The sequence below is a fragment of the Azolla caroliniana genome, unplaced genomic scaffold (genome assembly GCF_043228905.1).
Source record: "Azolla caroliniana isolate FFs.n. ecotype wild unplaced genomic scaffold, voAzoCaro1.0.p SCAF_3, whole genome shotgun sequence".
NCBI classification, from domain to species: domain Eukaryota; kingdom Viridiplantae; phylum Streptophyta; class Polypodiopsida; order Salviniales; family Salviniaceae; genus Azolla; species Azolla caroliniana.
Window position 1 is genome coordinate 9515974 of NW_028230438.1, and position 72089 is coordinate 9588062.

Genomic DNA, 72089 nt, shown 5'->3' on the forward strand with positions numbered 1-72089 from the left:
GAACTCCGGATCTCTCACTTGAAGAAAGAATCATGCCACTAGACCAAATGCCATTGTGAATATTATAACTATGTTCAAATCCAAACTAGTTGTTCTTTGAAAACTAAAATCAAAGACCTATTGTTATGTTTTTACAACCAAACTCAAACATCTCTCGTCGATATTAGTAAGGTTGAAGCATTTCGAGAATTGAAACCGGGAACTCTCGCACCCAAAGCGAGAATCATGCCACTAGACCAAATGTCGTTGCAAACCTACAACTTTTTTGAGTTTGAACTCAAATGCCTCTCATCGAGGTTACGTGGGGATTTCTGAGAAGTGAACTCGGGACCTCTCGCACCCAAAGCGAGAATCTATACCTCGTACAAGAGTCATTACTTGTCTCCAATTATTAATGGCTACCAATTCACATGCTTGTTTTATTGTATATTCGTAATTCGTATGTATATAAACATGATGTAAAGCTTATGTCTTATGTCATAAAAGGTTTTGGGTCGTTCAAGGTTCATCATCGACGTGTTTGATGTTGTGTGCTCATTATAAAAACAATTCATAATTCTAGTTTGATATCAATGACACATACTAGCAATTTCATCATAAAACTAGCTTCTTTAACAAAATGGATATTTACATCTTGTTTGACACCCCTAGGGTTGAAAATAATAACATTCCCTTCACTGCTTGTAATAATAATAAAGAAGTTCATCACATGCTTGTAGATTTCAACTTCTAAAAGCTTGAAAGGTTCCTGCAAATTTGGGTAGAAGTCTATCCTTCTCCGTATTGTAATTCATGGGACCATTAATAGGTTAGCCTCCTAAGTGTCACTTATTGCCTCGTCACTAATCACGTAATCTAGGGAATTTCCTTAGTTTTATTGTTGGAGGGGCCAAAGACATATGCAGTTGTACCCTCGAATAGGCAACATAACAAAGGAAATAAATAAAATAGTGATACGCAATGTGATATTTTTATTGGTAAATGGTAGAGTTCAAAGTTATGAAACATTAGCCTTTCGTATGCTTTAAGCATATGTTTGATTATCAAACTCATGATGAGAGAAAAAGACTAAGAGAGAAGGACAATAAAGTCCTTAGTTTAAAGCGCGAGAGATCTAAAGCCTTAAGTATTCTAAGTTTGCGTGTTATAGATTTCTAAGCATGAACCTATAATTTACACAACACCCCAACTCCATTTTGTATAACTTTTATATTATTCTTAGACTCCTTCAAATTCAAGAGGTTTTAGGGCTTCAATTTTAATTGCCCATTGATAAAGCTACAACCACTAGAAGAAACACCCATTTTTACATGGTACTTTGAGAAAAAGTATATATTTCACAAATCAAAAGACATTCAAATAAATGTTGGTGATAATATGAGAAAGGGTGTACACCACATGCATTGTAAGTTTTCTAAATAGATTCATGTGATACGACAAGGGAAGGTGTCTGCTTCACAAATCATAGCTTTTCTAAGAAATTGTTGGTGATACTTTCACTTTTCCTAAGATGCCAATCCATTAATTCATCATCATTATTCCACCGCCTAAAAGAATAGATTCCATTTGACTTGTCTCTTCTTATTATGTTGAGCCAAATGGTAGCATGATCACCAGCTCTTTAAAAACAACCATATGTTTCTCTTTATTTCCACAATGCTCTTAGTTTACCCCTAAAAAGAGAAAAAAGGGAACAAATGACCATATAATTGTTATGTAATTGTCATTTCCGGGTTTGACAAGGGGTTTTGATGAAATATTAACAAAAAACTTAATAGGCTTAGGGCCATTTGTGGATACATAGAAGAACACACTCAAAGGAGTTTCTCCGTAGTTGTAGCACTAACAAAGGAAAATTCTACTTATATGAATATATTATATTGGTTTATTTTACAAATACATTGAAATATGGTTGGGTAGAGTTGGGGTTCTAATCTGTTGAGAAACGAACTCAACTTCCCATAGTGAGAGTGTGCACACTAGTCAGTGGACATCGTACTAGGATATTTTTGTAATTAGTAGAAATTTGGGCACTTGCCCTAGATCAGTTGGTATTTAAACCAACCCTTTGTAACTTAGTTACTATTGGATGTAATATACAGTTTCTTGTTTAGAGCTCTCACTCTCTCTCTCTCTTTAATCACACGACCACACGACTGATAACACTTTAATCTCTCATGAGGACCGTAATAAAGTAATACACCAAGAAATATGGCAAATTTATATTCGGTATAAATGGATCACCCCACTAGAGCCACTCCCATCTAAAATGTCGTACTATAAGGAACACTTTATGCACTTCTCTAAGTTAGGTTTTATTACGAGGCCAAGATATCTAGATGTATTCTTACCACATGCACTAAGGGTTGCCATTGGTCAACTTTGAATATCATCTCACCAACTTAAGATTGAGAATGGACATACTAATGGAGTCCCTAGGGAGGAAAGATATGTAGGTTATGCCACATAGAGATAGAGGATGAGTACCATTTTACATGCAAATGCCCCACCTATGTCGAGATAAGGGCAAAATACCAAGACATACTTGGTTCCTCTCCCACCCTCCCTAAACTATTAGATACACTAGATATAAAGAAATTAGGTAGATACATCTTAGAATTGAAACAACACAGAGAGAATAAGTTACAAAACGTTGATAATAATGTTGCTAATGTTTACCAACATGTAACAAATGAAGTTTTTCAGGAACAGGGGGAGACAATGAATGTCGACACACCTGCACCACTCGGGCTTTTCCTTGATGAAGCAGAAAATCAAAGAGGAACCAAACGCGCTTGGATGCCGGGTTTCAAAGCAACTCGACGAGATGTAGAAGCAATAAAGAAAATAAGGGAACGTGAACTACACTGCCTAGAAGTCATGGCTAGGGCACTCTATACACCGGGACCATGGGTCACACCCACACCAAAAACTTTTGACCTCCCACTTCTTTTTTGAGAGACTTGGGTGGAAATGAGATTAGGCTTAGTGCAAAGTTTTGTACACTACTAGAACTCTCTTAGCTTAAGCTATTTTCTTTTATTTTAGTTTTGATGATTGGATGAACACTCATTTTTGTTGTAAACCAATTGTCTCATGTGCCAAATTTGACCTTAGAAGATGTTAATATATCTTTCTTCTTTCTTTCTTTCTCTCTCTCTCATTCTCTCTTGTGCACATACACACACACACACACACCGTCCTTCCGCTACACATAATCACTCTCGATTCTTTACATGGTATCAGAGCGTGTGGTAGCTTAATCCGAGCCCATCGCCTTTACGTGTGTTGTGCTCAAACTCGTAGAGAACCGGTTGATTGCTATAGCAACGATTTCTGCACAGCTCCCATCAAGAGTAGAAGAAGTTCGGCAATGAACACCCAGATGGGAAGCGCTCTTCCCACCAAGAAGCTCAATAGAACAAACTTCGCATCTTGGGAGTACAAGATGCATCAGTACCTCGTCGAATGCGGTTACTGGAGCTACATCAAGGGAGCTCACAAAATGCAACCCAACCTGACACACGATGACTACCTAGCGTGGGAGCATGCCGTGAGCCGTGAGCCGTGAGCCGTGTGTTGTATTGCCTTGCGTCATGCGTCCATGACCACATGCTCAACGATATTCGAGATTCGAAAACACCAAAAGAAGCTTGGGGAAGTCTCAAGAAGATTTTTGCGGCCAATATGGTTGCACGAAACCTCCAACTTCGACAGGACCTAAACAACATGCAACACAGGGACATGTTGATCACTGGGTATACCTTGAATATCAAGGAGCTGCGCGATGCCCTCGGTTCGATTAACGTCATCGTCGACGATGAAGAAATGGTGCAAATATGTCTCGGGGGCTTGGCACCTTGATTCGACACAATCAGATCGGTTATTCTTGTGAGGGAGAACCCTCCCTCCTTTTTCAACCTTCAATCGATTCTGTTGGTCGAAGAAAATCATGTTCGACAAAGGAACAATGCGTCTGATGGTCAGATGCTCTACTCATAATCAGATGATAGAAGAGGATTCGGCCATGGAAATAGAGGTCGGTTCGGACGAGGGCGACACAGTCGGCCGACCCAAGAGCGTAACTCCCACCAATGGCAAGAGGACAAGAACCGTCCTAGAAAGTTTGGTAGAAGGGGGAGCCACCCCACCGGACCAAGCAATCGTAACAACCCGATTGAATGCGGGTATTCTGGAAAACACGACCACTATGAAGAGGAGTGCCGAAAAAATATACAAGACTCGGCTTCGACTAGCCGACAATTCACAAACTACGCTTCGAATTCCGACTACGGCGATCGTGGCGGGATGTTCGTAATGAGGCATGAAGCACATTCGATGTCGGCATAGGACTCAACTAGCACCTCTTCTTCAAATAGCATATGGTTTGTCGACTCGGGAGCATCCAATCATATGACGTCCCATGAAGATTGGTTCCGAGAATTACGAAAGCCCAATCGACTCGGCTATGTCGAAACCGGAGATGATACGACTCACCCAATTCGGCATGTCAGAAATGTTCCATTCGGAAATGATGGCAAACAAACCTACCTCAAGAACAGCTTGCATGTCCCAACCATCACGAAAAACCTGGTCTCGGTCAGCCAGATTGTCGAACAAGGTATGCAAGTATGATTCAATAATGAAGGGTGCTTCATCAAAAAGGACGATCAAATCATAGCGCATGGTTGCCAAGAAGGCCGAATGTTCATCCTTGAATCAGAAGAGGTTAAATCGGTTATGTTCGCGAAAGGCCTCAAAGTTGAAATAGACTTGAAACTGTGGCACAAGAGAATAGGCCACATCAATCTCCAAAAGCTCCAGAACATGCAATTGAAAGGAGTCGAACTCCCGAACTTTACCGAGAAGGAGATTATAGGCGTATGCAGGGCGTGCCAGTTCGGAAAACAACGTCAACATCCATTCTCGAAAGAGAGGAATGTGAGTAAAGGGATCCTGGATGTAGTACATTCCGATGTGTGGGGACCAGCCCAAACCACAACATTCGGAGGTTGCCGCTACTATGTCACGTTCATCGATGACTTCTCTAGGCACACCTGGATCTACCCTATGTGGCAGAAGAGTGAAGTGTTCGGACACTTTCCAAAGTTTAAAAATGAAGTCGAAAAAGCCTCGGGTCAGCACATACGATGCCTTCGATCAGATGGAGGAAAGGAATATTTCTCGAATGAATTTATGGCGTATCTCCAAAAGGACGGAATTTGACGAGAATTCTCGTGTCGACATACACCTCAGCAAAATGGTGTAGCTGAACGGAAGAATCGGCACATAGTAGAGGTTGCATGGGTAATGATGAATGAGAAGAACCTGCGGAAATCGTACTGGGCAGAAGCGACGAACAAGGCAGTATATCTCATGAACAAGTGTACAACCTCTGGGGTACACGATGTAACCCCTCATGAGAGGTTTTTTGGAAAGAAGCCGGATTTATCACATGTCTAGATTTTCGGCTCAATCGCCTACGTGCATATTCCCGACGAGACGCAACAAAAGCTCAACCCGAAGTCGGAGAAATGTATCCTTGTAGGGTACTCGCTCGAACAGAAGGGGTACAAATGCTACAACCCATCTACTTGAAAAGCTCGAGTAAGTCAAGACATCGTTTTCGACGAGTCGGCATCCTAGTACGATCTAGAGACAACTCTGATTCCTACTCCAATCGACCCAGAATCAGCCGAACGAGAGATAGAAGACGAATTTCAACTCGGGCACATGTTTGAATAAAGTCTGATTACGACAAGGCTTAGTGGACCACGGGAGCCCCCAAGTGATCAAAGCACATCTCAGCCGAGTCCGAAACTCGACAAACGGAAGGCCAAGATGTCCAAATACGAAGATCCAATCGACGAGTCAACTCACTCCCTTGATAGTGAGTTCGAAGGCCTGGACATCCCGATCACCCAGACGAATGGAGCGAAGAAAGCACTAGTCTCCGCGAACGAGAAGCTACGTCGGTCCACCCATGAAAAGAACCCCATAAGCTGATTCGGCTACGATGAGTACATGGCGTATCATTACGCCTTTATGATGAAGGTAGCGATTATCCAAGAGCCGGAAACACTTTCCGAAGATGTGAAGGACCCACGATGGATCAACGTGATGAATGAAGAAATGTAGGCCTTGTGCAAAAATAGACGTGGGATCTTGTTCCCCATTCACCTCACAAGAAAGCAATTGGTTGCAAATGGATCTATAAGGTCAAATACAATGTCGATGGCTCCGTAAATCGCTTCAAAGCAAGACTTGTCGCAAAAGGATACGCACAAACGCACAGAGTCGATTACGAGGAGACCTTTGCCCCGGTGGCAAAGATGACAATTGTGCGGACCATAATTGCACTTGCAACTGTGAAAGGGTGGTGGCATCTCCACTAGATAGATGTAAAAAACGCCTTCCTACAAGGCAAAATAGAAGTGGAGGTGTACATGATACAACCACCTAGCTTCAAATCGCGTACTCATCTAAAAGCCGTGTGCCAGCTCAAGAAGTCAATCTACGGCCTCAAGCAAGCACCGCGTGCTTGGCATTTGAAGATCACTCAGTATCTTCACCAAATCGGCTTTCGAATGTCGAAATCGGACAACTCCCTGTACATCCGAAACGAGCCGACAACCTGATTGTCGTTATCCTATACGTGGATGATCTAGTAATCAAAGGAAAGGATCTCGTCAAGATTATTAAGGTCAAATCACTCCTATCTGGCAAATTCGAAATGAAAGACCTGCACGAGCTCCATTACTTCCTTGGCGTCAAAGTAATTCGTTCCCATCACGGATCTAATTCGCCTCTTCTGCGACAACATGAGCAACATCTACCTCTCTTGGAACCCGGTATTTCACGCACGGTCTAAACACATCGAAAGTGCACTACCACTTCATTCGCGAGTGCGTTCAGGCCAACGAAATCAATCTCCAACACATCAGTACAAACCTTCAAATTGCTAACATCTTTACGAAGACCTTAGGAGTCGACAAGCTCGAGCAATTCGCATCGGACCTTGGTCTCACGATCTCTACATTGCCAAGCTTAAGGGGGAGTACAGTAGGTGACATGGACGCAACCGAGAAGCAGAAGTAACCAACCAAAGGAGCCAAAGTACAACGAACAATGAGCATGAAGCTGAAAAGCCAAACAACCAAGTTCGAAGATTTCGAAAGCTAGAAGTCAATTCATCCAAATCGAAGTATTTCGAAGACTGAACCAAAACGACTTTTCAACATACAGAAATTGTGTTTGAAGAGGCGTGTTGAGAATCGAACTCAACTTCCCATAGAGAGAGTGTTCACACTAGTCAATGGACATCGTACTAGGATATTTTTGTAATTAGTAGAAACTTGGGCACTTGCCCTAGATCAATTGGTATTTAAACCAACCCTTTGTAACTTAGTTACTATTGGATGTAATATACAGTTTCTTGTTTAGAGCTCTCTCTCTCTCTCTCTCTCTCTCTCTCTCTCTCTTGTGCGCACACACACACACACACAGTCCTTCCCCTACACAGAATCACTTTCGATTCTTTACATAATCACATAAATATTAAGTATTAGAAACATAATTAAAGGGCATAAGTCATAATTCAAGTATACATTTCCTTAATCCACCTAATAATCATAGATACATAAAAATGAACCGAAGCCATTTTGGTATTCCTTAAATAACGCATACCCGATTTCAAACGAGTTCAAATCTCTCAATTTTGCCAAATGCCCACATTCTAATGGAGGAGCATGATTAGCAGGTCAAGCTATATCGAGATCATGTTGACATGTAGTTCCTAGCGGGGGAAGGAAGTAGCGACATGTGGACATCATTCATTGGGCCAGTAAAAGCCCCATTAATTTCCCGATTATCACAAGAGGTATAAGAGAGAGTATTCATAATGCTAGATTTCTCAGGTGATTCAGGCTCCCATTATGCTTGGAGCCTACGTCCATCCGTTTGTCAGGTGGCTCTAAGTTTTATTAGAACAACACTACTACTTATTACTTACTAGTTACTACTAGGAGTCGGCAACGACTCGGTTCAAGCCTAAACCGAGCTGTTAAATTGTTTTTAAGCGGTTTGGTTTGATTCGGTTCAAGCTTGAGCTTCGGAAACGGGTTTGAGCTTGGACTGGCCCTTAAGGCTCAAGCCGAACCGAACTAGATTAGGCCAAACCGGTTAATGCTAAACGGTTTGTCCAAACCGGCTTGGTTCAAGTTTGAAAACTTCCAAACCGTTTAAGGCTTAACCGAAACCGAACCGTTGCCGTTTCCTTCAAGTTATTACAAGTAAAATATCCATCAAAACTTGGGGAAGTCTAGTCTCTGTTAACCCTAATACTAATACTACTCCTACTTAACTAATCATTTGGGTAGTCTCTGCTAACCCTAATTTTGAAGCAGAAGCAGCAGCAGAAGAAGAAGAAGTAGTAGTAGAAGCAGAAAGACTCAGAGAAAGAAGAAGAAGAAGAAAAAGTAATCTGTAGGAAAATCCAAAATACCAAACAATAGGAAGAAAATAATAAAAGGAAACCAATATCGCTGCCTGTTCGTTTCTTTTGGCTCCCCTGCATCCATGGTATGTAATTCTGTTTTCTTTTTTTTTTTCTTTTTTTGTCCCCTTTGTCTCTATTCTCTTCTGGCAGCGTTGTGTATCTCTTCAAAACCTTTTCGGATTTGTTTTTCTGTACGTGTGATTAATACTTGTATTGAAGCAGATATAACAATTGTTTCTGAAGTTTTATTGCTAGAAGAGTGTAGAAATTCAGATATTTGGTCCATGGCATCTGTGTGTGTAGGTCTTTCGTTATTGATGCAGGCATGATGATTGTTTCCGAAATTTTATTCAAAGAGTGTAAAAATTCAATTGTGGTCCATGGAATTGGCGTGTATTTTGATAGGTCTTTCTGTATACTGGAGCATTTATTCGAAGAGCATATTTTGATAGGTCAAACAAATTTAGAGATTTATATATGGTGCTTGGAATCTATGTGTATGTAGGTCTTTCTGTATCGTATATATTTATGTGGGCATGTATGTAAATACACTCACACACTCTCTCTTATAGACAAATACATATATCAACAGATACTTACAGAAATATATACATACGGATATGAATACAAGTACGTAGACACACATATGTCTATTAATAACCCTAGATTTCGACTGACAGAGAGAGAGAGAGAGAGTCAATGATGAAAGGCTATACATTTGTCGTAGGTTGTGTCAATACTCAAGTATGGAGCATATAAATGTATCCAAGGGATTTGGTGGGTAACTGCATCAAACTTGGAAAACTAGTGATGTTCTATGTGACAGTGGCGAGATTGTGATTGCAGATGCAGAGGAATGTCATTGCCTGTCTCATCATTGTCTCTTTGAATGGCATAGTGAAACTCTGTGATTGGGTACATACTGTCCTTTCCTTGTAGAGGTCCCACATGTTCAGTTAATGTGGTTGGGTTCTTTCTCATTTCATTTGTTGGAGGTGCATATAGAAGGCTGTGATTAGGAATTGACAATGGTTCGGCTTCAGCTTAGCTTAACCAGTTTGGCCATGTCCAATCCAAACTGGTTATGCTTTAATGGGTTTAGGAATTTTCAAACTTGAACCAAACCGAACTGATAGGTTTGGGAAGCTCAAGCCTGAATTGAGCCAAGCCAAATCACCAAACCATTTAAAAATGGTTTGATAGCTAGGTTCCGGCTTGAACCGAGCCGTTGCCGACTCCTAGATGTGATTCAATGACAGGCTGGAGCATGTTCTCTGTGGGTTGCCCGAGTAGTGTGTTCTATGTAATCAGCCTTGTGTTAAATGCATCTGAGATACACTTCAATTGGTGATATTTTGTTAAACCGTGCATGCTGCTTTTCTAGCAAATTAGGTGAGATAAAGCAGCATGTTTTCTAGTAAATTAGGTGAGATTTTTTAATACTGGCTAATAAACATATATGCCTTAGCATTAAGATGTATAAACCAGATTGAGAGAAAAGATCAGATGGCAGTACTTCTGCTGTTAAAGCTCAACTCCTATATTCTGCAATTGCATTTAATAAATAAGTACAATTAGTCAAATTTGAATTTAAAATTTGAAAGAGCAAGAGAGAACACTTAACTCATAATTGTTAGAAATATTGAGAATCAATTGGATACACATATAAGAGTTACAATCACAGAGATGGATATGAAAACAAACTTTCTGTTACTTATGAGAGTAGCTCACAATGGTAATTCACCCATGCACTCACACCTTAGAGCTTAGATGGGATCTGGACCAGCTCACTTCAAAAGTAGTGGGGACTGATAATAATCACAACCACTGTGTAAGAGAGTGGATTATATTCTCTGTTTGGTCTGAGTGTAACATTAAATGTGCAAGTCAGTTGATAGTAGTGGAGATATTCCTTTTCTGTCAACTGACTTGTCATTTAATATGACCCAGCACCCTAGATACAAGCTAGTGCTAACTTATCTTAAAGTCAGTGGCACATACGTCAAGACTAAGTACATCATAGCTTGCCCACAAAATATTCTTCTAGTTGACTTGATTAGCCAATCCTATTAGCCTACTTCGCTCCTTCCTAAGTACATTGTGTCCTACTCTTCTATGGTTTCCTAGATTGACACCTTATCGACCCATATGATCGAGTTGCACAATAGCTACTCCTCATTTGGGGCACTATCACAAAATGTGCACTCTTAAGAGTACATATGGGGATAAATTGACAACTTGGGGTTGATCATTGATTATATCTAACAATAACTTTATGGTGCAGGCAGGCAAAATCATTGCAAACCTAGTGATTTTAGGATCTGGCGTTCTACTAAGAGCTGTTTCACAAGCTTACCGTCAGGCTTTAGTAAGTAAGTGTGAATGATACTGCCTAACATATAATGAATGAATCTAAATTCATTTCAATTTTCTTAAACTGTTCAGCAATGTGGAGACTCCTAGCACTTTTTAGTCATGGAAACATATATGTCCAGTAGCAAAAATCAAATCATATTACAATACTTCATTCTCAATCATGTCTTTATAGAAAACTTCATTCTCAATCCTATATAGTATCTTATTCTCACAGCATGAAAGTCAAAAGAAATTCAAACATAAATAGATTCAAGCATCCAACATTTCGATAGATTCAAAAAGCCTTCTTGCAAAATGTATAATGCATTTCATTAACGAAATGTATTAACTGCTCTTGCTTCAGATGCCTCAAAATCTGGAGGTGCACAAGAGGCTGTACGCAATGTTGTTTCTAGGTCAACTGCAATGACAGAAAATGAAGCAAGGATGGTGTTAGGCATTACGGAGAAGACATCGGTAGAAGAAATGTTAAAGGTTGGGTTCCTAGCTTTCTTTTATCCTTATCTACTTAATATTCTACCTTTCTCAATAACAATTATACAGCAAGTATTTTTCTATGATATAGCACAAACCAAATTCTACAACATTTTATGTCATTAACATTTTCATATGGCATTAGCATTTTTCAGTGAATGATTGTATTGGGAATTCTATGGCATTCACAATTGTGTTCCATAACATTCTAATGTAGTGAGCAAGATATCGTGACATTTTGTCAAACTGTTTCCATGACATCTCATGTAGTTGGCATTTTCATGATATTTTTATTGATAAAAGGAAATTTATGGTTGCTCTTGTGGAACATGTGTTTATCTTCTACAGAAATATGAAAGGCTTTTTGAAAAGAATGCAGAATCAGGCAGTTTTTATTTGCAATCAAAGGTGCAAAGGGCAAAGGAATGTTTGGAATCACAAATGAAATCAGATGGGGCTAATGGTGTTTAAAAGGATTTGAATGTAGCATCATATATTTCCAGCTGAAGAGTGTGGATCATTTTAATGGATCAGTTGTAATTGATTATTGAGCATGTTATATCTCTGGATATATCCGTCCAGCTGCGATACTATTCTTGTTAAAATCATTATCATCATGAGCGAAAGGTTGAGGAACAAAGATTCTGATCCTTTATGTGTCCCAGTTTTGCCAAGGTTTCCATACTGCCCCGTCCTTATGTAGAGACATACATATTCAGTTGGTTTGCATTAAGTTTTTCTGGTGTTACACCAAAGCATAAATTGACAGATATCATAGTTTTTCAGGAGTTACACCAAAGCATAAAAAGATGTCATTGAAGTCACTGAATGATGCCTACTTAAACATTTCAAATTTATTGTCTTGCATCGATGCCATTTGCATCATGTTCTAGTGCTTATTTTCCAAATTAATGAGAAAACACATAAATCATTGAGATTATATATTAACTGCTTGTCAGTCCAACACATTGTAGTAGAATTGTCATCTTCCTATAATGCCCATGGTGCCACGATTTTTCTATTTTTATGTTGAACTGTGAATTGCTTGTGACAAAGTCTTTTGTGAGTTGATTAAACTAATAACAAATCTAAATGTCAAGTGCTTTGTGCACAAATGTAGTGTGATGTTTGTATGTAGAACCACTCAATCCAATTTGTCATTTGTTTAAAGGAATACGTAACTTATGACATCATTACTGTATATATCTCAAATGATTTAGTGAAGTATAAAATTAAAATAGTTTCTTTTTGCTATTTTGCCTAATCATGATTTGCATAATTATTTGATTAGTTATAGTGAATTTTCTTGTGCACTTGAGCACTCCTAAATATACATTAAATCACTCCATTGTGTTGGATGTTTAGTGAAATCACTAAAGATCTATAATCTATTAACATTTGCAATTTCTTATTCAAACTACTTCTTGGCAATGAGATGGAAGCAATACTTTTGTTATTGATTCAATCTAAGAAAATGTACTTGTATGACAATCCTCGTAATCAATATTTGATTTTATCCTCATAAAAGAAGGCAACATTTTGACATATTTGCATTTATAATCAATCTTCCATCAATTTGTGGTTTTGCTTTGGAAAAATATACAATCTTTGTCATATACGCCATCAATTTGAGCACCATTTCTCTACAGAAAAATTTGACTCAAGCTTCAGTTCAAGAACCATTTCACTGACGTATTTTCTTTTTTACAAATACATTGCCGAACTATTGACCTCATTGAGCAGTATTACCTATCCATCTTTGCAACACAGTGCCTCACAAATATATTCAAGCACATTACTTGTTTGCCACTATACACAGATTTTATTATTACAGGAATTTGACTTCTTTATGATGACCATTATCATCGCATTTCGATGTAGTTCCAATCTCTTTGTGAGTATGTATATGATTTTATTGTTAGATGAGAGTTTGGGTTACTTACCAAAGAAATTATATACAACAACCCTTCTTTGTAGTTCCACTCTCTTGGTTGACAGGAACCTTTGTGCCACCTAACAAAGATGTAGAAGTAGTTGTTTCTTGATTTGCTATGAGCGTTTTCATACTCACAATTGCATATATCTCTTCCAAAACTTTTTGAAATGCATTCTCTACATTTGAGGCTTCCAAAGCTGAAGTCTCTAGAAAGAAGAGCCCCTCCTTCTTGGCATACTCTTTCGCATCTTCGGTTTCAACCACTCTCCGGGACTCTAAGTCAGTCTTGTTGCCAATAAGCATAACAATAATGTTGTTGTCAGCATGATTTCGGAGCTCCTCAAGCCATCGAGAAATATGTTCAAATGTTTGTTGTTTTGTGATATCGTAAATTATCATAGCTCCCAATGCTCCTCTATAGTAGGCACTAGTCACGGCTCTATATCTATCACATGAAGAAGTATGCCATCAATATCCTGTACCACAAAACCCTAGAATATTGCTTGAAACCAAGAAGAGTGTATATTGTTAGGATAGATGCATCATATCGTACTAATGTAAACATAATTAGGAACCCCCACCAAACCAAACAACACGGAACTTAAAATGCCAATGGGCTACTAAACTATAGTATGATTGATTTGGTTTTATAAGTCAATTAAGGTATGATTGCGTGTATACTTTGTAACAATATATAGCTGATAAGAACACCTCCCCCAATATAGAATCAAACAATTGGCATTTCAAAAGTCAGAATCTGTGTTCATTTTTATACTTGTGCTTATCTGGAAAATTAAGTTGTGTCGACGGATTTAAGTTATTTCTTAATCAATCAACCCTTCCTCTTTGTAATATTGGAGCCCGATGTCAATACAACTACGGTCTACTTGTTATGCCACTCTAGATTCCTATTCCTCCTTGCATTCACACTATGTCTTAACTGATGTGCCTTTCATACCTAGTCCCCACCCATGGAAATAAGGGCTACTTTTTCATGTTGCTGAAGTTGCCCATAACTCCCATGCATTCACACTATAACCTGAGTCGAAATAAGGAAGAACCAACAACTACTATGCATTCACTCTATAACCTAAGCATTAAACTTAATGTCCATCGAAATAAGGAATAAATCTTTGTGCATAACTCCTATCCATTCACTCTATACCTAAGCCATTAAATCTAATGTCCATCATTATAATAAGGGCCAGTTCTTTATGAGACCAGAGTTGCCCATAACTCATATGCATTCACAATATAGCCCAAGTATTAAACATAACCTCCATTGCAATAAGGAAGACCAGTTTGTTGGGCATTCACACTAAAACCTAATGTCCATCCAACAATTGGCTAACTATGATTGCCTAGAAGGGGGTAAAATCATGTATGTCCCAGCTATACTAACAAAGAACAGATGAAAACGCGTTATGAGCTTTGATGGTTTTCCGATCGACTAGGCAATGAGTATTGTGATTTTCATACATAATGCCCATCAGAATTAGGGCCAATTTTATACCACCATGGATTTCTAATCTAAGTGTGTCCCTTTCTTTGCATTCACACTATATTCACCAAAGTTTTGGGATTTCAGTGTCTAATGCACATGAACATAAGGGCTTGTTTTTCCACAATCATCCATTTCATCTCACACTCATCCTACGATTGGAATTAACACCCATGGAAACAAGGCCATGCTCTTATGCAAAAAAGTGGAAAGGAAAAAGAAATGAAAAATGAATTTTTAAGAATAAAGCTTCTTCCCAAAATGTACTCTTTACCTTTCCTGGCCGGCTGTATCCCATATCTGAGCTTTGATGGTTTTCTTGTCGATGGTGATGGTCCTCGTCTGGAATTCGACGCCGACAGTAGCTTTCGAGTCGAGATTGAATTCATTGCGGGAGAATCGGTTGAGGAGTTGGGATTTGCCGACACCCGAGTCGCCGATGAGGACCACTTTGAACACGTAGTCGATCTTCTGGTTGAAATCGGGGATGCCGCCGCCGCGGTACGAGCCCGCCATATCTACTGATCCGGGGGTTCGCGATCGATGGATGAATGGGTGGGGTGCCAGAAGAAAGATCCTTCTTCTTCTTCTTCTTCTTCTTCTTCTTCTTCTTCTTCTTCAACTTCTTCTTGTATGTGTGTGTGATTGATGCCTATCTTTGTCTGCCTGTCTGCCTGTCTGTCTGTCTGATTGTTTGGGAGGAACCAGTAGAGTGAGGAAATGGTTTGCTTGTTAATTCAGGAATTTGTCTTCTGTCTCCCTGTCTCTCCTGGTCAACTTGTGTGTGTATTCCTTACAAATTTGTGTAGAAATGGAAAATTACAAAAATAGCCCTACAAAATATATGTATTTACATACATACATATATACATGCATACATATACATATATATCTACATATATAAACAAGACAAAGAGGAATTCTACATATTCAAATGTTACAAATAAACAATAGATACGAATACTTCGTTTGATATACATATACTTAATCATCCTGATTATTCTATATTATTATCGATCATGTTCCTTAACAAGCGAAAACGAACATATTAAGCTTCTGATGAATTTGGGCATGCGCACATTATAGTTGGAAACATAACGCATTGTATCAAATTTGAACACAACCAGTAGTTTGTTTGGTCCAGTTTTTAGTTTCTCTTTGTACTCATGATGTTTGTCTGGCAAGCCTTATTGGGAGCATCGAAGCATGAGGGGATATTTTTGAGGCACTTGATCCTTAGTTGGAGGTGGTTCGAGTGTAATTATGCTAATGATATTCAATTGAGACTTTCAAAAATTTCCTCGAAAAGATAGCTAGCTACTTATGGAATATTGACCCCATGGTTGTTGTGTTTATTAAGTTTTTGTTGTTCACATATCACATTCAAAGTGTTTGTTATAAAATACTTATCTAAGATATATCAATATAGTTTAGCTTGGTTTTAAATTTTCCTCTTTCATGACCCTTTGCTGTCATCCGATCATTTTTGCATTATCCCCTCTTTATGCACATGGGTATATCTAAAAGTTCCAAATACAACGCATCCCACTATACATGAATGGGTGTCATATTTATGGAATCGAGGTCAATGAAAATGTTTATAGAGCCTTCTTTTGTTATGTTCCTCTATCAACCACGAAGAATAATATCATCATGTGCTTTTACTTTCCATGTAAGGTAAATGATGATTTTGAAAGTGCGTAATGTGGTAATGAAGGGAAAACATTGTCGAATGGATTTTGATTATCAATACATTAAGATATGAAAGAAATTAGCAATTCTCGTGACATTGGAAGGAAGAATATTGCATGTTTATTGGGGTAAACAAATGTGTGGAACATATTTGGTTTGAATGATGAAAATTATGATCATTTTCCTTGCATGGTGTTTGATGTTAGAAACATTGGGGGTGAAGCATCAAATTGTTTCGAACGAAGATATAATGATTATATTACTTGAATGCGCACCGAGTAAGAACCAAGTACTCGTCCATTGTAGATTTCTTTCTATATGAACTAAAGAGTGTGCACTTGAGTAGCGTAGTTGATTTTTTGTTGCATGGTCAAGCACGGTCTCATACTATCATTGGTTTGAATGATAAAAAAATAATCATTTAAACGATTATCACGTGAATACCTACTTATGGTACATAAACTAAGCGCACATGATATCGAAAAACAAATCGAGAGAAACATCTAACCCGAGGTAGAATTCGTATAATCTTAAGGCCCAGGTGACCAATTACATGGTGGGGCAAGGGTCCTTGTACTAGTGGGCGAGTCACAAAGTGATATGCAACCTCCATTGTAAACTATTTGAACAAGCAACCCTAAGGTTGCAAAACATAAAACATTAGCTCTCCATCAAGATTTTTAGTAATGTGAGGTCGCGAACCTATGAGCAATAGTTTGCTAGAATAAATTAGAGGCCTTTAAAGTCTCTTATATTATGTGTAAAGGAGATACTCATACATTGTGCTTTAGCAGTTATTAGTTGGTTTATATCAATTTCAAAATGTGAAGTAGGGCCCTGAACGAATTCAACCATATGATGGAGGTCTCATATACCCTTTATGTGTTGAGCATGCCTACATAAAATATTGAGGAATTCTTCTTCTTTCTTCTTTTTTATTCATTCTAATACAGGGGTATCCATATGGCATGGATAATTGGTTTTGTCCTCCTTATTTGCACAACCTAAGCCACACAAGGACGTTCTTGGTTAAATGACATTCATGTCTTCGAGTTATCAATTGATTCTAGTGGGTGTTTAGACCACAACAAGGTTGACATCGTTGATAATTGGGTATCAAGCATCAATATCATAATCAGTTATGAGCATATCACATGAACCCCTCTTGTATTTTACATGGTTATTCCATGAGAATGTCATATAATAAAGTTTTTTCATGCGAAATATTCAAGGGGTTCTAAATTGTTCTCATTTTACAAATGCTCAAAGAGATTGTGATGCAAGAAGGCTCATCTTGTTTGATATATTTGTGGTGTTCACGAAGTATCTCATTGAGATCAGTTGTTGCATCACAGAAGTTTGAAGCTTTTATGGAGCTCTTTGGGTAGGAAACTATTTCTACAATGCTAATAGACAATGCCACACAATCAAGATCTTGTTGCTAATATAGATATTGACCGTTCTTGAGTTGCAACTATTCCCAGGAGAATATGATGTTCGGGGGTTCAGGCTGTTCTCAGGTTAGCAATCTAATAAGCCAGGGTGTTTGTTAAGGAGCCGAAGTCTCCGCTACATTTGTTGGGCGTGCTAGAGTACTAAACCGTGAGCAATGCAAGCATTACAAAAAGGACTTTTAAGGCGCGGAGCTGGCACCAGACTTGAGGAGTCTATACATGTACATATACATGTACATACATCAACAACAATGACGACAGGGATGTGGGTTTTGGTGTTTTTGGAGGTTATAACCACCCGCGACGGAGACCGTCTGGTGGTGACATTTCAATTGTGTGATGAGAAAGAGCTCTCTTCTTCTTCTTCTTCTTCTTCTATATTACATATATATATCTCTATCACTTAATGAATGAAAAGCATGTTTTGTTTTGTTAATCATCTATCTATTTCTACACACACACACACACACACAAACTAAACCAAAAGCAGAACACAATTAAAAGAGCAACTGAGATCTATCTCTTCTTATTCAAAGTTGAATCAATGTGATTGATGTGCAGAGAGAGCTCCCTCTACACACACAAGAAGAAGAAAAGCAGCAGCAGAAGAGAGACAGATAAGCAAAGGAGGGACGTCGAGATCTCGTCTCTGAGCTCAAAGAGGGCGATTACCAATGAGGAGGTAAGTAAGCTACACAGTCAGAGAGATAGAGATAGAGATAGAGATAGAGCTAGATATATATATATATATATATATATATATATAGAGAGAGAGAGAGAGAGAGAGAGAGAGAGAGAGATAGCGAAGAGAGAAGAAGAAAAAAGGAACCCAATTTAGGAAGATCAAGAAAAAAAAAGGGTTCTTTTCTCCCAGCTCAAAGAAGGGGGGCCATATGTGGTATGTGTGTGTGTGAGAGAGAGAAGCCTTCAGACCTAGATAGTTGTAGCCTCAGTTGGTAAGATCATCCTGCCACGCTGCCATGCGTTCAACTCTTACATTCTGAAGTAAAGTAGTGCATGTAGTGAAATTTGAATCCAGGGCCAGTAAAAATCTTGGGTTAATGCAAAAAAACAAAACAAAAGGTAGATCCTTTATCAAATCTTGAAGATTTGTTGCTTCTTCTTTGATGTTGATTTTAGTATCATTACTTGGGAACATACAACCCACGGTAGTTTAATTTGCAATGTATATCCCAGTGATAAATCCAAGTTTATTGTCTTCAGATGTTGTATTATACTGCTTTGTATATACCTTAGAATTAAGCTGTGAGAAGTTCTGAAGGATCACATAATATATAGCTCTCTTTTGTGAAAAAAAAAAACAAAAGAGAGAGGGGCTTCATATTTATATCTATAGTGTTATATAATACATTACTCTTTACTGAAAGAGAAACAACAATCCTTAATTTCAGGATTCTGGGTGTGTATGGAGGCAGGCGTGTACAATTAGGAGCTGTTCCAGCAACAGCCGGGCGTCCGTTGAAACTGGCCACATCCATTTTGAGATCATTTGCAGGACGCATTTCACTGACTGTGGTTGTATTGCTCTATTGCGCCTTCTCCCTCATGTCGCGGGTTCGTGAAGATAGGCTTTTGGTGCTGTCCAATGTAAGGCAATCTACAACTATTAAGAACTAAACATTATGAAAAGATTATAGTGGGAAGAAGAAAAGCATGTAGGGGCATAGAGGGGGATTAAAAATGTTTGAATTGAGGGTACAGAGTTAATTTATTATTTGTTGAGATGGATAGGTAAATTAGTACATTATTAATGGCCAAGGGAGAGACCAAAGACGATCTATGGACATAGCTGAGCCCATTGTGAGGATTGGCCTTTGGTCCTCTTAATTTTATGAAATTGATGCCAAGGTGTAAACAATGAAGCCAACATCAAGATAGAAGAAAGGGCAGAGAGGAAGAAAGAAAATTGTATTCATGAAGGATGAGAAGTGAAGTGATTATTTGTAGAGCAGAGAGATAGAAAGTGCGAGAGAAAAGAAAGGAAATATTTATTTATGTCTTTTACATGGCTGGAATGGCCTATGAGACAGCACAAGGGATTACATCTGGAAATGCTGTCTGATCTTGGAGAACAACAAACCAAAATAAATAAAAAGAAGTATAATGGAAATTATAGTGGCTCTCTAATTCGAAATCCTGATGGTGCAATTGATAGATCTTTTCCTGCATACCGCTGTGTGCATATATGCCCGTCTCAATCTCTAACTGATGGGAAGAGGTTTAAGCTGCCCTATTAACACTATAGAGTGCTCCAGAGAGATGTATATCTATATAAGAGGGTATGATAGTAAATCCATCCCATGAAGAATGTAAAAATAGGGCCATGTATTGGATCGTTTCCTACCTAGAAACATTATAAGGTTGATCTGTGTTATATCATTATACGGTTTAATTATATTAGTTGGAATTGATTTATTCTTTTCCACTTTGGTCATATAGCCAAGTGCGAACTCTCCAAGCTATTGGAATGGGTGTAGTGTATTTATATTTATGCCACATCATTGGAAATAATCTTTCATTCCAGAGATATTTTCATGACATAAGTCCAACCTTGAGAACGTATTCTTTGAGAGATCTCGAATTTTTATGATAGAAATAATTGATTGGAATAGTGCTACATGCACTATCTCCTTATCATGAAGAATGTGTCTTGCTATGTTTTGCACTCCATCACTGAGTTGATGTTCAGCAGTACTGTCTAGAAAGAAGGTCAGAGAAAGAAAGAAAGAAGAAGGATATATTAACGTCTTTTAAGAGGCCAAAATGGCCTATAAGACCAAACAAGATCGGCCAAAATCGGCCTATGAGAAAGTATGGATGACTTCATGTGACACATACTGAAACAAAATTTAAAAGCTCTACGCTTCCCCAAGCTTCATGTTCATGATCTAAATGCGTGTGGTGGAAAGATTTTGGAGATGGTTTACAAGCATGAAGTGAATAACTAATATGTATCGGTTAGGTGATATTCGAAATTAGTTGGTCGTGTGGAACAATGCTATGACAAAACTGAAGAGGTGAATCATACTGTCTTATAGGCCAAAATTGGCCTATTAGACAGTATGGGTGAATTCATGCCATGCATACTTAAACAAAAATAAAAGCCCTAGGCTTCCTAAAGCTCCACGAGATCATGATCTAAATGCTTGTGATGGAGTGATTTTGGAATGCAGATGTTTTACAAGCATGAAGTGAATAATTAATATGTATGGGTTTAGTAGTGGTTAGCGAACTTTGTATCTGAGGTTTATTGGTTTGGTTAAATGACACTACGATGAAATTTAACAAGTACATCTGGGTATCCATGTTCAGATCAGGCATGGAAAGTAATGATCTCCATGATCTGGAGATGGTATGGCCCATGTGTCTTATATCTTGGGAACTCTTGTTGCAGTCTCTGTTGTCGGCATTCATTTGCTCACACTCCTTGGCAAGTTGTTAGTGGAGATAGGAGCTATTGAAAAAATCAGTGATGTGTGATTGCCAGTGTATCCCTCCCGCTGATGTAAAGGTTGATTGCCTATGCTTTTGAAGCTTGAGCAACATTTAGCCAATCTGTCGTGGTTCATCATTTTTTGGACAGTGGATTCTGTATAGAGGGTAGTATACCTCTCTCTGATGCAGTAAGCTGGGCATCTACACAAATGTTCCTCGCTTTCCATCTCTCCGTCACATAATTTGCAAAATCTTTCAGCTCTAGATATGCAAAATGCTCGTCCTGCCTCAATCTTTAGATGTGGATCTTTGATCGGGGTTGGGGTTCTCTTATACTTTTCTAGGCAGTTGCCAAGTCTTTGCTCTTGAAGAGGTGGTATAAATCCCACTATTGTGCTTCCTCATAGATGTGCTTTTTTTGGCATGTAAATGTTCTCATTTTTTTGCAAGCTATTTTATTCTGTAATCCTTCTTCCAGGAATGATTCGTCTGGACAATGTTTGATAAGGGAAACAATTGATGGCAGAGGTATCGAGTATAGTTGACAGTTGGGAGATGAGGCTTCAGGGCGTCAAGGGATGTGGGCTATCTAGATGGTAGAGTCCTTGTTAGACATGTGGACTATAAGTTTTTACTAGTTTATGGGTTAAGTGGATGATTGTGCTTAGGGACGGGGTTAATGATGAGGGCAAAGTGGTTGTGATGGTGTGTTGAACATAAGAGTTATGGAAAGTTAACTATGGTTTGAGGCAATTGGGCAAGGTGGGATGGTGACGGTTTTGATAGTTTGGGTGGCTTCCCTCACCCCAACGACATACAACTGTCTTCCCACAACCTCCCAGTGGGTAGTGTGCAAAGTCACTAGAATTTGGCCATGAGTTTATGTTAGAGACATAGACTAATGTAAGCATTAGATAAGGATAGAATATAGATGAATAGATAGATCTAGATAGAGAGGAGAGAGAGAAAGAAGGGTGCCGATCCACCCGACCACCCCCGAGCGAAGGGATTGAGACGGACTCGAGCCTCGATCGGCGTCCCATACCACCGCCGTGGCGTCGAGTCGTACCTGTTGTTGGCGCGCTCGCTACAAGAGTTGACCCACCACAAGACAAAGTCTCGACGTAGTCAACAAGCTGCCCAAATGAGGGTAGCTAGGCCTCTTATTTATAGCGATACCCAAGGCCCCCAGGCAAGTTCACACTTGGCCTAATGGGTTGTCTCAATCCCGAGGATTAAAAGTAATCCTCCCCTTCTTTACACTCTCATTTAACCCTTACACTTATCCACGTGTATAGAATACTACGGTAAATTCTCACCATGGGATATTATATGGTCATGCCCGTAACAGTTTATGTTGTTTTAGATATCTAGGTGGTGTCAAGAACCTAGCTTTATTAGATGTTTTCCATCTCCTGTATTGTCTGGCCCCGAGTTAGGTAAGCTCGTGCATGTTCTCAAGTTCTCCACAAATATCTAATGTCGTCAATTCTGGGGCTTCCAAGTCATAGCTGTCACCTTTTCTATTTTGCATCCTGGCATTGAAGTCTCCCATGAGGAATACGTCTATCTGTTCCTTGATTATTGCCATTTACTTCTGCATATTTTGATCTCAATGATCTCAGACAGGACACTGTAAGGTGATTCAATTTCTTTGTGATTATTGCCATTTACTTCTGCATATTTTGATCCCTTGGGAGGGAAGTACCATAGCGCAATGAATAGGACTCATGTCTCTGAGTGCTCAAACCAGACCCACATCTATCTACCTTGTACATCCCGTTCCACCACCTGTATGTGTGGATGTGATGCTCATCAGAAGAGAAACACAACCTCTGCCAATCTGAGCAGGCCAGGAAGCAGAATATGCCTATTGACTGTGTGACGCCCAGGCAGAGAACAACCCCAGTGAGCTGAAGCCGCCTCCAAGAATGTCTTCCATTCGTAAAGGTACACAAACGGTTCAACAATTTTATTTTTGTTTATGGTCCGTTTGCAGCTAAGCCTCTGTCCCATGGCTGTGCGACATGTTGGACATCCAGTAGACATGGTAAATAACAGTGTGAACTGGCTACCTATAACTACAAGACCCGAGGTTCGAATATTAATGCAATAGATTAGACATTGTAACCGTTGAACACAACCAGAGAATGTACCTTGTGTAAAAGACAATGATCATAGTCGACAATAAAGCATGAATAAGTTGAAGGAGAAATACACCTTCAAGACAATACGGCCAAATGGCGGATGATGGAGGTATGCTGTGCCTCATCATCCATCTCTGTAAAAGGGCCGAAGAAGAATGTAAAGAGAGAGAGAGAGAGAGAGAGAGAGAGAGAGAGAGAGAGAGAGAGAAAGAAGAAAGAAGAAAGAAAGATATATTAACGTCTTTTAAGAGGCCAAAATGGCCTATAAGACCGAATAAGAGATTACATCTTAAATGTTTTCTCGTCTTTGAGAACAAATCAAAATAAAGTAAATATTACACAATAAATATAAAAGTAAATAAGATGAAGAGAAAAGAGACGAGAGAATCTGGTTTTTGGCACATGCAAGATTCTCAAGTTAGGTGTATTGTAGCCTTTGTCTCCGAAAGATCTCTATCATAGGTCGATCTAGAATGGAAATGTCTCCAAAGCGAGGGAAGCACCTACGATGGCGGGAGATAATGGCTTTTATTTGTCGATGACAAGGGTGTCGGGGTCGTGGTCCATGGGGCCGGGGCCTACGTGCACGGCAAATTGCCATTGCCCGATCAATCGTAACCCCTTTGTTATATCCTGGTCTGGATCCCATTTCTGTATCCTGGGGTTGATTTCTAGCATTAGGAGTGATGGAGCTAAAGAAAGTTGTGATTGTTCTTTGTGGATGAGCTTGTGTGGCTGTATTCTTCAACAACTTTTCCCGATGTCTCTTGAGCTCGAGCAAGAAAAGTCCTAGGCATCTTTGGTCCTCATATTCCATTACCTTGCGTAGTGGGCCAAAGCCTTGTTTAAAGAGGCAATGGTATCTCCCTCTGATTTCATAAAAGACACTACAATGACAAACGTAGTGTTCTTCAGATTCCACTCCTTGATGACACAATTGGCAAATTCTCTCTTCTAGAGGTAGTCGTGTATATCTGCCCACCTCAATCTGTAGCTGATGTGATGAGGTTCGCAGCTGCCCTATCACACTACGCAACGCATAGGATAGATGTATGTCCATATAAGGTGGCCTGATGACAAATCCATCCTCCGATGTATGTAAGAAGTGTGTCTTATAGTGGGCCATCTTTGTACCAAGTGCTATTTTGGGGCTGATCCATGTTATCTTGTTTTCTAAGTTAATAATATCAGTTCGGATCACTCTATTCTTTTCCACTTTGGTCATATTGAGATGGGGACAATCCAAGCTATATTGGAACGGGGGTAGTGCATTTATACTCATGCCATGTGACTCGAACCATTGCTGCATTTGAGCATACCAACAATGAGTGTCTCCATTTTCAGCCAATTGTCTTGATGACATAAGTGCCAACCTTGGGTACCTTCGTTTAGGGAGCTCCCAAAGACGTTGGATAAATGTCACTGATCGGAACAATGCCTCGGTTATTATAGGTGCTGCTCCCATCTCTGCCCGGATTATATCGTGGGGCACCGATGCTTTGCTCCTTATCATGCGAGCAATCATTGACACTAAAGGTCTCTCTAAATCTTTCCAATGATTTGCCTTGTTAAGACTCGGTCCCCATGTCTCTACTCCATAGAGAAGAGTTGGTGTGACAAGTGTATCAAATAACCACAGCTTAGTCCGTGGCTCTTGGAACTGCAAATGTGCACATTGTCTTTCGAGAGCACCCAGGGCTGCATATCCACGAGAAAGTCGGGCACAAGCGGCCTCCTGTAAGGAGAACCTAGGTCCTGTAAATGTTACTCCTAGGTATGTGTAGGAGCGTGTGTATTCCACCTTTTCCTCTCCCAAGAAGAATTCTGGTTCTGATCTTGTTACCCATGCTTGGGTGGTGTTAAACACCATCACTTTAGTTTTATTCAGGTTGATTGACAAACCTTTGTCCGTACAAAATAGTTTTAAGGCATTTAGATGTCTTTGTAGTCCCTCCGGAGAGTCAGAGATCAGCACAATATCATCGGCATATAGTAATATCTGTATAGCTATACCTGCTAGGTGTGCTCCGGAACCACCAAATCTCTCTATGTACTGTGATACCTCATCTATATAGAGACCGAAGAGTGTGGGGGATAGTGGGCATCCTTGCTTCACGCCAATTGTGCTGGCCACCACCTCTGACAAGCCCTTAGGAGACCGAACTTTTCCTAAAACAGATTCATAGAGTGCATAGATTCCCCATTGCATATCTATAGGAAGACCAATGGCCTCTAGCCGCTGCATAAGCCGAGCACGTGGCACAGTGTCAAAGGCTTTTCGGAAATCCACAAAGCAGCAATAAATCCTCTTATTGTGGGCTCTGCCCTCCTCAATAAGGGCCCGGAGGGTGAATATGTGATCCAAAGTTGTGAAACCCTTCCGAAAGCCTGCCTGTCCAATTGAACGGCAGCCATTTTGCTCTGCCCATATACTCAATTCTGATTCCAGAATCGAGCCATATAGTTTAGCCAAGTAATGGCCAATCATGATTGTCCTATAGTTGCTTGGCATCATGGGGTTTCCACTCTTAAGGATTGGCACAATGGTATGCTGAGTCCATCTAGTAGGAAAACCTTCGCACATGGCTCTATTAAAGATGTGTGCTAGCAATGGGAGCAAGGTGTCACGGGCATAGATAAAGTGTTCACCCACCAAGCCATCATGATCTTGGGCCTTCCCGAATTGTAGCCTATCAATGGCATTTCTTACATTTTGTGGTGTAAAGAAAGTTGATTCATGTGGGCGTGAGGCATTCGGGTGGGGAAGAGGAGGTTGCCCCGGGGTATCATATAGGACCTTTGCATATTCGTGCCACAGAGAGAGAGAGAGAGAGAGAGAGAGAGAGAGAGAGAGAGAGAGAGAGAGAGAGAGAGAGAGAGAGAGAGAGAGAGAGAGAGAGAGAGAGAGAGAGAGAGAGAGAACCCTTAGATTAATCATACGAGCATTAGAAGAGTACATATCCTAACTAGAAGACAGAGGAGAAATAGAGTTTTACATTAAAGAAGAAGAAGCTGGGGTCTCGATGTATCTGAACATATTGCATAGTGTTTTCTCAAGATTTGTTAAACGTCCTTCCATCTCTCGAGGCTTCTCATGGGTTTGGTGGTGTTTGGCGGTGATGTTATTTGTTTCAAGGGTGGTCTAGACAGACACATTCTCCAATGAGTGTGTGCTTGTTTACACAAGGTGTACGGTTGACCTTGATTTCTCAACAATGCACACAAATAACACACACACACATTCACATATCTTCTAATCATCTCCTCTGCATCACTTAACAATCCTCGATAGGGTTAATTCTCTTGTTCTTTACAAAAGCTCATACAATCCATAATCCTTGGGCAGGTAACAGACCAAACAGTTAATAAAGCTCCAACAAGAGGTATATCATTAGATGGAAAATCTGGTCTTTTGAAGGTTTATGTGCACTCCCCATATCAATGATGTCAAATAGAGCATTCATTGGTATGGGTTACAAAAACATAAATGGAGTGGGAAAATTTTAAATATGGATTATGAATGCGAAAATAGAATGGGAGCATCCTAATTTATCTTCGTCAATATTCACAGCAATTATCCTAATTGTGGTAAACTCAGTTTTTTCTCTGCTTAATGTAGATAGATGTAGATGATTTATGGGGACCTCGCTCTTCAGATGGTTGGCGTCCTTCCTCTGTACCTTCACCTAATTGGAAATGTAAGTGAGTTATACGCAAGATTACAAACTAAGTCGGGAGAAATAAATCTTTTGTTTGTATTTGTCAACAGTGTTTTTGGAAAAAGTTTCAAAAGCAAACTTTGGATAAATTTTAACACAAACTATCGTCTCTGGTTTTTATATTTGGCAGCACCACCATATGTGAAAAATGGCTATCTTCTTGTTCGTTGTAATGGAGGGCTTAACCAGCAGCGTAGTGCTGTAAGCTTTTTCATGCTTAAACTTGAACAGTTTGATATTCTACAGCTATGTGTTGTTGTTCTTGCTAATGGTTTGGTAAGGTTTTTGGCATTAATCGGCCGTGTCATTTCATTTTGGGGTCGTTTTGTTTGCTAGACTTTTTTCACTAAGGTTGCAGCGGGATAGAAAGTAGTCTTACTGTCACTTTAGGCTATGGATTGTGTAAAATCAAGGCTTTTAGCACAATAAAAGGTTGTCTTCTAGAGTTTCTATATTTCCGTATAATTGTGTATAGACTGCCATATCACTGTAGGGAATTGGAAATTTTAACATAATAGCATTGAAATTGTGCTTTGAACAGGCTTTTTTACTCTTTTTGACTTTCAAGTCAATTTGTGCTTAGCTTTTTTCATGAAGGTTTCAGCACAATAGGCAATAGGTGTATTATTCCTAGAGGCCATGGATTGGAAAAAAAACAGGGTTTTTAACACGAGTATTGGTCATTTTCCAGGATTTCAGTCTTCAATTAGGATTCTGCATGGAAAGTAGGTTTTTGAGCATTATAGCATAGGAATTAGGTTTTTGAGCATGTTACCACTCAACTCAAATGATTTATTGAATAGAGGAAGAGACAAAAATTTGCATTGTAGAATCTCAGTACTATCTCTAGTAATAATTGTGACACTTCTTTTGTACCAATCGAATATAAAGTCTTATCCGGTCTTTTCCTGCAAGTATTGAAGTTAGCACTTTCAGTAATATATCCAGGTTATTTCTCTTGATTCCTCCTAATTTTGCTAAGCTACTGCATGAGGTCACTGTCTCTAGTGTTATGGAAGAATAAGGGTTTTGGGGCCCAAGCAGAAACTGAAAGTTTTAAGGGCAAAATGACCTATGTGACCAAAGCATTTTGCCAATCTACACAACTGGCGCAATTGTACTCATCATAAATATGATAAATAGAATATAAACAAATTAGAAGCTAAAATTGAGGCATGTTCCTCAATATGGCCCTCGTTGGATATTCTAGATCAAAAGAAATTGAGTGTATGTATCTTGTAAAGCACCAAGAGAGTGTTCTCTCACTTTGTATGGAATTACTTTTGCAGATATGTAATGCTGTCCTCGCAGCAAGGATTATGAATGCAACACTTGTTTTACCAGATCTTGATACAAATTCATTTTGGAATGATAAAAGGTGTGTGATATGACAGTCATATTATTTGATGAAGCATTAATCATGCATCTATACCTCCTAGTTTTCAATAATAAAAATTGGATATTTCAGTGGATTTTCAGGTATCTATGATGTTGATCATTTTATCAAATCACTAAGTAATGATGTGGAAATCGTGTCCACACTCCCAAGTTTCTGGATGGTTGGAAACAAGAAGAAGAAGCTGAAATCTTTTCAGGTTAATCATTTGCATCATGAGATTTTGAACTTGAAGACAAACATTAAGCTCTATTCAGGGAAATTGAAAGCTTTTCAGATCAATTGAACTAAAATTTTAAATATGCTGATATAAAAAATAAAATAAAAATCAAAGTTATTAAATTATGAATTTCTTTGAATGAAAAATCTATTATGAGGTTTCGTCAGGGGCAATGAATTAGAATTAGAATTAGAAATTTTTAGTTTGCACAAATAGGCCAATCTTGACTCACGGAACCTAAATACACAAAATTTCGCGATATTTGCTTGCTTCCTGAGAAGTGATGTTCATGCTTTGGAGCAAAAAGTGTCTGTGTGAATGGTGCATATACATATGAGCTCAACCTTCTAGGTGGTGCTTTAAGGATGGCAACTAAGTTATAGGATCCTCTTAATATGGCACCTAATGTCTCATGAATCACAATATATGCCAAGCAGGTATAAAGAAAGTGATATTCATCCTCTACTAGATCTTCATTGCATGCCTTACATGTCATCATACTTTATGTATTTTGAAAACATGATGCAACTTCAATACCTAGCGTGTGTGATCAAGTGCCAAGAACTGTAAGGGCTCTGTGGGAGCTAAGATTCATGTTGACTGTAAGGTATGGTTGAACACAATTAATAGGCATTCTCACATAATATTGAATTCAACATTCATGGTTGATGTTCACAAGGTAATATTCCAATTCGGACTTTTGGCGTCTTGCCATTTCATCCTTAGATTCTTCATGTCTTTCCTCAGTAAGCACATTGCATAGCATCAGCCAACAAATCAAAAAAGAGAGAGGAAAATGAATTTATGGAAGAGTATTGAAAAGATAGATCTTTGGGCTAAACAGAAATATTCATCTAAGTTCAACTTCAAAAGTAAACAGAAATATTTCATCCAACTTATATTTCAAAACGAAACAGAACTATTTCATCTAATTTCATGTATGCTAAAAACTGGTACAGTTACGGCCGCCACGAGATGCATCTCCTGAATGGTATCAAACTGTGGCAGTGGAGAAAATGAAGGAACATGGCGCTATATATCTCACTCCATTTTCACATCGTCTGGCAGAAGAAATCAATAACTATGAGTACCAAAAGTTAAGATGCCGTGTAAATTTCCATGCACTGAGGTTCAACAAGGATGTAATGAAGCTGAGTCAGCTAATAGTTCGTCGTCTCCGATCTGAGGGGCATTTTATGGCTATCCATCTTCGGTTTGAAATGGACATGCTTGCTTTTGCAGGGTAAGTCTTGTATATTCCCTTTGCTGTTCCATGGTAATCAGATCTTCTTGTGTATGTCTTCTACACAATTCTCTATTCCAGTTCAATAATCTTACCATTTATATCCATAACACATCATGAAGAACAACATTACTAATACTCCCATTACGAAAGATCTTTGTGTGCCATTTGATGGTTTATCTATTTTCCAAAAGTAAGAACTTAAACGAACATTATCTTATCATGACATAAATATGGCATTTAACATCCAAGCTGTATGTGCTCAAATCTTCCTTTTTACTGGTCCAGTTACTGGCACATATTCTAAGCAACATGATTATTTGACCCAGCATTTTTTGAGTTGTGCAGGTGTCTTGCTATCTTCACGCCAGAAGAGCAAGAAATACTCATGAAATATCGGAAAGAGAATTTTGCAGAAAAGCATCTTGTACATGACGAGAGAAGAATGATTGGAAAATGTCCTCTTACACCAGAAGAGGTCGAAATCGTCCTATTCCATCGTTTACAAACTCAGCAAAATTGATTGCAAATTTACCATGTTTATACATTAATGGTCATGTGTTGTATGTGTATTTAATTTAAAGGGTTAATATCTTCCAGATTGGGGTTGAGAATATGTGATTGAGCCTGCATGAGATTATCCGATGGTGTACACAAAATTTCTGTGGATCATTCATTTCTTTGTGCGTTATTAGCATTAGTGATGAGAGAATTTTGTCCAAGTTGTGCTAGTTTTTCACTTTCTCTTGGGCTGAACATACAGTTTTCAGCCCATTCAGAATTGGTGATTGTCGTCTGTGGATGTGATCCAAGCATTCTTTTGAAATCCTTAGGCCTTTTATTTCTTTCTGTCCACTCTGGATTTAGTGCGTATCATCTAATGGTGGATGGAAAGGTTCTTTTGAATTCATGATTGCTTGGGTGCGATTGGCATTGGTGACAATTGTCAAGGCAGTGATCTTGCATTTAACACAAGTGAGCATTAATTAAAAACTAAAACTAAGGTTGGTCTTATTATGATATCTTATTATTTCACAGGTTGGTCTCATTCTGACTGCCATGGGCTTCAACAATACAACACGAATCTACATTGCAGCAGGTGATATTTTTGGAGGAGAACGATTCATGCGTCCTTTAAGGAACTTCTTCCCTCGTCTCGTGAACCGAACTTCTATAGCAACTGCAGAGGAGTTGGCATCCGTTAAGGCTGAAGGCAAAGGCTTACTTGGTCCAGCTGTTGATTACATGGTATGTCTCTTAGCAGACATATTCATGCCTACATATGATGGACCTAGCAATTTTGCCAATAACCTCATGGGTCACCGCCTATACTATGGATTCCGAACAAGCATTCAGCCTGATCGGAAAGCCCTTGCTCCGATATTTAAGGAGTATGAGAGTGGAAATACGAGGAATTTTGAAGGGAAAATTAGGCTGGTTATGCAAGATACTGCGTTTGGTGGTCCACATCCTCGTATACACCCGGAGTCATTTTATACTAATCCATGGCCAGAATGCTTTTGTAAAAGCACTTCTGAATCAATGAAAGAAAAATGCCCTGCTGGGATTACTGAGGTTAATGATTATGAAGTAATTGAAGGTGATGGTGAAGTAGAGTCTTCATCATCTAAGATACAGGACAATGAGAAAAGCGATCGAAGATGAGAGCAATGCAATTGACAATTGAATGTTATGGAATAGGGAGGTAAGGATCGATGGCTGCTATACCCTATTATCCAATGTGATGCATTTATTCAGTTATCTATTGAAACATTCTGAGCGTATGTAAATCATCAAATTTTGCCTTGAATTCCATAATCTTGTAAATGTATTAGCATGACCAAATCCTGTGGTTGCTTAAGAGAAGCAATGTAATTTATAATTATCCCCCATTTTGATTGTTTCTCATCCCCAGTGACATACATGCTACAGGTGGCCAGTTGATCACCTTGTCATTTTTTTAGGAAACCTATTGGCTTCCATGCATAACTTGTTGATTTGCGTGAAGGCTATGAGAAAAGACTGATGGGTCTCAGTTTAGTTTTTGACTACTGTGATAATTGTTTGTGAATGACATTCCTCATAACAGGGCTTGTTTTATTTTGTCATGTGGATGTGACAGCTTTGGCGTGTACTGCAAGTCATGAAAGAAATGTTCTGATACAGATACTGAAATGTATGTATATTGAAGGTGGTATGATCATTCTTCAGTAAATATATGCGTTTTTGTCTTCCACATGCATAATTTAAGTTTATTCCTTAACAGCTATTGCTCAAATAAGCTTCTTTACTGCTGTCAATTAGCACCAATAGAAAATGACATGTCACAAAATCTGCTACTTTTGATTGATTATATCAAAGTCTAGGGTTTAAGAAGACTTACAGATGGCCCCAATCATGATGGGAGTGTTGCTTGAGATGGATCAGGAACTGTGTGAATGACGACTCATTGGGATGCTGGCATATCATGTCATAGAAACAGTTGTACTCATCCTGTACCCAGAGTTTTGGATCAAACATGTTGCCCAATGTTGCACAGAGCATAAAATGTGGGGAAACAGCCCAGTGGTGCTTGCCTCACTTTCAGAGTTGCTAGACAGGCTTGCTAAACAGGTTGTGGAGGAAGTCGTCGTACAAAATGGAGGAAGTCAGTAAGAGAGGACGTGGATGGAGTGGCAAGGTGACCTTGTTGTAATAGAAACAAAGGAGTGTGGTTCATGAAAGTCATCTCATGGTGATCATTGTAAATCACCTGCTGCTGCTATGAACTGAGTTACGTTGTGATGGCAAACAAGGTGGATATGGTGGTTTCAACAGTTATTCTGCTCAATTTCCACTGATCTTCTGTTTTTGGTAACTGCACAATACTTATACACCACAACAATACTATGACCAGTACCACCACTATAGTCCATTGCGCAACATCAGCTTGGGCGACTCTGCCCTTTTCCTTGACTGTCACATGCTATTGATTTCTTAGCCAATTGGTTGGGCAGTTTCTTCTCAATGGCCCAAGTCACAGCCTAACCATAAAGGACTCTTAACTATTGTCTCTTTGTCTTAATTGCAAGATGCAACAATGCAAACATGACAGTAACCAGTTATTTACTCTGAACTCTGAACATTATTCTCAAGTTTTCTCTCTTACACAGTGCTCATACTGTGATCAGTACAAAAGAATGTAGTACAAGAATGAAGAGAGTTAAACGACAAAAACATTTTCTTTGGTGCGTTGTGATCTCACAATGTAATGTTAAAAGAGAAATGCATTGGTCAACTTGCCAATAATTGCTTTTAATTGACATGTAGGTTTTCTATTTAACACAACCTTTATTTCCTATCCTGGCCTATGACATATGACCAAGTTATATACATTATTACCTAGGTTAGTATATAATTATATACTAACTGAGGCCAACAATCTTTTCAAGCCTTTGTGTGAGTCAGGTGGTTGTGCTAATAGTTTTAAAGCCCTTTACAGTCTTATTAATTGCTCACTGCAATTGATTCTTACCCATAACAAACACACATACACATACCAACAAGCTCATTACCCACTGCAATTGGTTCTTATTTGTAACAAACAAGTGTAGACATTCCAACTAGCTCAGACATACCTGACAATCAATTCTTATTCCTAGAGAATGCAAGATTGAATAAGGAACACATTTTTCCATATTGAATGTTTTTAGCAGTATTGGTATAAATACAATTCATCAATTGTCTGGCCTTCCCTAAATTTAATTTTAAACCAGAGATGTAGTTGACACAATCTGCTGCACTAAGAAATGTGTTGAAATCCACGAAATATTGAAATAGCCAGAAATCTTTGTTTGAATGTCCCAATATTTCAATTACCTCTACAATAAATAAGAGAGGCTGAAATAATCTCACAAAATCTTCTAGTTATTTTCAATAAGAAAATCTTCTCTCTTTTTTTCATCTTGAAATACAAACTATGCTTTTCTCAAAATATCTCACAATACCAGAGTAAATTTGCCTCTTTAGTTGCTAATAAATGTTGCAAGAATCATAGGTTAGCCTGCCATTCTGTTCTGTCTAGCCTTCTTCCATCATAAGACCAAATATGTGTACAGCCCCAAGGAATACTACTAAACCTTATGTTTGGGGTTGGTTGAGAAAAAACGGACGAACGTTGGCATTCTCTTGCAACAATCCAAAAGAACAGTTCTGCAAAATGTGCAAAAGTGTACATATTCAGTCAATAATTAAACTACGTTCTACTGATGCACCTTGGGATTATTGGTGTTATTTGTCAAATGATACACTAGAATATATCTTTGTAAACCATGGTGGTCTGCAGCAAAATGTGCGTGAAATATTTTAGTTGCCTGCAAAGCCAAAGAAAATGTTGAAAGACTTTTATTTCCAGTTTAGAATCATTGAAGGAAGAATTGTATATACACACATAATTAATTTAGGTCTTTCTTGATTTCCCATTTATATAAAACACACCTGTTCATAGCCATTGGTTTTTAAAAATGTTAAGAGCTTTTGCTCCAAAGTATCAAAGAAGACCAAGTGAGAAGGCAGCTGTATTTGATTTTTAAACATGTTAGAAACAAATTCCTCGGGTGCAGCTCGGAAACGATCCGATTCATCAACATATCCGATTTCATCACTAGAACAAGATCAGGCTACAAGATTACCATGACTTGTGATTAGATCAATATGAAATAAGCAAAAGACCAGATATGGCTTACCTTGGACTGCAGTCTAGGAAACTCATGGTTATGTTGACATGAAGAAAAGAATAATATGGAGTGTTATGGCAAGCCATTAAAAAATATATGCTTTCAACACGCCCATCCTGTATTTCCTTCGATAAATAATGCATGACAGCCTCGTTGCCCCTCTGCATCAACCTCATAATCTCCTTTGTTATCCCCAGAAATCTCAAATATCTAAGTATAATTTGTTGCCAATTATTATATACTATTAGATTATTGTCAGCAAACAAACCTGATGTACTAATGACATGTACAAAGCTGTTGGAATATTAGTCAGCATCAAACCGAAAACAATCACATGTTGCCAAAACTGCTTTCTGACTTTGTGAGTTTGCATATGCTTCTTATTTGGTTTTGCTTTGCTTGATTTTCCATCTGATTTGGATTGGTTTCTTTCCTGACAAACTTGCTGAATGTGAGATAAAGCATAGCCTGCAAACATCAATCCCAATGGTAGAACTGGAAAAACGAACCTGTAAATTTCATAGTTCGACTATAAGATTTAGGTGTTTTTATATATACAAGTGAAAATAGTCCACCATTTTTATTTTTATTTAACATTTTCAGCAGAAAAGATGAACACATGGTAAAAACATAAATTCATCATGAAAGATATAATCCAGTACAGAGCATCATGAGTAAGGATATTAAAAGGACACATACAAAAAGAAAATGTAAATTTTCAACAATCTCATAAATGAAGACGCAAATCAGTTATCATCACACCTGGTTGTATACGAGCATGTTTTGATACCTTGGAAATATTAAAAAATGTTGTTATGATTAAAGGCTCCAAAAAGCTATTTAAGAAATAATGGTAATTAGAGGCTTTACTGGAAGGCTTGAGTATTGGAAAGATTACTGAAATGAAGTGTTCTTCAGATGAAAATGGAATAGAGATGCCATGGGAACCCAGTATGAATAAATACTGCTAATTATGAGATCAATTGCACCAGAAGTTTCTCATAGCTCGATGTGCAACAGAGATGGTTGTATACAAAGTGCACACATATATATATATATATCCAGATGCATCAAGAAATCCTAACTCTTTAATTAGAAAACTGTCATTCCTGCTTGACAATGGTGGCTTGTGTCTCTTTCAACCTACTTCACATACTCCATCATGATTAGATAACTTGGTGCATAAAAGATGGTGACTATATGAATTGGGGTGAGGATTCCCCTAGAGGAGATCATTAGAAGGATGGAACCAACCTTGATTCATATGCGAGCTTCTTGCAAAGACATCATGAGACCCCACGAGACCAATTCTGGATAAATCATTTCAGCCTGAATCATATCTGAGCTTCTATTCTTGAAGGCAGGGGAAGGACACATGAATGGCATGTATGGCGAATTGTGATGGAGGCCTCACTTGATCAGCTGAAGAATTGTTTTATGATATCTAGTAGTGACTGTGGAGTAATAGAAAGAAAGAAAGAAAGATATAGAGAAGGGAAGATCCATTCTTCCGAATTTTAGGAGTTTATGGAACCTTGTCCTTTGGCAGAATAGAGTCCCTAAATAGAGGAGCATACCTGATGGCATTATATTTAGCATCAGAGAAAAATACTTGAGCTCCCCTAAATAGAGGGGCATACTAGATGGAATTACGCATAGAATCAGAAAGAAAGAAAGATATACTAATGCCTTATTAAGAGGCCAAAATGGCCTATAAGACCAAACCAAAGATTACATCAATCTTATCCAGGACTTTCATTTTACTATACGATATCACAAAAGGTTCCATGATCACTGTTGTTGATGCACTTAATCGCATCCATGAAGTTAACATGCTTAGCTTCATTGAAATAACATCAGATCTTTATGATTGCCTTGGAGGAATGTATCCTGATGACAGTTATTTTGCAAACCATTGGGTAAAAGTTGAACATCAGATCTTTATGATCGCCTTGGAGGAACGTATCCTGATGAGAGTTATTCCACATTTTTAACGGTTTGCTCTATCATAATGGGAAGGTTTGTGTTCCAGATTTGCCTGAGGTCAACAAGGGAATTCATTTTGAATGCCACAATGCACCCTCAGCGGGCACCCTGGGATACATTGCACACTTGTTCTCATCTCCACACAATTCTATTGGCCTAGGATGCGTCCTAACATATATAAAATGTTGTCTCAACTTCAAGAAGAAACCAAAATAAATATAATTAAGTAAAAAAAGTAAATAGGATAAGGTGTGATTAAAGAATCTCATTATTGATACATGTAACATTCTCAGGTCAGATAGGCTGAAATTTGTCGTTGAAATATCTCTAACATAGGTCGATCCAGAATGGAAAGATCTCTTTGGGGGAGATTTACTTTTAACCCAATTCTGTTAGTTTCTCTTAAACCTTAGAAATCTGCTATTGGGCGGTTTCATAAACTCTAAACCTATAGATCTCACGGAAATAACTAAGCCCTGTCTATATATGTTGAGCAATCTATTAAACCCAAATTTGTTGTTGGGCGATTTCTTAGACCCTAACCTACTGATTTATTGTAACCCCTTTGCAATGTTCTATGCGAGGGCCCACTTGTGTAGCCCTTGATTGACTTATAACGTGCGTGATGGGGCTGGGCTAAAGCATGTTGTGATTGTTCTTCGTCAATAAGCTCGTGTAGCTGTATTGCTGTCCTTGAACAACTTCTCCATGTATCTCTCGAGTTCTAGCAAGAACAAACCCATGCATTGTTGGTTCTCATATTCCATTACTTTGCATAGTGGGCCAAGGCCTTGGTTAAAGAGACAATGATATCTCCCATCTCCTTCTTATTTCATAAAATACATACAGTGATAGATATAGTGTTCTTACTCCCTCATGACAACAGATATAGATATAGTGTTCTTTAGATTCTACTCCCTAATGACACAATTGGCAAATTCTTCATTTAGAGGTATCGGCAATTTCTAACTAATGTGAAACGGTTCACAGCTGCCCTACACACTTCGCAGCGCATTGGTTAAATGTATGTATATACAAGAGGGCTTGATGATGAGTCCATCCTCCAATGTGTGTAAAAAGCAAGCCTTAATATTCCTACCAAGAGATGTTGTGGGGCTGCTCCATGTTCTTCTGTTATCCAATTTGATAATATCCCAAAAGAGTGGACTCCAAACTATTATCTAAGATGAAAGGTGGATGGTTATCAGCAGCAATCCACTGGCAAAGCATGTATACTCAGCCATTGATCATCTAGATTGTAGAACTCTTATCAGATATCTGGTCTGGTGTTCTTGATACATAAGGCACGCGTGTAAGGTGCAGGACAGAGTGACAATCTGGTAGAAATCTTCAGTGCAGCTTCAAAATTTCCTGGTCAAGTTTTTTACTAGAACATTACATTAGACTGAAAATTATATTTCAAGGAAATCATACCCTACCTGAATTCTTTGTGCCCCAGAAGGCTGTATAGACTTAAAACCCATCCAATGATACCCGCAACTTTCCACTGTTTGGACCACCATATCCCGAGAATTGACAATGGTGCAAATGTTAAAATCATTGCTGGAAATCCCTGTGTAAAGTACCAGTGCCATGGATGTGTACCATAATAATCTCCACCTCCACTCAGAAAATTGAACCTCAAGAAGTTGATGGGAACGAGCATCCATCTACCATACATCCACTTGTCTATAATACAGTTTGTCCCAATTGTAGCAGCACTGGCAAAAGAAACAATATTAGGAATATGTTGAAGTTCAAAAATATACAAAGTTCCATGTCATGAAAATGTTGAGGAACTTGATCAGTACCCTATGGATAACACTTCAAGCAGAAGTTGTCCTTTCCTATCAGTCTCAAGTAGTTCAATTAACCCAATATAGATCCATAGTATTGCACTGGTAGGCCTTATAGCGCATGACAACGCAGCAAGAAAGAGAGCTATTTGGCGTGTTGTGAATGGATATGTGCATGCTTCCTTTGAAGTGGCATTCCCAGGAAGCCAGTAATACAATGCTACCAGTGTAAGAACTGTTTCTAAGCTATTAGAGAATGTACGCACAATACAAAAGAAAGTGAACCAATTACTCAACTGGCAGAAAATCTACAATTTTAGTTGAGGAATAACAGTTTTAAATTATTAATTAGTATCAACTTTATCTGAAAATTTTAAGTTAAGATAGTAATTTCCATGATATCCTATAGTTCAATCTTGCTTCAGTTACGATGGACAGAAAATTTCATGGATCCTCCACTGGATAGAAAGCAGACACTTCAAAGGTTCTTGCATAAGACACTCATATTACTACAACATTATTTTATTTCCATCCATAGGATACAGTCCATTGAGCTGCATTTTCTCCCCAAAATTGCTTTGCAAGTTTAAATAGGTAATAGTCCCCAACTGCTGCAAACAAAGCTTGAAGAAGGCGTGGTGCTTTCACCTGTCCAAAAACAATGTGTTTTCAAATAACAAATGAGATTACAAAAGAAATTAAATGATATAAAGCAAATCTATTTTGCTATAAATCACAAGCATTTGGGATCCTTTGCTAGTTTTGTCATACATGATACACCATATTAAACTTCATTGTCTGCAAATCTATCAGTTATTCATTCTTGCAACAGTGTTGGTGTCCTCCCTGTTGTATTGGATATAAAGCGTCCATGGTTGATCAAAAAAGTAGGTTTAGGCATGTTATTGATGTCATAAATGATACATCATTGATGCACTTCACTCTATGGTAACCTATCAATTCTTCTTATAATAGCCCTCTTCATTCTTGTGCATTTACATAAGGAGTACATGGATCATCCAAAAATAGGTTTAGGAGAAAGACAATAATTCAATTGTATAATTCTTAAAAAGAAGAGAAACATAAGTACACAAAAAATAGAAGGCAATTTAAGGGAGAAAAGAAAGAGAGACAAAGTCGAGATTTGATGCATCCCCACGGATCAGATTTTATCAATATGGCTCTCGGAGATGGAACCCTTGCATATTTTATTATTAAGATCAAGGCATGTACTTCATACTTTTCTGAAGTGTAATAGATAGAACACCAGTGATACTTGACATTATATCTATTAGAAACCAAGAGATAGATTTATAGAACATAGTACTGCACGCATGGATCTGTACAGGTAGAGGATCATCATAGACTTCTTCAATTAATAGCAAAGAATTACTGCTCAGATAGGAGGATTAGATCTGATTTACAGGGCAACTAAAACCAGCCAGAGTGCTAAAAGATAGTGAAATGAAATAAAACTATGAAACCGATGAAACGATATCTAGGTGATGAGAGGTTGGTACGATTACTAGACATACAAAGATGAGGAAAGCTCATAATCAATAGAGCCTGCAAGGGTTTCTCAAGAATGACATCAATATCCTCCATAGTAAGATGCCTAGTTAAGCATGCTCAGCGGCGCACCATGATGTTCCAAATTAGTCAATGCAATGGCAGTTTATAGTGTGAACAGATATGCATTAGAGATTGTTGAGAATGATCAGGATGGATGAATCAATATCCTAGATTTCCTCATGAGGGATGCTGTGGAGGTGCAGCCAGGTGTGGTGTTGATGACACGTCTTGATGGCTGATCCCTTTGAAGAAGCCAGTGATCTGTTGTTGGGTAGTATCCCCGCGGGTGGGTCCACCTCTCATGATGACAGCCTCTCTTTTAAGTTTATGAAAAGAAGATGAAAAGCAAACCAGACAGTAAATAATCAGATCCTTACACAAAGAAACACAAGATAATTGAGATGCCTAAAGCCCGAAAAAACTGCCTAGCTTTTCCTCTCCAATTGCCATTTTCTTGCAGACACGAGAGTGATCATTGATGTTACTTCCCAGAATTTCTGCCCCCTCTGGCTTGAACATATGTAATCGTTTCAAAATTATATGCATCATTGGTTTTTATTTTGATTCTTTCTTTATTTCAGTTGAATGCAAGCAGGCAAAAACAGTGGATATTTGCTAGTAAATGAACTTGACAACCCCTTTTCTTTTGTGAGAATACACCTTATGTTTCAAGTTCTTGGATTTTGACAGTTTGACAATGGCCATTCGCAAAAAAGAAGTCTTTGATGTATCAAGACATAAAATCACACTCATGACACAATATCTCATATGTGAGGATACACCTTATGTTCATCATCGGTTTTTATTTTGATTCTTTCTTTCATTTCAGTTGAATGCAAGCAGGCAAAAACAGTGGATATTTGCTAGTAAATGAACTTGACAACCCCTTTTCTTTTTGTGAGAATACACCTTATGTTTCAAGTTCTTGGATTTTGACAGTTTGACAATGGTCATTCGCAAAAACGAAGTCTTTGATGTATGAAGAAATAAGATCATATACTCATGACACAATATCTCATATGTCATACAAAATACCATATCACTACGTTCAGTTTACCTTTGAAAAGGATGGAGAATCACTGTTAATCTAGAATTAAAAAAATTAACACAAGGAAAGTTATACCACCAACCACCGTGTGTCCAGACCCAAGAGTTGTAGAACTTTGTAAAGGCTTGCAAAGATCAAAGGATGGATATAACTTCGAATTCCTTTAGTCCATTCCCAAGTTAAATGGCCATACCTTCAAGCATTGCATAGAAATATCAATTTGTGAACAAGCTAGTGAAAGAAATGTCTTCCTATCCATAAGAACCAGTCTAGGCTAGCAAAATGATAGAAACCAAACTTGATGAAAGAAGAACCAAACGATTACTATGAATTAATTAGAACTAAAAGAAACTTAAAACAATCAAATAAAGAAATGGCATGAACTTTATGATCATACACACAAACCAAAGTCTTTTCATTTTTAATCCATCCAGAGAATTACAACTTCCAAAATGAAAGCTACAAACTTCATGTTTAATAAACAAAATGATGATAAATGTGAATGCAAAACTTAAAAGTTTAAACCTTGCCATTTCCTGAAACAAGGAAAGAACTAATTCCCTTTATCTGAAAGCTTCGGAACTATAATTAAAATTAGAAATAACTTTTGAATTTCAAAATATGTATACCCATTCAAGATAAAGAACTCAGTTTCTCGACATACTAGAAAACTTCTCAGTTCTTTCATACCAATGAATTTATGATATTTCCTCTCTTTTTCACGACTTTTTATACATTTAATACCAATACATGTTTTCAGTTTTTAAAGAAGAAAACGCTTTTCCTTTCTTTTTCCGACATACCCAAAAGTGATGCGATGCGCTACCTCCACGGATTGCCAATATTCATCTGGATTGAAGAAGGTCTGAAGAAGCAGAGCATTAAGCAATCGGAATATGATACAACCTACAAGAATCTTTCGATCGATGATCCACGAGAAACTGTCCCCAGGGAAGGAATCTTTTTGTCGATCCCAATCAGATTCGTGTTGCTGACCTCCATTCTGTCGAATCACCCGATGCTTCATTGAAGGGAGAATCTGAAATGTAAAATTCTCGTCCAAGCAAGGCCTATTATCTTCTTTCCTGTGTGAGGAATTCGTTGTCCAGAAAACAAACAAAATGTGACTCTTAGTTGTGTGTGGAATTTGAATTGAGCAAGAAAGGGAACTCCCCAACTGTCAAGACATGTTCCTCTTCCTTTGATGAACTTAAAAGGTGATCCCAAACCATCGAAAGGGAAGCAAGGCCCTTTGACAAGATGATCCTGCCTCTCAGGAGAAACGAAACGCCCAAGAGACTCTACTGGACTGGGCCTGATGAGGAGCAGTGCATGCTCCTCCAATTGGAGCAGAAGGTGTAAGGCAATGGGTTGAATTCATATACATATATATGGTATGTGTATATATGTATATTTGTATATGTATATATACGTGTATAATATATATACGTATATGTATATGTATAAATATATATGTAAATGTATATTTGTATATGTATATGTATATACGTATATTTGTATATGTATATGTATATACGTATATTTGTATATGTATATATATATACGTATATTTGCATATATATATATATATGTGAGCTACCGTCTCCGAAGAATTTGATGTGTGTCGCAAACGGTATGTTTGTGGTCCAATGCGTGCCAAAACCGTGTAGGGTCCTAACCATCTATGCATGAATGATTCGCAAAGTCCGATCTTGCGAATCGGGCAGTATACTCGGACTGTTTCTCCTATTTGTAGCTCGAGCGGTGTGTGAGAAGCGTCGAAATGCTTTTTCTGTCATTGTTGGGCCATGCGCAGGTTGTGTTGGATTGCACGTCGCAATAGTGGCTGATGCGTTTGGAGGTGCAACCACCATTCGGTTGCGTCTGTGCGGCGAGGTTGGGCTTTTATGACATGTATATCTGGTGGCAACCGTGGATTGCGACCATACAATGCCCAAAAAGGGATGATGCGAGTAGATTCATGTACTGAGGTATTGTATGCATGAACAACAAAGGGTAGAACCTGATCCCATGATTGGTGTAATGGATCCACATATGCTGAGATTACTTGTTTAATTGTTCGATTTAGGTGTTCGGTGAGCCCGTTAGACTGCGGATGGTACGACGATGTGAAGATTTGTGTGATGCCCAAACTGTGGCTAAGTATGTGAATAACCTCACTGCGGAATTGTGATCCTTGCTTTGACAAAAGTTGGCGTGGGCAACCATGGGGAAAAATAACTCGTTGAAGTAGTGCATGCGACCGAGTTAGTTGTGGCATTAGATAGGGCAATCGCCTCACACCAGTGGGTTAGGTATTCAATAATCACCAAAATGTATTTATTGCCATGAATCGATGTAGGGAAAGGGCCCATTAGGTCCCATCCCACCAACTCGAAGGGCTTGGTGACTTCTATGGGGTGTAATGTCTCGTATGATTGTTGAGGAGCCTTCATTGATTGACACGTTGGGCATGCTTTCAGGAATTGGGAGACGGATTGACGAAACTTGAGCCAATAGTAGAGGGATCGAATGCGATGTACCAACTTATGGAATCCAAAGTGCCCGGTGAGTTGACTGTTGTGGTAGAACTCAAGATAGCTTGGACGAAGAGCCTCTGGTGTTGAGAAACAAGCTCAACAAAAGCATATTATGCTTATTGGGAAATAAGATCTTCTAAAGTAGCTATTAGGAAATTAGCTACTAGTGGACATATAAGTAAAACAACTATTTAGCTACTCACAACTATTTAGCTAGTCACAACTAATTAGCTACTCATAGCTAATTAGCTGAATATGTAAGTCACTTATATACTTAGGTAAAAAATGTAAGAGAGAGATGTAAAAGAGTAGTGAGAGAGAGAAAGAGAAGAAAAACAGAAAATTGACGAGAGAGGTTTTCACTGCGTGTAATGAAATTCAAGCTTTTGGGTTGCTATAGAGGTAAGTCTCCTTCCCCCTTCCTTTTCTGTCTTGAGCACACTAAATGATCTAGCACATCACGATCCACTGTGCATTAAGAAGAGCCGGAGCGCCTTTGTAACATGGTATGAGAGCAACATTGCTCGTAAAGAGGAACAATACAAATCTGAGAAGTTTGGTTCTGGTTGCTGGTCTGAATTAGAGAGTTATTTGTGAAGTTAATCATTGCAAAAGCCCTAATTTGAAAGAGAGAATGACTGTTGAGAATAGAAGCCAAATAGCCATAGGAAAGTTGGACAAAAACAAATTCCCTGCTTGGAAATTCAGAATGACAAATTTCGTGATGGGAAAAGGATATTGGGATTACATTGAAGGAGACCTAGAAGAGGCTCCAGAGATTCCTGAAGAAAATGCAACTACTACACAGATTAAAGCATGTAAGGAATGGAATCAAGGGGCAAGGAAATTATTGCATTGGTTGTCATTTAGCATCTCAGATTCGATGCTTGGACACATACAAGATGCTTTGTTTCCAAAAGAAGCTTGGGACAGTTTGGTAAAACTGTTTGCAGTAAACACAAAGGCTAGAAAGCTTCAGTTGAAGATTGAGCTAAATACCTTGGAAAAAGGTAAGACGTAAGTTAATGAGTATGCTCTGAAAATAAAGAGCATATGTTAGTCACTTGCTTTTATTAATGTGAAGGTAGAAGATGATGATAAGGTGGAAATATGCTTAAGAGGCTTAGGACCTCAATATAAAAGCTTCAAAACATCTATTCTCACAAGGGATAACATCCCAAGTTTTCCAGATCTAGTTTCAATGCTTGTAGTGGAAGAAAGAAATCAAATGGATGATGTAAACAAAAGAAACTCTGAGACTGAGTGGTGAGCCCTCTACAATAGTGTCGGAAGAGGCTGAGGAAGAGGCCATGGAAGATTTAGTTCAGCTAGAACCAACAATAATGATCAAGGAAGAGGACAACAAGCTACAAGTGGAAGAAACAACATCAGAGGCATGGGGAGCAATCGAGGCAGAGGTAAGAAAACTTATTTGAATGATGATGGTTGTTGGTATTGTGGAAAACTAGGCCATACATAGGCTGAATGGTATAAAAAGCAAAATGATGAAAAAAGAGGGAAGAGACAACAAAATAACTATGCTTCAAATAATGAAAATGTGATAAAGAAGGTGCATTTATGATACAACAGCAATGGCTGAATGTTCACAAAGATGCAATGAAGATTATATGTGGTATGTAGATTCTGGGGCATCTAATCATATGACTGGACATGCAAATTGGTTTGAACGTCTAAGAGAACCAAAGATTCCTGGTTATGTACAGACAAGTGATAATACCACTCATATAATCGCGCATGTTGGAGATATCCCATTGTGGGAAGAAAAAGGAAAAACAAAGTATATGTTGAATGTTATGCATGTGCCAAACCTTGCAAAAAATTTGATTTCTGTTGGACAGATAATAGAGCAAGTAATGCAAGTTAAGTTTAAACAAAGTGGATGCTTTATAGAGAAACATGGAAAGCTTATTGCAAAAGGAAAATGTCAAGGAAGAATGTTTGTGTTAGATGTGGATATGCCTAAAAGATTACAACCATGTTTGCAGAAGGAATGAATGTAATCTCAAATGTGGAGATATGGCATAAAAGAATCGGTCACATAAGTATGCAAACTTTGAAAAATATGTTGAGGAAAAATATAGTGGCTGGACTCCCTAAGTTGAAAGACTGTGAGATGAGCAAAATATGTGAAGCATGCGAATATGGAAAGCAAAATAGGTTACCTTTCCCTCATGAAAGACATGTAAGAAAAAACTTGTTGGATTTGGTACATACAGATGTATGGGGACCAACAAAAAATGCATCAATTGGTGGCTGTAGGTTTTATGTAACATTTATTGATGATTGCTCAAGGAAAACATGGGTTTACTTCATGAAATAGAAAAGTGGAGTATTTAATTGCTTTCGTAAGTTCAAATGCATGGTAGAAAAGCAGGTTGGAACTAGAATAAAATGTTTAAGATCTGATGGAGGAGAATACTTCTCAAATTAATTTTCTAATTTTCTAATTTTCTATGCAATCAAGGAATAAGGAGACAATTCACATGTAGATATACTCCACAACAAAATGGAGTGGCTGAGAGAAAAAACAAAACTTTGGTGAACATAACAAGAGTTTGGATGATAGAAAAAAATATGTCATTGTATTACTAGGCAGAAGCTGTAAACACATCAAACTTTATTCTAAATAGATGTATAACATCTAGAGTACATGAAGTAACTCCTGAAGAATTTTTCTATGGAAGGACACTTAAAGGTGTTTAGATGCCTTGCCTATGTTCACGTACCTGCTGAAGTAAGAAGTATGCTTGATCCAAAAGCTGAAAAATGTGTTCTTGTTGGATATTCAGAGGAGCAAAAAGGGTATAGATGCTATAACCCATTGACAAAAAAGATTGTAGTGAGCCGTGATGTAATATTTGATGAGTTGGGCAGCTAGTACAACTCAAAAGAAAATGTAGAAACTGATGAAGACAATGAAAATGAAGACATGAACAAATCTGAAAATGGAAGTGATAACCATGGAAATGGAAGCAATGTTGGATAGTAAAGTTCAAAATCAATAGAATGTACTGGACCATCTGAAAAATCTGGTAGTAAATCTGAATCAAATGCTTGGAGTGGAAAGAATGCAAGACAAAAAAATATGATGATAAATTGGGAAAACAAAAGATGCTAGAATATGAAATGTTTCATGACGGATCTAGAAACATGGAAGATGTAGATTCAGATACATCATTGGATGATGAGTTGGGTATACGAGCCTTGAAAATCCTTGGTATTGAAAACGCAATGAAAGATGTAAATCAGAAACTAAGAAGACCAGATAGAGAGAGAAAGATTGTTGAAAGATTTGGTTATGATACATACATGGCTATGCATTATGCATATATGTCTAAAGTGGTATAGATTCTTGATCCAAATAGTTTTGATGAAACAAAATCTGATAATAAATGGGTGAATGCAATGCAAGAAGAAATAGATGCATTGGTTGAAAATAAAACATGGGATTTAGTAAAGTTACTAAAAGGAAAAAATGTTGTAGGTTGCAAATGGGTCTACAAAACAAACCATGATTCCAATGGGAATGTAAGTAGACATAAAGCAAGACTTGTGGCAAAGGGATATGCCTAGATGCAAGGAATTGATTATGATGAAGCATTTACACCGGTTGCAAAGATGGCAACATTGAAGACACTACTTGCTGTAAGTGCAACCAAAAGATGGGTTCTACACCATATGGATGTAAAAATTGCTTTTTTACATGGTAACTTGGAAGAGGAAGTATACATGTGTCAACCACTAGGATTTGAAGATAAGAAGCAGCCAAAATATGTTTGTAAGCTGAAAAAGACTCTTTATGGACTGAAACAAGCACCTAGAGCATAGCACAAGGAACTTTTAGAATCTCTGGAAAAAATTGCCTTCAAAATGTCAAAAGTTGATCCATCATTGTATGTAAAGAAGATGAATAATTGCATTGTTGTGATTTTGATTTATGTAGATGATTTAATAATCGGAGGTGATTCTATGGATGAAATCAGGAAGCCAAAGAAAAATCTTGAAATGAAATTTCATATGAAGGATTTAGGAGAGTTGAGATATTTTCTTGGTATTGAGATGATCATATCTGAAAGTGGTATATATATGTTGCCAAAACAATATGCAACAACTATGTTGAAGAAGTATGGTATGCTTGGATCCAAATTTGAGGTATGATTTGGGAGCCAAAATAGAAGATGTAAACATGTATAGGTCTATGGTGGGCAACCTCATATATTTGACTATAACAAGACCTGATTTGAGTTATGTTGTTGGATTAGTCAGCCAGTTTATGCAACAACCAACAAAGCCACATTTGGATTGCATTAGAAGAATCTTGAGATATGTAAAAGCTACTCAAAACTATGGGTTGTTTTACAGGGCTGATCTGGACATAAAGCTAGAAGGATATACAAATGTTGATTGGGCCGGAAGCCAAACTGATAGAAGATCCACAAGTGGATATATTTTTACATTGGGAAGTGCAACTATCTCATGGAGTAGCTAGAAACAAGCTACTGCTGCATTATCAAGTACTGAAGCTGAATATAGAGGAGTTGCAATAGCTATTTGTGAAGAGGTATGGATCAGAAGATTGCTTGCTAATTTGGGAGAGTATATAGATGGTGCAGTCACAATTTGGTGTGACAATATGAGCAGCATTTAGCTCGCAAAAAACCTAGTGTTCCATGCAAGAACAAAGCACATTGAAGTGCATTATCACTTTGTTAGGGAAAAAGTGATTGATGGAGAAGTGGATCGGCTGTATGTAAGCACAAATTAACAAGTTGCTGATATTGTTACGAAAGGACTGATCATAGAAAAACATACACATTTTCAGGACATGATGGGAGCTATAAACATTGGTATGATAGTTGGAAAGCATGAAGGAAAGAAGATTGAAGATGACCTCAAGAAAGGATAAGTTGAGCTTGAGGGGGAGTGTTGAGAAACAAGCTCAACAAAAGCATGTGATGCTTATTGGGAAATAAGATCTTCTAAAGTAGCTATTTGGAAATTGGCTACTAGTGGACATATAAGTAAAACAACTATTTAGCTATTCATAGCTATTTAGCTAGTCATAGTTAATTAGCTACTCACAGCTAATTAGCTGAATATGTAAGTCACTTATATACTTAGGTAAAAAAGTAAGAGAGAGATGTAGAAGCGTAGTGAGGGAGAGAAAGAGAAGAAAAACAAAAAACTGACGAGAGAGGTTTTCTTTGCGTGTAATGAAATTGAAGCTTTTGGGTTGCTATAGAGGTAAGTCTCCTTCCCCCTCCTTTTCTGTCTTGAGCACACTAAACGATCCAGCACATCACGATCCACTGTGCATTAAGAAGAGCCGGAGCGCCTTCGTAACATATGGTACATGGACTTGTGGTGCTTGACCTTGACTTACAAAATGTAAAATGTTATTAATAATTATAGAGTTATGATGGATGTCATTTTTCCTACCTCCTTGGATATGTAGGATTATCTCTTTAATAGTAGGTTCTTGTTGTTGTAGCTCCGTGATTTGATGGGGGCGAACAAGGGGCTCATCCTTTTGTATCCTGAGTTAGGAGGCTTGATGCTCAATTCGGGATAAGGAATTCACGACTATATTCGTGATGCCTTGGCAGTAAGTTAGGGTAAATTTGTATTCTTGTAGTGCCAATGCCCACCTGAGTAGTCGTCGTGGTGGATGACTTTTGTTGATCAAGGAGAGGAGTGGTTGATGGTTTGTCTCGACTTGAACTGTGGTATCGTGCAAATAAGGGTGGAATTTCTGCAAGGCCCAACAATTCCTTCTCTATTGTCGAGTAATTTGTTCTGCTTTTGTTAGTGCTCGGCTGATGTAAGCAATAGGTCACTATTCATCTGTGTGGTCTTGTTGTAACAATAACCTATTCCTACATTAGACGCATATGTTTGCACCCGGAATGTCCGGCTAAAATAAGGAAAAACGAATGTGGCTGCATCTTTGATGAGTTTTTTTATTTCATTAAAACTGTTTATGCAGGCGATGGACCACATAAATTGGGTTCCCTTCTTCAAAAGCATTCGAAGAGGTCGTGTGACCGTGGCCAACTGTGGTACAAACCGTAATGAAAAAGTCACTAGGCCTAGGAAACTTTGTAATGTTTTGACATTAGCTGGGGTTGGATAATCTGTTATGGCTTTGATTTTTGCAGGATCCATGTTAATGCCGGTGGTTGAAATGATAAATCCCAAGAACTTTAATGATGTTGCACCCTGCTGACATTTTTTCCATTGCAGTTGCAGATTATATTTTTGGATACGTCGGAGCACCTCTCCCAAGACTAGGGTGTGCTGCTGCTAATCAGAAGTATGGATCAAGATATCATCGAGGTACACCAGCACCACGCCCTCATTGATGAGGTCTTGAAAGATTGTATTTGTCATTCTTTGGAACGTGCTTCCAGCATTGGATAGACCGAATGACATTCTTTTAAATTTGAATAACCCATGTTGTGTGCGAAAAGTTGTTTTATGTTTGTCAGTAGGGTCTAATGGGATCTACCAGTACCCTGATGCAAGATCCAATGATGTGAAGTATCTTGACTTCTTGACTTGATCCAACAAGTCGTCGATGCGTGGCAATGGGTAGAGATCATGCTTCGTGATCTTGTTCAAGGGCCTGAAATCGATGCAAAAACGGAATGTAACATCGTCCTTATGGATGAGATGCGGCTCTGAAATCCAATCGCTACTTGATGACTCGATGATGTCTTTCTCTAGCACATCTTGTATTGCTTGATTGATTCGATGATTATGTAACGGTGATCATTGTTAGGGTGTTGATTGAACTGGTTTTGAATTGGCTGTGGGAATAGAATGTTGCACCAGAAGATTGATCTTGGTTGTCTTTGTAGGCTTGTGAAATAGGTCGCGGAACTGCTAGAGGATATTATGGATTGCGGCTAGCTGTACTTGTGGTGGTTCTAGGTGAATTTGTGTGTGCAAGATGTGTGTGCTAAATTTTGGAGTGTTAAGTAATGGAATTGTGGTTAATGGCTTTGTATTAGGAAAAACTAATATTTGTGTATCAAAGTGCAGTTGTGCGCCATTCTTTATAAACCAATCACAACCTAACATCATTGGAAATAGTTGGTGCGGTAAGACGTAGAAGGAATGAAGAAAGTTGTGTTGTGCAAGGGTGAATGTACAATGTACGTGTCTAGCGAATTGGTATATTTTTTGCTTATCACCAAAGATGACATGGATCAACGTTGCGAGGGAAGTGGGTAAATTCAATGACTTAACTAAATCTACACTAATTGAAGATATGGTGCTTCTTGAATCTAAAAGGGCTTCATGTGATGTGTGATTTATTTGTGCTATTGTGGAACATACCATGCATCCGAAAGAGGTTGCGGCTTGAATGTGCGGGAGCGGCTCTTCCGCCAACGTCCCGCTTCGTTGTTTCCTTGTTCCATGGCGAGTGATGCAGCGTCGGCCAATTAGATTTGTGTATTTTGATGATGTCTAGTTGTGCCCATTACAATAGAAACAACGGGGCTTACCATGATTGTCTCTATTTGGTAAGCTCTTTTTAGTGCGAAATTGTGCATTTTGGACGTCTATATCCATTGGGCGCGTAGTCAGCTCAATTGTTGTCTTTTGAATATTGTTATTTGCAGGTGGTGTTGGTTGTGATCCGCGGTAGGAATGTGCTACACATTGATCCCCGACAAGTGGTTGGCGGTCACTCGCAAGTGGATGGTATACCGATTGCAAACATCACTCTGGTTACAAGCGTGAACTATGCAACCACCAAACTCGTGATTAGCAGCCACCTCATGACAGTGGGTTCTACGCTTAGGTGTGATCCCTCCATAGTATATTAGCATCACATTTAGGGTTTGCCTTACGGCTTTGCAAGGAGTGTGGCTTTCAATCATACCCCTCCCACCTCGTTCCCTATTATTACTCTACCCCTCCCTCTTTCAATAATTTTATTCTACCCCTCGTCCCTTATTTCTAATTTTTGTTTCCTACCCCTCCCCATTTATTTCTACATTCCAAAAAAGAGATAAACCATGCATTATGTAGAACAATGAGCCACTCGAATGTGTGGAAAACTTCAAATATTTTGGCCTTGAAGTTCCTTCAAATCATAGATGGAATGAATGTGTTACATGCCTCTTAGAGGCAGGTAAGTGACCATACTATGCATTTGAGAACACATGCAATCTTGGAGATATTAAGTATTGGGTCCTCAAGAAATATCTTTCCGACACTTTGGAGACACTGGTTCTTCTCTATGGGGTGGAAGTATGGGGCGGTAGCATCCCTAAATCTATGTGGAAAGAGTTTGAAAATGTCCAAAAACATTTTCTTACAATTTCTAGAAGTCAAGAAACGAATGCCCTACACCCTCCTCCTTGAAACGGGATCACTTCCCATTGAGATCATGGCCATGGAAAGGGTTGTTGAATACATGCTTAAGGTTCAAAAAAGTCCCTCACATCGACTTCCTAGAATTGCATGGGAAGCAAGCAAAAAGATCCAAAAGACGCAGAAAAGCAAAATTTTGTGTTCCGGTTGGATACAAGATATAGAAAAATGGTTTGGTAGATGGAATGCAAGAGACTTGCTTCATGATGCATCACTAGATTCCTAAGTAAATGAGGCCTTTTTGCAATGCAAATGTATCATGACATGGGACAAATGTGGAGGCTCATGCTTCACACATTATACTACACACGTTGCACCTAACTACAAAACCATATTCTTCGCGGAATGGGGAAACCGTACACATTGATACATGTTAGAGCCCATCCCGTTGTCTGTTATTCGAACCATTACTTCCATGTGACTTAGCTCACATGCATTGCGATGTGAGACAGGGCATTGGGGCACAAGTGATGAGGGTGGCCGACTATGCACACTTTGCCCTAATCAAGTTCGAGAGTCTGAGTATCACACTTTGATACAATGCTCTACCTTTTATCATATTCAACTATGCTTTCCACATCTTTTCGACCGGACCCAATCCTTGCATGAATATATCTCACAACCACAATGTGCACTCTTGATTGCAACATTCATTGGTAAAGTTCTTAAACATCGAGAGTTGTTACTCACTTTCACACGTAACATGTGAAATGTAATATTTTTGGTCCCATAGGTCATATTTGACCTCCGAAGACAGTAATATAACCTATCTATCTATCTATCTATCTATCTATCTATCTATCTCTCACACACACACATTTGTATTCTTTAGCTAACACTCTCCCTCTCACATACGCCCACCTATAGTATACTGCTCGCACTCTTTGCATTGACCTCACGGTCTACAACTCACAATATATGCCGATTTTTACATTCGGCAATTCCATTTTGCTGAGGTGTGTGTCGATAGCTAAATTCCCGTTGAATTCCTTCTTGTTAAAGGTATGTTGTGAAGGCATTGGAGAAATAATCCTTGCAGCCGCCTGATTGAAGGCATCAGACATGCTGACTGGTTGCCTTTTCGACTTCATTCTTAAACTTTTGGAAGTGTCCGAACACTTTGCTCTTTTGCCGCAAAGGGTAAATCTAGGTACGCATGGAGAAGTCGTTGATGAACGTGACATAATATCGGCAACCACCGAATGCTGTCATCTGGGTTGGTCCCCATATATCTAAATGTACTACATCCAGGGTCCCTTTGCTCACATTCCTCTCTTTTAGGAATGGTTGTCGATGTTGTTTCAATTTCCGAATTGGCAGGCTTCACATATACCTGCCATCTCCTTTTCGGTAAAAGTCGGGATTCCGATGACAACTCCTTTCGACTGCATCCCTTTGAGCTTTTGGAGATTGATGTGGCTGATTCATTTATGCCACAAATCTATATTGGTGTCGGCTTTACGACCCTTGGCATTCATTGCTGATTTCATCTTGTGAGAGTCGAGGATGAACATTCAACCTTCTCTTTGACCGCGAGCAATAATTCGGCCTTCCTTTTCGATGAAGCATCTTCCATTGTTGAACCAAACTTGCATGCCTTGTTCCACGATCCTGCCAACCGAGACCAGATTCTCTGTTATTGTTGGAACATGCAAGACATTTTTGATGTAGGTCTGATTGCCCTCTTCATCGAATGGGACATTGCCGACATGTTGAATGGGGTGTATAGGGTCATCCCCAGTTTCAACATAGTCGGGTCGATCGGGTTTTCGGAGTTCTCGAAACCAATCTACATGAGACGTCATGTGATTTGATGCACCTGAGTCGACAAACCATACATCTTCGGAATTGGAGGTGCTTGTCAAACACGATTCCGTCATCGAATTTGCTCTATGCCGCATCAGGAACATTCTACCAGGATTGTCGTAGTCGGAATTTGAAGCATAATTTGTGAGTTGTCAACTCGTGAATGTTGTCTCACTTTTCTTTTTCCAACACTTTTCCTCATAGTGGCCGAATTTGCCACAATATCCGCACTGGACGGAGTTGTTATGTCGGTTGGGTCTGACATGATTGCTCCCCCTTCTACCCGAGGCTCCTCCTTGCGTGTTCGTGACATCTTGTCGATAGTAGAAGTTGTGCTCATGGGATTGTCGTTGGTTGTGTTGGCCTTGCTCGAATCGGCCTCTTCTCTCATGACCTTGTTCTCTTCCTCCATCCGAGTTCGAATAGAGCATGTGTCCCTCGTGCACATTGCTCCTCATTCGGACGTGGTTTTCTTCGACTAGTAACATTAATTGGAGATCGAAGGAGGGAGGAATCTCTCTTGCGAGAACGACCGACCTTATTGCGCCGAACCGAGGTGCCAAGCCTCTGAGTCATATCTACACCATTTCATCGCCGTCAATGCTGACATTGATCAACCCGAGGGCATCGCACAACTCCTTGATCTTCAAGGTGTAGTTGTCGATTGACATGTCCCTCTGTTGAATATTGTTCAACTCCTATGGAGTTTAAGCTTGCGAGCAGCCATATTGGCCGCAAAGATTTTCTTGAGGTTCCCCCACGCCTCCTTCGGCGCTTTTGCCTCTCGAATGTAGCCGAAAGTTTGATCACGTTGTCATGAAGATTTTCGGCAACAGTGAAAATCGCGTGGAACGAGGAAAATCGAGGTGTAATGTGCACACATATGAAAGGGGTGATGGTTACACATGTCTGTTAGCACGTTAATGTGCACGTGTGATGTGTGTTTAGGTGTTCATTACACAAGATATAAAAATAAGCCTAGGGCCTAGTGGCATACAATGAGGTGCAAGTAAGGTTTTGAACCTTACACCTCAAGGAGGAGGCAATTGACATACCATATGCAATAGAGTTCATGAACATCTTTAAGGCCCATTTGTGGTAATACATGATAGTAGAATGAAATTGCACATGTAACATCAAACTGAAGAATAGACTATAATGTTACACTAAATTGATGTGACAAGTTTTATATACCTGTGTCGGAAAACAAATCTAAAACCCATTGAAATTTTGAAAAAATAAAAAATCTTGGATTTTCAACTAGAATCCAATGCATTGCATTGGATTCCAGTTGAAAATCCAAGATTTTTTTAAATTTTGTAATTTTTATAAAAAATTCATAAAAAAATAAAAAATGGATTTTTAGCTAAAATATGAAGCACTACATTGTATTTTAGTCTATACAGCTAGAATCCAATGCAATGCATTGGATTAAAGTCAAAATTCCATTTTTCTTTTATCCCTTTTCAATGTATTTTTATTTATTTATTTATTTATATTTTTTTCCATATAAAAAATAATAATAAATGGCTTTTCAACTGAAATCCGATGCACTGCATTGGATTGTAGTCTATGCAAGTAGACACTGACGTAGTGCATCAGATTTTAGCTAATAATCCTTTTCCTTTTCAACAGTTTTTCATTTTATTGACAAATAAATAAAAATATTAAAAAAAATGGATTTCCAATTGAAATCCGATGCATTGCATCGGATTTCAATTGAAAATCCAAATTTCTTTTAGTTTTTTTCATAAAACAATGAATTAATAAAAAAATATTGCATTTTCAACGAAAATCTTATGCACTACATTAGATTTCAGTTGAAAATCCATGATAAATGAAAAAAATAAAAGAAAAATGATGTATTTTCAACAGAAATCCAATGCAGTGCATAAGATTTCCAGTGAAAAGCTTGGTGAAAATGATGGATTTTCAACGGAAATCGGATGCACTGCATCGGATTTCCGTTGAAAATACATCATTTTAAATGGAAAAAATCCATAATTGTTTTATTTTAAACATTTATTATGGAAAAAATAAAAAAATTTCAAAAAAATAAAAAAATGTGGATTTTCAATTGAAATCCGATGCACTGCAGTGCATTTCCATTGAAAATCCATTTTTTCAATTTTTATTTAACTATTTATGGGGAAACAAAATTCCAAAAATAAGAACATTTGGAAAAAAGAAAAGAAAAAGTGAACTTTCAATTGAAATCCAATGCACTGTATCAGCTTTCCATTGAAAAACCATTTTTTCAATTTTTTTTATTTATTTATGAGAAAGAAAAACAAATTAAAAAAATAAGAAAATTCGGAAATAAATAAGAAAAGGTGGACTTTCACAAAATCCGATGCAATGCACCGGATTTCCATTGAAAATCCATTTCTTCAATTTTTATTTATTTATTTATGGGAAAAATATAAAAACTCAAACAAAATACAAAACAAATTCAAAAAATAAGAAAATTTGCAAACAAATAAAAAAAAGTGGACTTTCAACTGAAATTCGATGCAGTGCACCGGATTTCCATTGAAAATCCATTTTTTCAAATTTTATTTTATTTATATATAGGAAAAATAAAAAAAATCAAAACAAATTCAAAAAATAAGAAAATTCGGAAACAAAGAAGAAAATTCAGAAACAAATCCGAAAAAGTGGACTTTCAACCGAAATCCAATGCAGTGCAGTGGATTTCCAATAAAAATCCATTTTTTCAATTTTCATTTATTTATTTATGGGAAAAATAAAAAATAAGAAAAATAAGAAAATTTGGAAACAAATAAGAAAATGTGGACTTTCAACTAAAATCCGATGCAGTGCAACGAATTTCCATTGAAAATCCATTTTCTCAATTTTTATTTATTTATTTATGGGAAAAATAAATCAATTCAATAAAAATACAAAAAAAAATCAAAAATTAAGGAAATTCGGAAACAAATAAGAACAAGTGGACTTTCAACCGAAATTTGATGCAGCGCACCAAATTGCCATTGAAAATCCATTTTTTCAATTTTTATTAATTTAATTATGGGAAAAATTAAAGCATTTAAAAGAAATACAAAAACAAGTAAAAAAAATAACAAAATTTGGAAACAAATAAGAAAAAATGGACTTTCAACTAAACTCTTATGCACTCATCGGATTTCCATTGAAAATTCATTTTTTCAATTTTTATTTATTTATTTATGGTAAAAATAAAACAATTCAAAAATAAATAAAAATAAAAATAATTCGGAAAGAAATAAGAAAAAGTGGATTTTCAACATAAATCCAATGCACTACATCAGATTTCTATTGAAAATCCAAAATTTCAATATTTATTTATTTATTTATGGAAAAAATTTACAAAATTACAAAAAATAAGAAAATTCAGAAACAAATAAGAAAAAGGGAACTTTCAACTGAAATCCGATGCACTGCATCGGATTTCTGCTGAAAATCCATTTTTAAATTTTTTTCGTTTTTTAAAGATATTTTGAAAGTGGATTTTCAACTGAAATCTAATGTAGTGTATCATTTTAGTCTATATAGCTAGAATTTGATGCAATGCATTATGTCTAAGTTGAAAATGCAAGAGTATTTTTTTAATGGAAATTTTTTAAAAAACTCTAAGACTTACAACAGGAATGTGATGCACTACATCCAATTCTAGATGTATAGAGTAAAATTCAACATAGTGCATCAGATCTAGATGGAATGAATTTGATTTCTGTTTGACATCAAAGGCTTACTATGAGAATCTACGAAAAACGAAAAAACATCTTTACAACATTTTTTAGATTCTAATGATTTTGGTAGAAGGTTTCTCTCACATAATCAAATATCGTAAATAGAAAGTACATAATTAAATATCATAACCAAAAACTGAAGAAGAAAGAATGCATCATCTACTCTTACATTGGATAATGTTTATGTACTAGTGTATGACTTATCTTTGACCAAAACAAGTTATCTGCGACAGACCACAATGAAGATACTAAAAGAGGATCTCGAATGTGGCTTCAGACACAACACAAAGACAAACAAGAAGCAGGACTCATAACCTCGATGAGATTGTATTACAATTGGATGAAGACAATGCATTAGTTGCCATTGATGATGAGGATGAGACCTCATAAGCTCTTACTAGTTCATCTAATGGGTTTGAAGATGATGGCATAAACTTGGAAAACGATTGTCCTGATACGTTGTCGTAGTGTATTCCACACACTACGTGAAAACCATAAAATAATATATCCGATTTTAGATACATATAAATAAATAAATAATATATCAAAGTATTTATCACGTGCATAGGGCAAGATTCAAACCCTGCACCTCCACGTAGATAAACCTCAACTTTACCATTATAATAACTTATCTTTAGTGTCATACATATAGATTTAATACGTATAAGACCTTTATTTACACATACCTTTATTAAAAGGTAAAAATCATGTATTCTTTAGAGTGTGAATATTTTATTTACACGTGACATTAAAAGTGACTCATGCACATCTAGCGTGCATGAGCCCTATACTTAGGAAATGAAAAAGCATCACATGCACATTTAGTGTGCATGGACACTTTTGGAAAAAAAAAGAGCATGAAGCCATGCTTAGCCTCTTCCATCTTTATATAAGGAGGAGAGAAATATGTATAAGGTTGTTGATTAATATACAAGGGTTGATCAATCTAATATATTCGTGGGATTCACGAGATTGTTGTCTTACTTCTCTTTACACCTATTCTTTACTAGCCTTATTTGTACTTTTCTTCCTCCTAGTCCAAAACCTCGGTGGTTCCCACCCGACTCACGCAACGATCCGGAGCCGAAAGGCACGACACAGTTGGTGAACCCGACGTGAAGACCGGGTGGCAAGGAGATGGAAAATCAACCGGAGGCTAGCAACATGATGATGATGTTCGAGCGCATGCTACAAGAACAACGCGCGATGTCGGAGATAGCGGCATCAGTGGAGCGGCTCGTGCAACGAAATGGGCAATTCAACGGGAAAGACGTGTCACGGTATCTTCGGGACTACAAGGCGGAGATGCTACGGTGCGGAATATCGGAAGGATTGCAAGTGACGTCCTTTAACCGGGTGGCGACCGACGGGCTTCAAGCAAGCATCCATGGGCTACGACAATAAAATCTGACATGGGAGGTGTTTGAAGAAGAGCTAAAGAGGATGTTCGCCATCGAGGATTCCTTCAAGGCGACGCGAAGGGGATTCGAAGATTGGGTGGAGACGCCGGACAAGGGATTGAAGGTCGTTGATGTGTTTTCGGCATTCGAAAGCCGGTTCGGGAGGTTGTCTGCGAGAGATCAAGCTATCCTTGTACCGGACAAGGTGATCATGTTCTTGCGAGCCGTGGACGTCCGGGACCGGAAAGATCTCGGAGTGCTCTTGGAGGACACGACCACGGAGAGTGGCCTCACCGAAACATGGGAAAGCGTGCAGGATATCGTCGCGCAATACACGAAGAGGGGGCAATGGCTTGCCAACGAGGAAAAGAGGGTTTCAGAACCGATTCCGAAACCGAGAACCGGATTGGAAGACCATCAACCGAGGGCTCGGGAGACTACAACCGAGAAGGGGATTGATGCATCTATGGTGGAGCAACTATTGAAGGAGATGGAGAATCTGAAGATTGCGATGGTGAAGAAGTCGGATGACCGCCCCACAAGCTCCAAGTATACGGACCGATGGAGCATATGGTGCGATAGCGCCAAACATGATCGGAGGGATTGCGACGAGCATAAGGAGGCGCTACAACGGGATCTCATCTACTACGAGGGAAACCGGATTCATTCGATGGACTCTCGGAAGCCACTCCAACCGAACTTCGGGAAAGGCGGCATGAAGAAGGTGCTCGAGGAGGAATTGGCAGCAAGAAGCAACTATGCGACAACCGCGGGAATATGTGTCGGGGAGTCATCAAGAGCAAAGACGTCTTTTTGGCCGGAAGTTCTAGAAAACACCGAGAAAACCGACTCCAACAAGATCCGAAGCACCGCGGAAGGCGTCCGGGAAGCTACGGGATGGGAGTGCCTTGTCGACAAGAATAGCGTATACGCCCTGTGTCAATTGCATAAGGTGTATGTGGACGAGAAACGACGACGCACGGAGGATGCGGGCAGGCCATCGAAGATACCGGAAAGCTGGAACTCCAGAGGTAAGGGAAAAGAAAAGGCAACTCCGGCATTCAAGCTCGCCTCGGACATAGAACAACAAACCGACTTGAAAAGAGTGTTCAAGGAAAGAATCTTGGATAGCCGGGTAGATTTCTCGCTTCGGGAGCTACTCGGAATAGCAAAGAAGGAGTTCCACGATCTTCTCGTGGATCTCGTGAAGCGAAAAAGACAAAGTATGGAGGAAAATGCTCCAAGGGTGAATGCGAACACCGTTTTAATGAACGACACCGAAGTGGAGGACGAAATTCCGAACTCCCACTATACAAGGCCACATTGGGCACGCGCGACTACGGAGACTCCGGTCCGAATCGGCAACATCAAAGAACCCGTGCTAGCATTGATTGATCACGGATAGGAGATCAACTTGATGTCCAAGGAGTTCTACCGGAAGGGGAAGTGGCCTATTAACACCAACCATGGATGGAAGATTCGGGCGGCCACCAAAGCAATGGAAGATCTATTTGCGGCTTGTCCGGATGTGACGGTGAAGATCGGGGATGTCGAGATCGACCAAAATTTCTTCGTGCAAGATGAGGTTTCACATTCCGTCATCCTCGGCCAACCCTTTATCACGACATCACGGATGGAGACGAAGGTGCTCGATAGCGGTGCGGCTTTTGTGCGAATTCGGAGCCAAAACGGTGGGAAATCCGTCCAATTCCTAACGGTGCCGGCAAATCACGAAAGGAACAAGAGGGAACTCTTGTCCCAAGTGAGAATGGATTTTTAAAGCGGACTGTTGCGGAGTGGGGAAGTGATAGTCCGAGAAGCCCTGATACCCCACACAGGAAGAAAACTCTCGGAGCAAAACATGTACGAATCGATCCGGATGGGGCATCTACGTACACGACCGTAACCGGAGGATTGAAGAAAGGATACCGACAAGTGGAGGATAAGTTGCGGTCGGCATCAATAATAAAAGAAGCTGAAGAAATCGTGGGGATAGTCGAAGAAGTGTTCTATGGGAGCACGCTACAACGACTTGAAGAGCTTGCAGAAGATAAAAGCCAAGGGAACCGGTGTCGTGCCTTTCGGCTCCGGATCGTTTGCGTGAGTCGGGTGGGAACCACCGGGGTTTTGGACTAGGAGAAAGAAGAATATGAGATGAGGCTAGTAATGGATAGATTATTAGAAAGAGAGATAGAAATTTCGTGAATCCCACGAGTGTATTGTATTCGATTAATCAATATTTAGATAAGAATATGTATTTAGATTGAAAGAAAGATATAATAAACTTGTGAATCCCACAAGTATAGATTATATTATTTTCGTGAATCCCACGATTATATTAATCGGTTGGTGTTTTCGGAAATATATCCAATTTCCAAATATTTCACACGCCTATTACATTGTGCTCCCCATCCTTATGTAGTGATGGGAGAGACTAAGCATAGCTACATGCTTTTTTTTTTTTAATATGTTCATGCACACTAAATATGCATGTGATGCTTTTCTAATCCTTGCTTTTATTTGCTAAATATAGTGCTCATGCACGCTAGATGTGCACGAGTCACTTTTTAGTTGCTTGCGTTTTTTCTATAAAATATTCACACACTCTAAAAATGCACGATTTACCTTTTAATAAAGGTAGGCGCAAATAAAGCACTTATAGTTATTAAATCTATTTATAGAACACTAAAGATAAGGTAGTATAATGGTAAAGTTGAGGTTTGGTTACGTGGAGGTACAGGGTTTGAATCCTGCCCTATGCACGTGATAAATATCTTGATATATTATTTTATTTATTTATATGTAATTAAATCGGTTATATTATTTTTACTTTTTCACGTAGTGTACGAAATACACTACGACACCGGGTAGTCCCGGTGGAATCGGTCCAGATGTACGAGATCATTGCGAAAATGGAGCCGGATACGCTCCGCAAAGAAGAAGCAATGGTAAGTACGAAATACAAGACCGTGGAGAAGAAGGTGAAACCGGCCGCGGGACCACTACCCGCCGATAGCGAACAAAAGAGGAAAGAAGTCTCGGGAGATCCGACACTTCGGAAGTCCGTGGATATCGGACATGCCTTCACAGATGAGACCCGGAAGAAACTTCGGATCGGTGGAGGTGGGTTCCTATTACAAAAAGAAGAAGAACGGTTTCGCGAGATGTTGGAGCAACACGGCAAAGCGTTTGCATTTACATCAAGGGAGATAGGGTGCGTCGATCCAAGAATAGTGGAGCCGATGGTGATCTTCACGATTGACCATGTACCGTGGAACCTGAAGCCGATTCCGGTGCCACGAGCGCATATTCCGAAAGTCATTGACTTGCTCAAGGAGAAGGTGGCGATGGGGATTCTAGAGCCATCAACTGCTCCGTACTCAAATCGATGGTTTACGGTTCCAAAGAAGAATGGGTCACTCCGATTTATCCAAGACTTGCAACCGGTGAATAAGGTCACGATCCGGAACTCGGGAGTCGGTCTGATAGTGGACGAATTTGCGGAAGCTTTTGCCGGTCATGCGATATACTCCATCGGAGACCTATACTCGGGATATGACCAATTCCAACTAGCCGTGGAGAGCCGAGACATCACAACCATGCGAACACCGATAGGATTAGTCCGAATGTGCACACTACCACAAGGAGCGACAAACTCGGTTGCTCATATGATGAACGTGATGAACAAGGTGCTTCGAGATTGCATTCCGGAGATAACGATGCCGTTCCTCGATGACATTCCGATGAAAGGATGCGCGGTAGAAGAAAAAGATGAGACTATGGATGATCGGGGATGCCGAAAGTTCGTGGTCGACCATATTCATGATTGCGAGAAAGTGTTGCGAAAGCTAGAAGATGTGCACCTAACACTTTCCGGGGAGAAATCGGCATTCGGGCAAGAAGAAATATTGGTGGTCGGACATCTATGTGGGCCCTACGGCCGAAGACCGTCACCAACAAAGATCGATGCGATTCAAGCTATGGAAGAAGTATGCGAGTCAACATCCGAAGTCCGAAGGTTTCTCGGTGCATGTGCATTCTATCACATATGGATTCCGCACTATGCACATATAGCGGACCCGCTCTACCACTTGTTGCGGAAAGGTAAGAAATTCGAATGGAAACCGGAACACACCAAAGCCATGAAGAAATTGAAGAAGACACTTCGGAGGGCGGAAGCACTTAAGAAGCCGAGCTACGACCGACCGATCATAGTAACAGTTGATACAAGTCCAACCGGTATCGGGTGGGTCATCAATCAAGCCGACTCGGATGGTTCACGGTATCCGATCCGATTCGGAGCAAAGGTTCTCAACGAAAGGCAACGTGGATATGCACAAGTCAAAAGAGAACTGTGGGGAGTCGTGTCGGCGATAAAATCGGATCGGGATTATTTGATCGGAGCCGAAGTGGTGATCGAGACGGATTGTCTTCCGATACTCGGGATGATGCGGTGTTGTACGATACCGGATGTAGCTATGCTAAGGTGGGTTGCATATGTCAAGTCGCTTAATCCGGAGGTTCGACACATCTCGGGGAAGGACAACGCGGTAGCGGATATGTTATCAAGGGCTCGGTTCGGAGACGACATAACCGAATCGGATAATGACGAAGTTTCCGAAGACTACTTCGCGTCGGAGCACATATGCCGAGTGAACGTAATCCGAGAGTTCCGGGAAGAAGAATACGAGGGAGAAAGCTTGATGATCGGAAAGATGTTACAAGAGGCCGAGGATTCAACAAACGATAAAGGAAGAAGAGCCGAGATCCGAAGGAAGAAGAGGCAAGTCCAAAAGTTCTTCTTGGAAAACGGATTTATATGGAGGGCACCGAAAAGACCGGATGGTATACCACTTCGAGTAGTCGGGACAAAAGAGCAACGAAACCGGATAATGTCCGAGTTTCACGAATCCGATTGGGCTGGACACCGAGGAACATGGGCAACATTTGTGAAGATCAAGCAAAAATATTGGTGGAAGAAAATGTACAAAGATGTCGCGGAGTTCACGGAAAGCTGCGAGAAATGTCAAGTCTACTCCAGGGTTCGACATCGAGATGAGTTACATCCGACATTCTCACCGACCATCAACTTCAAGTGGATGGTCGACATAGTGGCCATGCCGACCGGGATCGGACAAAAGAAATACTTGGTATTAGCTCGGGAAGATCTCACGAATCAAGTAGAAGGTCGAGCGCTTGAAAGGAAAACGTGTTCCGCGGTATGCCAATTTCTTTTGGAGGAAGTATTTTGCAGGTACGGGTGCGTAGGACAAGTGATTGCAGACCGGGGAGAACTCGACTCGGACAAAGCTAGGGGATTCTTCGCCAAACACGGAGTTCGGTTATCGCTGACAACGGCATACAATCCAGAGGCCAACGGGAAAATCGAACGAGGACATAGTCCGATCGTGAAAGCACTGGCGAAGGCATGCGATGGCAAGGTGAAGGACTGGCCGCAGATGCTTCCGTATGCACTATGGGTGGATCGGACGACGCATAGCTCCATAACCGGTTACATGCCAGCAGAACTCATGACCGGACAAGCACTAGTAATGCCGACGGAAACCGCGATCGCAACATGGACAGTGCTACCGTGGAAGGAAGAGATGAGCCGGGAAGAACTACTAGCGGTCCGGATACGACAACTAGAGGGAAGACCGACAGACATAGAGGAATCAATACGCCGACAACAAGAAGCACGATTCCGGAACAAAAGCCGGTTCGACACAAAGCACCGACTACGACCGAGGAGGATTGAAGAAGGAGATTGGGTGATCGTCTATGACGGTAGTTTGGACCATCAATATACAACGATGCGGAAATTCGCGAAAAGGTGGTTCGGGCCATACGAGGTTCGGAAAGTCTTCGACAACGGAACGTACCGACTGTCCGAGTTGGATGGAACAATACTACGAGTGCCTATAGCCGGGAAGCGGGTGAAGATTTTCAAGAAGCGGACCAACGACAAACCCTATGTGATCCAAGCCAAGGCCGACAATGAGGAGCAATCGGATGAAGACCACGGTGATGCGGGAAGCGAAGAAAGTAAATTACAACTCATAGTCGACATAAGGGGAGAATCGGAGGAAGCTTTGGGTGAAGACGGATATGAGGAATTGAGAACTTCGGCACATACCGGAGGATGTGTAGGTTCAGAGGGGGCGAGTGTTGTAGTGTATTCCACACACTACGTGAAAACCATAAAATATATATCCGATTTTAGATACATATAAATAAATAAATAATATATCAAAGTATTTATCACGTGCATAGGGCAAGATTCAAACCCTGCACCTCCACGTAGATAAACCTCAACTTTACCATTATAATAACTTATCTTTAGTGTTATACATATAGATTTAATACGTATAAGACCTTTATTTACACATACCTTTATTAAAAGGTAAAAATCATGTATTCTTTAGGGTGTGAATATTTTATTTACACGTGACATTAAAAGTGACTCATGCACATCTAGCGTGCATGAGCCCTATACTTAGGAAATGAAAAAGCATCACATGCACATTTAGTGTGCATGGACACTTTTGGAAAAAAAAAGAGCATGAAGCCATGCTTAGCCTCTTCCATCTTTATATAAGGAGGAGAGAAATATGTATAAGGTTGTTGATTAATATACAAGGGTTGATCAATCTAATATATTCGTGGGATTCACGAGATTGCTGTCTTACTTCTCTTTACACCTATTCTTTACTAGTCTTATTTGTACTTTTCTTCCTCCTAGTCCAAAACCTCGGTGGTTCCCACCCGACTCACGCAACGATCCGGAGCCGAAAGGCACGACAACATTAACCGTAAATATTGTATTGTACATCAAGATTTGGATTCATGAATTTCTATAAATATTGGTGTTAGTCATTTTGGACATTCATTTGTAAGTTTGGCATGTCCATTATTTAGGCTTTTTTTTGAACACCTAAATTTTCGTACATGCTAGAAATCAATATATTTTTGGGTCATTTTTTAAAATCATTTACGCATGCGGCACCCCTTTTTGTGAATCACCCTAATTTGTGTCATTTTTTGATGGACAATTTTCAAAATGCGACATATTACTTGTTTCAAATGTCCCAGTGTTACTTGGGACTTGGTCGAATTACGAAAGAATTGACGTGCTCTTCCATGCAAGTGGGTCTACATATTAAAAGAGATATATGATTCAACCACCCCAAAATTCAAGGCCAAACTAGTAGCAAAGGGTTTTCGACAAGAATATAGCGTCGACTTCGACGAGATCTTTTCACCAGTGGTGAAAATGACAACCCTTTGATTTATGCTCGACGTAGTGGCAACCAAAGATCTGGAGTTGATTTAGCTAGATGTAAAAACGACATTCCTCCACGGTGACTTAGAGGAGCAAATTTTATGGAGCAGCTGAAGGCTTTGTGGCATCTGGCCAAGAACATCTAGTCTGCCGACTTAGGAAGAGTTTGTACGTCCTAAAGTAAGCACCAAGACAATGGTATAAGAAGTTCGACGACTTCATCCAATCAGTCGGCTTCTCCAAGAGCAATGAGGACCACTGCCTCTTCACCAAAACAACTCGAGATGGGTCTCCCATCTTTCGCATCATCTACGTGGACAACATGCTACTCTCCGGTCAGCATGCCGGAGAGCTTGCCAAACTCGTTCGGCAACTACGGTTGAAGTTCGCAATGAAGGACCTAGGTCCCAGGCAACACATTCTCGGAATGAAAATAAGTCGGCTCTGAAATCAATGACAATTGTTCGTGTCCCAAGCCGACTACATCAAACGTGTCCTGGAGCGCTTCAACATGCAAATCAACACAATGCCTCCAAGCATATCGACATTTGATATCACTTTGTTTGGAATTGCGTCATTTCATGGAAATCGGCCTCAAGAAGATACATACAGGTGATAATGTTGAAGATGGGATGACCAAGTGTCTTTCGGCGGATCAATTTTGATCCCTTAGGCACCAGATGGGCGTAATGAAGAATAAGTCCGATTAAGTCGGATATTCAGAATGGTTTCGAACAATCATCATCGACAGTTCAAGGTTTGGGCTCAGTTCCTTCGACCCCGCGGCCAATTCGGCCTTCTGTTTTTCGGAGTTTACCGACACGAACAGAAATCCGATTTGTTCGACGACCTTGTACAAATCTGCATTGTCCATTTACTTTCTTTATTACAAATTTCCGTTGTATAAGCCCATTATGGGGGAGTGTCGAATACTGGTCTATAATGGCCGTATTCAACATTGTTCTCTTGAACAAACTAGATTTAGGACAATTCTGTAATTAGGTCAAAGGGCAGTTGCCTTAGCCCACTTAGTATATAAGGGGCTTTGTAACCTAGTTTTTTGTTGTTGTTCATCTTGGTTAATACCACCATTCATTTGTAACTCTGAGCTTGAATAATACCATTACATATTGTGTGCCTCTTTGTCTCTCTCTCTCTCTCTCTCTCTCTCTCTCTCTCTCTCTCTCTCTCTCTCTCTCTATCTATCTATCCATTTTTTTCTGTTATTTATCTTGCCTCCATCTCGTACACTCAGTGATCTTCATGCCAAGGTTTTGTTGATGTTCCTCCCTGACGACCTCAATTCCCAACCCCAACCCCAACCCCCCTCCTTAGACCAATGGTTTTGTGTCACGTCGATATTAGAATTTTTTTTTGTCTTGTTCGAGTATCTACACTCAACTGGGCGAAGGCAAAAGAGAGGTGGCAATCAAAGATGTTGTGAATTCTTGCATGTACGTCATAATTCTAAGACATTCTCTACGAGTAAGTGTGCTAAGTTAACCCCACGGTTTTGTGGACCTTTTACAGTCCTCAAACGAATTGGTTTATCAGCCTATCGTCTCGCTCTTCCTAATGTTGTTGAAATTCATCCAGTTTTTCATGTAAGTTGTCTAAAAGAACTTGTTGGTTCTGGTGACAATACAGTTTCAACTAAAACTCTGATTACTTCTAAAGAATTATTTGCTAAACCACATGTACCAGAGAGAATTCTTGATGTTAAAACAAAACATTTGCGTTCTAAAATAATCCAGGAATTATCCTATATGGGAGGACGAGTGGAAAAGGTAACCAATTTGTTGGAACCCCTTGATTAAGGATGATTATGGTAATATGTTAGGAAGAAGGACAAGATTAAATTGGGCAATAGTTGATGAGGCATTTGCGGCTAATGTTGGTACTTGGTTAAACTTTAATCAATCCTCTAGGGATGTTAAGGAACAAGTTTTGAAATCAATAAGATGTGGTACTTTAATGTTCCAAGAGATAAGTTACGCTTGTAATAGGATTTTGCCCTCTTCTTTTAATTCAAACCATGTATGGTATGGGGCATTCTCTTCTTTTAATGTCTTGATTGGAGTAAGAGCTTATACATCTAATGAATCCTTCTTAGCATATATAATAGTTTCGGAGGGAAAATTGCAATGGGTCTGTATGGAGGATGACCTTCTCAATTTAGTGGAGTGGAAACCTATTAGGGTGGTTGCAAAAACAGGGAAGGTATGTATTATTGATCCTCATCCTAAAAAAGTAAACCCTTTTTGGGATATTTGGGTTTGTGATAGTAAACCCTTATTGGAGTTAGAGTGGGGTCCAACGGAATGGTGGTGGAGAGGTTCTAATGGTAAGATGGTTTCTTTCTTTGACTACTCTGTAAAATTAGGTAGGGAATTCCAATGAAGGAGGAGTTTAGTTATGCCGGTTGCAGCTAAGGTATGGTTAAATAATAATAATATGCCTATGCAATCAGTATTGGCATTTTGGAAATGGTTGTGGGCTTTACAGATTCCTCGCCAAATCATTACATTTAGATGGTTGTGTGTCCACTATGCACTTCCAGTCTTGTAATGGATGCATAGGGAAGAGAGAACCAAACCTTGCTCTTTTTGTGGGCTTCACTTGGAATCAATGCAACATGCCTTATGGAACTGTATGGTTGCATGTTCTGTTTGGAAACATATGTTGCGTCTCATTGATGTTGCATATGGACCTAATCTGATTGCATGGGGAAATGTCTTTTGGATGGACGTAAATGTGGATAAACATAATTATGAAAGGTAAAAGATATTGTTTACCCTTCAAACTAGGGGAAGGAAAGTTAAGGACATACCATACTCAAACCCAAATCGGTTGAATGTGGATGCCACATTATGGGCTACGATATCGTCGATGGTTCTATGAAATATTTGGATAGGTCGATGCCAAAATGTGTTTCAGCAAATAAAGCAAAATCTTGTTCATTGTGTGAAGGAAATTTGGTCAATGCTTATCTCAATTCTAAAAGGTCAATATGACTCCTTCACAAGTAATGAAGATATGATTTTTCTAAAACAACAATCCTTTAAAGGCAAATGGAAGGATTTGTTAATTTTTGTGGAGAGAAATGACAAAATGGAATGGCAATACGTACCCCCGCGATGGTTGTTCCCTCCATAGGTGGAGGTTAGTTCAAATTAGGACATAATGGGGGATATCTTACCCACCACTAAATTGTATCATTATAGGCTTGTATTTGCTTATTGCATTGGTAATGGAAACTATGGTGTAGTTTAAATTATTTTTATTTTTATTTTTTAAAAATCCATGAATTTAAAATTAAATGAATGGATAAGTCTATAAGAGATGCCACATGGGAACGAGAAAATATTTGAACGTTAAAATCGTTGTCGGCTACAACCGGTTTCTCTTGTGCGGAATAATAGTCAATCTAATGGAAAAGAAAACAGAATACAGAAACTGAGAATGACACAGATTTTGACGTGGAAACCCGAACTAGGAAAAAACCATGTGGAGTCCACAAACTCCGAAACAGAACACTATGAGAGAAAGGAATACAATCAAAGATCTCAGAGGCAACGACCTAGAGATCTTGCTTCGCCAAACAGGCGGCTATGGAGCTCACACGCTTCCACTCACACTCGTTCACTCTCACAGTCACAAAGACAACAACCTCATACACAGTAACTTTACAATGACGCACACGTATCTAACATGATTTCCCTAAGTACTTATATACTAATGTAACCTTTCGACTATTTACAAGTTTAGCCTTCTGTGTTGGTTATCTCCATGATTTCCGGCTTCAGCCTTAGCCGAGTTGCTCATCAAACACGGTTCTTCTCACTTCCCATCCGAAGGGACCTGTTTCATAACAAACTCCCTCTTCACTCCGGCATGGGATGTTTTACTAGTCCGATCCGCTTCCGGCATGCATCCAGCTTGTCAGGTATCAGTACTTTGGTCAGCATATCTGACCCGTTCTCAGCCGTGTGGATCTTTGTCAACACGAACTCTCGATGTTCTACTCGCTCTCGGATCCAGTGATACCTATGTTGGATGTGTTTCTTCCTGGAATGGTACGTTGCGTTCTTAGCAAGGTGGATAGCACTTTGACTATCGCAATAGAGCCGATATTCATCTTGCCGGATACCGAGCTCTCCGATGAAGTCCTTCATCCATAATATTTCCTTGCCGGATTCAACAGCCGCCATGTACTCCGCCTCCGTGGTTGACAACACAACCGTCATCTGCAGCCTCGACTGCCCCGAAACAGCTTCCCCTACATATGTCATTACATACCCGGATGTAGACCGGCTGGTATCCACATCAGCCGACATGTTCGAATCGGTAAAACTGTCAAGTTGTGGTTTACAGGAGCCAAATTGGAGACACATATTCGAAGTGCCCTTCAAGTGCCAGAGTATCCATTTGACCGCGTTCCAGTGCTCCTTGCCGGGATTGCTCATAAACTAGCTCACCACTCCGACTGCGTATCCAATTTCCGGTCGAGTACACACCATTGCGTACATTAAGCTCCCGACGGCAGAAGCATATGGAACCTTCATCATATCCGCCTTCTCTGCTTTCGTCTTCGGGCTTTGCTTACTGGATAATTTGCAATTTGCCGGGAGTGTCGATCCGACCGGTTTCGCTTCTAACATGTTGAACCGCTGAAGTACCTTTGTCACGTATTTCTCCTATGACAACCACAATTGCTTCTTTGACCGGTCCTGGAGGATGTGCATCCCTAGTATCTGTCTTGCCGGGCCCAAGTCTTTCATTGAGAAAGTTCGGTTGAGAGCCTTCTTCAGAATCCGTATTTTGGCTTGGTCCCGTCTGACGATCAACATGTCATCCACGTACAGAAGGAGTATCAGGAAGTCGCCTCCTTCGAACTTCTTTACAAACACGCAGTGATCGGTTTGTGTTTTGTGATACCCTTGGTCGGTCGTGAAGGAGTCGAACTTCCAGTACCATTCTCGGGGAGCCTGCTTCAGTCCGTGCAGGCTCTTCTTCAACCGGCAAACCATGTGCTCCTTCCCTTTCTCCACGAATCCTTCCGGTTGCTGCATGTAGATCTCCTCTTTGAGGTCACCGTGAAGGAATGTCGTCTTCACGTCCAGCTGCTCTACCTCGAGGTCCTTGCCGCTATACATAGCACCGTTCGGATGGAAGTCATCTTTACTACCGGGGCAAATATCTCGTCGAAGTCCACACCCTTCTTCTGCTAGAACCCCTTCACCACGATCCTGGTTTTGTATCTCGGGGGGTTGCTGGCATCTCCCGGTTTTAACTTGTACACCCACTTGTTTCGGAGTGCCCGCTTTTCTTTTGGCAACTCCACTAATTCGTATGTATGGTTCTCATGCAGAGAATCCATCTCATCCTGCATGGCACTTAACCATTTGCGGCTATGGGCGTCACTTTTAGCTTCCTCGAAGCTTTCTGGCTCCCCCTCATCGGTTAGCAACACGTGCTCTGGATCCGGAAATCTCTGGGGGGGCCTTCTCTCTCTGAGAGGATATCTGCGTCCTTGGGCTTCGTTAACCGGCTCCTCCATTTGCTCTTCATCCGAATCCGATTCGGGGTCTTGTCCGGTTTCGGTTTCACCTATTCCTTCTTCTTCGGCCGGTTTTGTCTCCTTACCGTCATCGGCCGGTTCATCAAGTGCTAACCGGCTTCTTGCTGGTTGGAAC

At 39.3% G+C, this 72089-nt stretch overlaps 5 protein-coding genes across 8 annotated transcripts; 2 read left to right on the plus strand and 3 right to left on the minus strand.

The window, feature by feature from the left end:
- Nucleotides 1-8379: 8379 nt before the first annotated feature.
- LOC147866187 (mitochondrial import inner membrane translocase subunit PAM16 like 2-like) lies at nt 8380-12289 on the plus strand. 3 transcript variants are annotated; one of them, XM_087316541.1, is made up of 4 exons: nt 8380-8580; nt 10782-10869; nt 11217-11347; nt 11696-12289. In XM_087316541.1, the coding sequence occupies exons 1-4, from the start codon at nt 8578-8580 to the stop codon at nt 11816-11818; spliced, it is 345 nt and encodes a 114-aa protein (XP_087172667.1). In that variant the 5' UTR covers nt 8380-8577; the 3' UTR covers nt 11819-12289. The 3 variants fall into 3 exon arrangements, with proteins under 3 accessions (XP_087172667.1, XP_087172665.1, XP_087172666.1); XM_087316539.1 differs by lacking the exon at nt 8380-8580 and adding an exon at nt 9243-9412; XM_087316540.1 differs by lacking the exon at nt 8380-8580 and having other exon boundaries at nt 10773-10869.
- A 724-nt stretch (nt 12290-13013) lies between these two features.
- Nucleotides 13014-15438, minus strand: LOC147866188 (ras-related protein RGP1-like). Its single transcript, XM_087316543.1, has 2 exons — nt 15059-15438; nt 13014-13728 (listed from the first exon to the last, which is right to left on the minus strand). Exons 1-2 carry the CDS (start codon nt 15298-15300, stop codon nt 13299-13301), a joined length of 672 nt encoding a protein of 223 aa, XP_087172669.1. The 5' UTR covers nt 15301-15438; the 3' UTR covers nt 13014-13298.
- Nucleotides 15439-18485: 3047 nt separating this feature from the next.
- Nucleotides 18486-32154, plus strand: LOC147866189 (O-fucosyltransferase 1-like). Its single transcript, XM_087316545.1, has 9 exons — nt 18486-18612; nt 19343-19538; nt 27153-27231; nt 27383-27453; nt 28542-28630; nt 28721-28847; nt 29828-30111; nt 30460-30589; nt 31150-32154. Exons 1-9 carry the CDS (start codon nt 18605-18607, stop codon nt 31774-31776), a joined length of 1611 nt encoding a protein of 536 aa, XP_087172671.1. The 5' UTR covers nt 18486-18604; the 3' UTR covers nt 31777-32154.
- Nucleotides 23937-26105, minus strand: LOC147866190 (uncharacterized). The gene has a single exon (XM_087316544.1). It carries the CDS (start codon nt 26046-26048, stop codon nt 23952-23954), a length of 2097 nt encoding a protein of 698 aa, XP_087172670.1. The 5' UTR covers nt 26049-26105; the 3' UTR covers nt 23937-23951.
- Nucleotides 32155-33900: 1746 nt separating the features above from the next.
- Nucleotides 33901-42526, minus strand: LOC147866191 (Alg9-like mannosyltransferase family). Of its 2 annotated transcripts, XM_087316546.1 has the most exons (9): nt 42032-42526; nt 41304-41421; nt 39152-39256; nt 38624-38916; nt 38252-38533; nt 35095-35335; nt 34836-34987; nt 34588-34753; nt 33901-34463 (listed from the first exon to the last, which is right to left on the minus strand). In XM_087316546.1, exons 1-9 carry the CDS (start codon nt 42253-42255, stop codon nt 34353-34355), a joined length of 1692 nt encoding a protein of 563 aa, XP_087172672.1. In that variant the 5' UTR covers nt 42256-42526; the 3' UTR covers nt 33901-34352. The 2 variants fall into 2 exon arrangements, with proteins under 2 accessions (XP_087172672.1, XP_087172673.1); XM_087316547.1 differs by lacking the exons at nt 41304-41421; nt 42032-42526 and adding an exon at nt 39380-39576.
- Between the last annotated feature and the right edge of the window lie 29563 nt (nt 42527-72089).

Coding starts and splice junctions, on each gene's coding strand:
- LOC147866187 (XM_087316539.1), top strand. CDS start 9,344: ATGCAGAGGAATGTCATTGCCTGTCTCATCATTGTCTCTTTGAATGGC. Junction 10,870..11,216: donor TTACCGTCAGGCTTTAGTAA/GTAAGTGTGAAT, acceptor CTCTTGCTTCAG/ATGCCTCAAAATCTGGAGGT. Junction 11,348..11,695: donor CGGTAGAAGAAATGTTAAAG/GTTGGGTTCCTA, acceptor TATCTTCTACAG/AAATATGAAAGGCTTTTTGA.
- LOC147866188 (XM_087316543.1), bottom strand. CDS start 15,300: ATGGCGGGCTCGTACCGCGGCGGCGGCATCCCCGATTTCAACCAGAAG. Junction 13,729..15,058: donor GATACAGCCGGCCAGGAAAG/GTAAAGAGTACA, acceptor TTCATGTGATAG/ATATAGAGCCGTGACTAGTG.
- LOC147866189 (XM_087316545.1), top strand. Junction 27,232..27,382: donor ACCTTCACCTAATTGGAAAT/GTAAGTGAGTTA, acceptor TATATTTGGCAG/CACCACCATATGTGAAAAAT. Junction 28,631..28,720: donor TCATTTTGGAATGATAAAAG/GTGTGTGATATG, acceptor TGGATATTTCAG/TGGATTTTCAGGTATCTATG.
- LOC147866190 (XM_087316544.1), bottom strand. CDS start 26,048: ATGATGCCAAGCAACTATAGGACAATCATGATTGGCCATTACTTGGCT.
- LOC147866191 (XM_087316546.1), bottom strand. CDS start 42,255: ATGAAGCATCGGGTGATTCGACAGAATGGAGGTCAGCAACACGAATCT. Junction 41,422..42,031: donor GCGCATCGCATCACTTTTGG/GTATGTCGGAAA, acceptor CAATGCTTGAAG/GTATGGCCATTTAACTTGGG. Junction 34,988..35,094: donor ACATGTCATTAGTACATCAG/GTTTGTTTGCTG, acceptor AGGTTGATGCAG/AGGGGCAACGAGGCTGTCAT.